Source organism: Scomber japonicus, chromosome 12 (assembly GCF_027409825.1).
Source record: "Scomber japonicus isolate fScoJap1 chromosome 12, fScoJap1.pri, whole genome shotgun sequence".
NCBI lineage: Eukaryota > Metazoa > Chordata > Actinopteri > Scombriformes > Scombridae > Scomber > Scomber japonicus.
This window is the reverse complement of record NC_070589.1, coordinates 13,853,853-13,921,748: the sequence shown is the minus strand read 5'-3', so window position 1 is coordinate 13,921,748 and position 67,896 is coordinate 13,853,853. Positions and strand designations below refer to the sequence as shown.

The following is a 67,896-nucleotide window of genomic DNA, read 5'->3' as shown; positions in this document are numbered from 1 at the left end:
AGCATTGTTATCATAAGGGAGAAAAGGGCTTTGAGGACTATTGAGAGACAGACAGAGCGAGAAGGAGAAAGAGCGCTAGGACTGTGTTTTTCTCAAATAATAATTTTCAATGGTAAGTATTTTAACTGTACACTGTTTATATGTGCAATGTTAACTTCCATCTTGAACTTTGACATTGTTTCCAACATCTAATTAAAGACATGCCAAGTTACCAATTTGAAAAAAAGAAAGACTATAGAAAGTAAAGAGGGGGTACACAGTGCAGTACAGTCTGTCCTCAGGCCTTTTGATTGGTTTATTACATCCTCAGTGTATTGGCTGTTGTAACACTTATAGCAGTAAAGTTATTGCAATCAAATGTAATCTTGTTGATATATCATATTGTCTATTTCATATTTATTATATATGATCTATGATATATAAAATATAATAAACATAACTGACTATGAATATATACTTTAAAAATAAAACCTTGCCTTTCCATATACACATTAATGCACACTGATTTAGATTTACATTATGTTTTTGCAGTTTTCTAGCATTAATGTTATCTGTGTATCCTTTTCCTGTGTTCCTGCCTTCTCCACTGCTGCTGTAGTGCAACATTTCTATCAAGGGGATGAATAAACTTTTAAACATCAATCTGTGTCAGGCTTAGTGATAAGACTGTATATATGTTGCTTTTATTCCCCTGACTCTTCTGCAGTTAGTGTTATGTCATCATATGTGTCAATTGTCTTTTGTTTGTTTTCCTCGCCTGCAGGTTTTTTGCCCCACCCATGGGCAGATGTTTGGGGGTGAAGAATAGATTGCAAATGACTGCTCCCCCCTCCCCAAAGCTGGAGTCATTTTACACCAAGCAGAGCAGACAGCCGACACAGGTTAGTATGAAAAGGTCTCATGTATTGACATGTACTCAGTTTATATGGCAGCATACCGTTTTTTTATGAGCACACCGATGAATGTTTGAGAGTTATATATAATAAACTTTCAAGCATTTATTTCCTCCTACGAGTTGTTCTGTGTGAAAAGCACAGATGAACATGAGTGTTGTGATGGTAACGCAGCCTGGGGGAAAACACCTCACAACATGTACACATGATATCATGTGTCTAGCAAGCTCCTCATCTGGATCGTGTCATCCCATAATTCTCTCTTTAAACTTTTGTATAAACTAGAAGCAATTGCAGAAAATGTTTCGTGTTTGCTTTCTCTTCATAAAAATACAAAAAAACTACCAAATATTTACTCATCACATGACCCAATTTAATTAATCTCAGCAGGGATGTTTGTTTAAAAAATGATGAACATGTACTTGATTCATTGCTAGATTTTATTTTACAATTTTAATAAAAGACACACAAGCTCTGTCATGTCTTTTAGTCCTGATATAAAAGAGAAAAGTCAGAATAACACAATAAGGCCCAGAGGCGTGTTTCCATTGTGGTCCCTTAGGGGATGGTGGGTGTGCAGGGGAGGGGTCAGGATGGTGGATATAACAAGGCAAGCATGATACAGCACAGTAATCAAAACAATAATACAATATAATCAGAATATAATTCACTGTATTAACAACAGTAATCACTATCTCTGCTGTTGGACCATGCCAGGCCCTACTCACCTCAGGTAATAAAACTAATTGAAAACTCTGTAAATATGAGATAAAAACATCAGTTAGGATCTGTCCATAATAATTAAAATAAATAAGTTACATTAAAAAACAAATCCATAAAATTTAGAAAGACACCTAATATCCCACCTTGAATAACCTCGGAGCAAATTCTTGTGTGGGTTTCAAGTCCCAGCTTGAAATCTCCTCAGCTGGTTATGATTTTAAGATTTCCTGGCAGTCTATTCCACAGATTTAATGCCATGTTCAAAAAAAAGTTTCCATCCTCAGGTTACTCTCAAACCAGAGAGGGACAAAGTCATTTTGTGAAGTTACGAAGGCCTGTGTAATAAAATAAACGTGTTTGTCTGTTTGTCCCTTCTGTCCCTTCTGTCACTTCCCCATTTACACCTGCTGTTGTTCTTGCTAACATTTGACTCACATCCCTTCTCTCTCATACATCTCCCGTGCTGTGATTTCAGAGTGAAATTGTTGCTCTGATGTCGCTGTGTGGAAAAACACAGAGGCAGATTGAGACCTGGTTCCGCCTTCGCAGGAACCAGGACAGGCCCTGTCAAACCAAGAAGTTTGGTGAAGCTGCGTAAGTCCGTTCCTTCACCACACCATCACAAAATTCAGAGGCAGCTTTTTTAAAAGAGCTGGATCAATTTTGTCACATTCACCACTGCAAGAGTCATTCAAGCTTTGGCGATGAATATGGTGCCCTTTGTTTTAATCTTATGCTTTGTGTTTTTTTGCAGGTGGAGGTTTTTTTTCTATATCACAGCCTTCATGGCTGGACTGGCATGTTTGATTGATGTAAGTGTCAAAACCGTTCCATAGCAACACCACAATAGCAAACACTATTGTTGCTAAAAAAAACTATTTTTTGACATCTTTGCTTTTCTTTTGTACATTTTTACTGTTTTTTTTTTTTTCCCTCTACAGAAGCCGTGGTTCTGGGACCGCAGGGAATGTTGGAGGCAATACCCAGTACAGGTGAAAATGACTTTAAGTACAACATGTTGTATTTTTATGCCCCTGGCTCGGTTCTTCTACATTAAAACTGCCTCAACAATGATGTTTATGAGAAATGTGATCAGTGTTTAAATGTGGTCTGACTAAAATCTGAGTTTTGAGGAAACAGATTAAATGTTTTCAAGAGGAAATATAAACCATAATGGTAAAGTAACATAATTGTAAAGTGATCTATTTCTTCATTCATACTTAGAGAACAATGACTGCTCTGTTTCAAACTCAGTCTATTTCTGCTCTCACAATACATTTGTAAAACTAAATCATCATTCTTTAGCTGCAAGTGATTATTGTGATCAGGAAATGCTGATTCAGTGTCTCAAATACAAATGGATTATATTTGAGCCGCAGTCCCTAATATTAGACATTAAGTGACATTGTGAAAATATTGATATAGCAGAGGATGGTTTCGATCCATCGACCTCTGGGTTATGGGCCCAGCACGCTTCCGCTGCGCCACTCTGCTACTCACCCCAGATGGGACTCGAACCCACAATCCCTGGCTTAGGAGGCCAGTGCCTTATCCATTAGGCCACTGGGGCTGCTGCAGCAGATGTGGGCCCACCATGAATGAGTCAGTGTTAAGTGCATTTACACTGTAATCCTTTTAAGTCATTTCTCTATGGACAGGAATAACAACCTTTATGTGAAGTAAAGTCAGGGAATCATGAATGCCTCCAGTGCCTGATGATGTTATTCATTGCGACCAACACTGCAGACTAATTATTTGGCTTTTGAAACAAGTTCATCAGTCTACAAATGTCTCATTTTGTCTGAACAACAGTCCAAAACCTAAGGATGTTCAGTTTACTAACAGAAAAGACAATGAAAAACTAGAAAAATCATATCTGATAAACCAACAAATAAATGATCATGTAGATAAATCACCTAATTGTTTCAACTTTCACTTACTGTGCTTTATAAACAAAGTTTGATAATACAAAGTAATTTCGATTCTGTATTTTGAGCTTTATTCTGAATCTATTTTTGACTTTTTAATCACATTTACTCTACAGCCCATGGAGAGAGCTCATTACTGGTACTACATGCTGGAGCTGGGTTTTTATGGCTCTCTGCTGCTCCGCATCTCTGTGGACATCAAAAGAAAGGTGAGAACCTCAACGTTTGATTCACAGCTGATTCCCTCCTTCAACACATTTGCTCTTGACAGAAATAAGTGAAGGTGTATACAGTAAGTTAACAGTGAGTTAAGTTAATATGTTCTGTTCAGATATGAAGGTAATTATATTCTGAGTTGCAACTCTACATATGCTCTTTTGGACAGGATTTTAGGGAACAGGTGATCCACCATCTGGCCACCATCTTCCTGCTCAGTTTCTCCTACTGTGCCAACTACATTCGCATCGGCACCTTGGTCATGCTGCTTCATGACTCCTCTGACATCCTGCTAGAGGTAATGTGAAGTCTCATAATGTTGTGCTGTGCAAAAAAAAAAAAAAAGGAGAACTCTTGCTGCTTTAATGTAACACTGGTGGGACTCAAAAGTATCACGTGTACTATTAAAGTGCACATTGGACCTTATAAATAAAATATAGTCTCTTTGGAGATTGTCACCATAAATTTACCTCGTGGTTGGCCAGTTTCTGCCTCTACCTAGGTAAGAAAAGCTGACTGTCTGAATTTTGCAGACTGCAGTCAGACGTTCACTCTGCACTTCAGGCTGTTCTTAGAAACTTAGTATCTCCCCTCAGATCTCTGTAGTGGCCTGCAGTATGCTTTTTTCCAGCAAGGAAATCCTGTGACTGGGTCCTGATAGCTAAGAGGACTTCAGCGACCAGAGGTCACTTTTGTTTACCTTCACCAAACAAAAGGATGTGCATAACGAGGTTCAGACATTTTTCTTTTTTTTAAAACCCACTGTTCTGCAGGGTTGCACTTAGTAAAATGTGAAAGGAAACTACACACAGCAAACACCACAATAAAGACATACTAACACTGAAAACAGTTTCAGTGCACCTACAGACCCAAACACTGGACTTTGATGTCTCCTCTTGTCTTACTGTTACTTGATTTAAGTGCTGCCTTTGACAGACCTTATTGGTCTCAAGGGGCTGGCATTTTCTTGCTTCATATACAATAATATTATGTCCTCTAAGGTCAAATGAGGTGTCCAACTGGGATCAGTACTCTGTCCATTTCTGTTCTTGTTAGGGAATTTTCTATATTTGGGGTCAAGCATGGACCTTGACGTCACAGTAAAGGCCACACTATCATCTTGGCAGAAAGACATACTGTCTCTCTCCTTGAGATGGTGAAGGCAGCTGTCTGTGGTGTTTAGGGGAATGCAGGAGTCACTTTGATAACAGTGGCGCAGCATTGCTGTGGCACCCAAGGTCAGAGGATATAACTGTCTGACTCCCTAAACCCACAGGTTGGTAACTATTTCCTTGTTTGTGGAATAACAAACTAATAGGCTAACTCCATTCTTTTTTCTGTTTTTATTGACCTGTAAAGTGCACAGAGGCTCTCGCGGTAATCTCCACTTTGAATAAACATTGACGTTATTAAAGCCTGTTCATATTACAGACTCATTGTCATAGTGAACTGCAGCAGACATTAAGCACACATTCCCCACTTGTGTTTATTTATTACAAGATATTAATTATCCTACATATTGTCTTTGATCAGTTCAATCATACCTATTTTTTGCAGTCTGCCAAGATGTTTAACTACGGCACTGGCTGGAGGAAAACATGTGACATGCTCTTTGTTGTGTTTGCTGTGGTGTTCCTTGTGACAAGACTGGTGATTTTCCCCAGCAAGTAAGATGTTTTTTCCATTTTATAACATGTATTACAACTACTTCTTATATCATGACTGACATGTAACTGACAAAAAACCCCAAAACAACCTTTTTCGAACTAACACTTACAAACAATTCTTTGGTGGTGTACAGAATCATCCACACCACCCTTGTGCTGTCCATGGAGGTCTTTGAACCCTTTGTCGGCTACTACTTTTTCAACGTCCTGCTAATGGTGCTGCAAGCTCTTCACATCTTTTGGGCTGGACTGATTTTGCGCATGGTCTACAAGTTCCTGAAAGGAAAGGTGAGACTCAGGCTCAGCAGTACAGCTAATATTAACTATAGGGTGATCCTCTGCAATCCTCACATAGTAGCTTTCATGTGGAAATACAGTTGTGTTGAGGTCTGTTTCATCAGTGTGTTTCCCTTTACCTTTACCTGAACCCAATCTCATCCCTAATCCCTACTAGTTATCTCTATGATGTATTACCATAACCTGAAATAAGCCATAACCTCAACTATGAAGGTCAGCCTTATAGGAGACGCTGTTTAAAGACGAAATAGAAGTTGACAAAGTAATGTATGGAGTCTATTCTTAATTTAGATGTAAAATCTAACAGTAATTTGTAATCTTTGACATGCAACCTTTTCAGATATACATTTCAAATCTTGTATCTTCTTCTGCCCTTAGCTGGAAAAAGATGAACGCAGTGATGAAGAGAGTGAGGTTGAGGAAGAAGAGGAGGATAAAGGAGGGGAAGAAAGTGCTGATCAAGAAGGAGATTACAGTTGGGAGAGAAGTAAAGACACCCTGAACTCTAAACTGTCCATGTTGACCAACAGTTGTGTCCTTAATAACTTGACCAACCACAGGGCTTCTGTAGCTGACAGAATGCGTAAAGCTCAATAAAGACTTCATGTTTTTTCCCACATTTAGCTTAGGTTTTGCTATTTAAAAAAGGTCAAAACAGCCATTTTTAACACTGAGTGATACAGAATGGATGTGATTTCCCTGTGGGCTACAGGTCATGAGCACTGGTGTCTTTGTGCTTCTCTTTTAATTGAGAATGAAATTAGACAACTAAAGGGTGAAAATGTGATAATGAAAAAAATGCTGATGTAGCAGAGGATGGTTTTGATCTATAGACCTCTGGGTTATGGGCTGAGTACACTTCCGCTGCACCACTCTGCTACTCACCTCAGATGGGATTTGAACCCACAATTCCTGGCTTAGGAGGCCTGTGCCTTATCCATTAGGTCACTGGGGCTGCTGCAGCATGGGCCACTGTGCATGAATCAGTGTTAAGTGCATTTACACTATAATCCTTTAAGTCATTTTTCTATGAATAGGAATAACAGCCTTTGTATGAGGTAAAATCAGGGAATCATAAAATGATTAGTGCCTACCCAACAAGACTGCAGACTGTTTTTACACTATTTGTCATTCAAGTTATGAAAGCACATGATAGAAAACACAATGATTGTAAATACAAAATAGCACATTAGCAAAAGCTGTAAACTGGGTAGTTACTGGACACCTCTGTATAGACAGAAGTAGATGTTTAAATATTATAAAATACAGTTTTAACAGTCACGTTCATGCAGTGGACAATTAAAAGCTGGAAATAAAGTCATAATTTTACTCTATGCCCATCTTTTGTGACGTTTGAAGACATTCATATTTAATATGCGATTCTGTTTCATCATGCATTGTGAGCCTCTTTCTAACAGACATGTCTGCCAGTGTCAGTTTACTACTAGTAAATAAACCATTAAAATATTATCCTTTTGCATTTTGTACAATTGTCGTCTTTTACATTGTATTTCTTTTTCCATTTTATATTCTTTCCATTCAAATGTAATGATCACAGGCTGAAGGTGATGCTGTGTATAGCTTCTTCTGTACCACAGCTCCATCTGGTGGCGACCAGAAGCACAATGACAGTCTGAGTGTGTGTCTGCCTGTAATAGATGTATATAACAATATTACATTATCCTGTATGTAATAATAGTTTCATTTATTGTGTAGCCTAGTAGAGGTGACATTAGGAGGTAAGGTATAGACAGCTGCTACTTATTTGACAAATGTAGTTGAATAGCCTGGTGAGGGAGGGAGCCTTCTCTATCCCAATCAAATGTGATTATTGGTCATTTTAAGACTAAATGTCTCCAAATTGGTGTATAGACTCACTTACTCACTTTACTGCATGACAGACACTTTGTTAGGTTTAGGCATGAGCAGTGAGATTAGATGTAAGGGTCAGGGGGTGTGAATTATGTAAAAAAAAAAGTGGGTGTGTAGTTCTATAAGATTACTACATTAAGGTAAATGCCATTTAGACTATAAAATGTAGGGCTAAATCAGCGCAAAATACAATGTGAGAGTTTCGTGAATCGCAAACTACCACCAACCCTGAGATGGAAATGTTTAAGTGATTCAATTTGCTGGCTTCTTTAATTATATGAATTTTGAAACAAATTAAATTGTACACTGTCCACGTTAATAGTTAACCTAACGCTGGCTGTCAACATTAAATTGAATTTGTTTGAAGAACCTCGAACTCAGCATATTTTAGGAATCAATATTTACGTGAGACTATTTAGCGCGTTGTAGCTGCCACAAGACCGGTCCTGTTATACACTATTTTACTAGGGTATGTTTTAATTGCTACAGTATTTTACTATGTTTTAATTGTTACACTATTGTATTATTTGCTTCAGTGTTGCTCTTTGTTTTGATTGTTCACGTACTATAGTGTTATATAATGTGTTGGCCTATGTACAGATGTCTCTGTGGCGCCATTTCTTAACTTAACACTTATGTAGCTGTGTAGAAATATCAATATTTAAAAACGTTGGTGATGGAGGGTTAGATCATAAAAATCCCTGCTCTATTTTTCTGCGTTGTTCAACTTTTCCCTCACCATTGTTTTACTTTATATTCCCTTCTAACACATTTCTATTCACTGGTTTGTGGCTTGCTGGTAATGCTGTCGGTTGTGATGCTTGACGTTGTTGGTTCGAAACTGTTTGGACTCCATATGAACTTCTGTTATTTCTTACTGTAGTCATATTTTTTTAATTTAATATTTAGTATTTAATCATTCTGCTCGACTATTCCTGCTTTAGTTCGTCTCCGCCATTACATCTTATCATGTCAGCACCAGCCAGCGACACACCAGCCCTCCTCCACCGGTGCAGATGTGTCAGCCAGCAGATACATAAAGTAACAGGATGAGCTTGTTTCCCTGCTGAAGCACAGAGCTGTGACTATTAAGTTCCTGTTTCATTTCACTGCTGGTGAATGGTCTCGGTGTAAGTACAATTTTATTTCTTCTAAAACAATTATTTTTGTTACATTTAGGGACATTTACAAAACGTGAAATATTTCCTGTTTAATAATGTGTTGTAATTTTGTCCGAGTACCATCAGTGTATCACTTTACATGTGCATAAATATAATTTTTAAGAGAGTTTATGCATGTAAAAAGAAATATAATACTGTGAATGTAAGCTGTCAGTCAGCAATAGTTGTTTAAACAACCTTCTGGTAAAAGTGGAGTATTATTACAAACACAGTCACCTGAATATTTGTTCTAATTATGAAGAGGCCATGTGTTATTAAAAGTACAGCAACGCTCCTAGCAACATGCTTTTGTCTCAGCTGGCTTTTTTTAGTCATAATATTTCTTATCTTCTTCATAGTAATCGAAGATGAATATTTTTGTGAGAACACTGATGGGTAAAACCATAACTCTCGAAGTGGAGCCCAGAGACACTATCGAGAATGTAAAAGCCAAAATCCTCCTCTTTGAACATGAGAAGACATAAGAGGAAACAAACCTCTATGATATCCCCTGTAGATTAATTAACATGGTGGTGGTGGTGTGTGTTGTTCATTATTGGATGTGTTACACATTCAGCAAGTGTGGCACATTTTATTTTTTCCTTTTACCTCAAACTGATGCTTATCTCCTAGTTAAATACATGTTGGGAACAGTTTAGCATCCTATGATCAGACAAGATCTAATCTCTTCAAATCTGTTATAATATATGGGTATAATTGACCAAATCAAAATCAGTCGTGATTTGATCTGGTTTTTAATTTTTTTTTTATTGTTTATTTTGTTTATTTGTTTGTTTTATCCATTGTAAAGGTTTGTGAAAGGTGCTATATAAATCACACCTATTATTATTATTATTATTGTTATTATTATCAAATGTCAAGTGTCACTCTTTCAGATTTAATTTTAGAGGGTGAAAAGGAAATCCTCTAAATGGGAAGGCAACTCACCCACAGTATCACTAATCTAACCAGGCAGATTTGTTGTGTGACAGAGTTCTTTCAGAGCAATTGAGCAGTGTGTTGCTGCTGTATGAAGTGCAACAACTCAAATCACTGACATGACACAACAACCTCTTTTCCCTGACAGGTGTAAGCTACATGTGCCTTTTACAATTTGTTTTTATTATACACATAAATAAACATACTCTTCACTCAAATACGAACTTTTTAATCTCATTGCTCCCAAATACAGTGTAATAAGGTTCTGTGACAATTCTGTCCGTTATCACCATTGTTACAAGACGCTATTACTATATTTGTTTAATTTCAGAGAAATTGTATAAGTGTACTTGTAGTGTAATTGTGCATGAATCAAAGGTCAAGTACTATCAGCAGGATTTAATGATGTCAGGAAAACTATTATATACATGAGTATGGGTTACATTCCCCAGTGTGCAGGGATGTTATTTGTGTTGCAGTTGTAACCATTTAGTGACTCAATAACTGACATGCATTCACATTTTTCTGATTTTCCCCCAAAGGTATCCCCCCTGATCAGCAGCATCTCATCTTTCAGCTGGAAGATTGATGCACCTTGTTAGACTATAACATCCAGAAGGGTATAGGTAAAACTTCCACAACACTGATTGAAGGTAGGAGATTCATGATTGTTTGCAGTGTTTTTCATCAGTGTTGCATCATGATTATTTGCTCTTTCCCCAGAATCCACCTTTCACCTCGTCCTGCGTCTCAAAGGGGGCATAATTAAGCCTTCTCTCAAAAGTACAACTGTGAGAAGATGGTCTGCTGCAAGTATGTATACAAATCCAGCACATTGTAATAGTATGACTGAACTCATTCACGCAGAGCGAGTAGATGCAAATACTGTACATCCTTGCTGCTAGCATGTGAGATCCCAAACATAAAAAATACAAAAAAAAGGTTAACTTGAAGGTACTTGGAGGAACAACTTCACTAGTGCCTTCACAATGGAAGACATATACTTCATTTATTTATAGCATTGCGATCTGCACTAATACAGGTAACTTGGTTAAAAGGTTATTTTGTTAATGTCAACAGGCAATATCTGCTCATATGAGGTCTGCAGTAAGTCGAGGAAAGACCAGACTGCCCTTAGTTTAAAGTTTCATACCTCTTTTAAGTCCCAGAAAAAGGGCGTCATCATGCCCTGAATGGCCAAGCGGGGAATGCACCCATCATCTGGGAAATGATAGCAAGTCCCAAGAACGGGTGACTGCTACAATGTGGCTGGCAGTATGTGACTGTAACAACAAACTAACAAAACTTAGCTTGATTCATAGCAAGTGGGACATATCATCTAAAAGTTGGAAGTAAATGTATATCATGGAACACTAACCTAATGCTACATGCTGGTTGAATTAACATGGGTGACTTGACTGAGCGTTGTTGTGCCGAAGCAAACATCATTCCTTAACTCCGGGGGTGTACTGACATCTACCAGGTTCAAATCCTGAGCGTCTAGCTTTACAACACAGTAATGGCCAGTGGTGTTTTTTGTGTGCTGTAAGAGTAACCACTTAGTTACTATATTAAACTAGTCAGTATTTTGGTTTGTTTGTTTCTTCCCTTAACAGGTGCTACGCATGCTAGTTGTCAGTTAATTTGTTGTCTAGTATAAATATTTTCTATTTCCTTTCACATCATAATACTGAACATTGGGTTTAGAAAGGTAACAGATGTTAAAGGCTTCACTAAATAAAACAGCAATTCTAATACATTTAACTACTAATTTTGATTCAATTTGATTTTGAAATGTAATCGGTCTCCAATATATCAGCCTGTGACTACACTGTTCAGCTTCCTACTGTGAAAGTGGAAGTAATGGTAGCAATGAAACACTTATTTATTATTTTTCCCTGCCAGGATTTATTCTGGTGATCCAGGGATTGAACTGGTGACCTTTGATCAAAAGCCTGTTTCTCTAATCTTATAGTGCAAACGTCATTCACCATGACAGTACCTGTGAAACATGACCAAATAATAACAAACAAAAAAAAACAAGAACTGGACTTACATAATACCACATTACAACCTTTTACATGAACATGAAGCATTTATAGTGGTTCATAACACTGAAATCTTACTGCTCAGTGTCCCTTGAAGGTAAAAGTCAATACAAATCAGTTTCATTGACTTCCTTAAATACATAAACATACATTGAAGATCAACTACATAAAAAAGTACATACAATGAGAGACTGTATTCTTCGTGTTTATTTCCAAACTGCCATGACAACAGCTCAACATGTTTAAGAAATAGAGCCGGCATGACTGTCCACAACCAATAATTAAAATAGAACAGTAAGGCTTGAAAAAATAATACAAACAGCACATAGACTATGTTAAATTCAGTATGTGTGATAAAAAGACTGTTTTTTTAAATAAATACATTACTCATACAGTATACTCACACTCTGAAGGCCTATGGCATACTGTCCACAGCAAAGGTAACGTGCAGAAACAATGGCAGAAGGCATAAAATATTTTAAATTTCCTTGGTGCGCATCACATCAATCAGAGCAATATGTTTATTAAGATGTGGAGCTACTGTAAGTTATTATGTCAGTGGTTTGTTAAGAATTGATGCACACGACAGTTACTCAGACTGAGCCAGTTGGAATATCAATTTAACTTATCTGTAAGACTAAGTGATAACTTTAACCTCATACAGTTACATAATAACCATAGTATTATTGAGTTATATCATTTGGAAAACACTTATTTATTCTAAATGTAATTATTTAATATGTGTCTGTTAACATGTACTTATTATTTAAGTTATCATGACTTATCTTGGCACTAAAGACTCCTTATGTGATTAAATAAGGATGTAATATTAGACAAGCTGTTGAAAGACCTTATCAATTACTCTCATTTGACATTTGATCTTTGGTGTCAATAATCAGATCTGCGGTTATAAGTTAAAGTTGTGTGTCCATGCCTTTTAAAATATCAAACACTAAGAGCAGATTATTTTACTGACCTTGCATAAAGTTATTTATTCCTGTGGAAAAGCGCCAATCATGTCCACTCTATCTTTCACTTTGTACTCAACTTATTATATTAAATATTTTTGTTTATTATAGCTGCTACATTATACATGAGCAGCTACAAAAGAGTAATAGCTTATTGTGTTGTATGCAGGCTGTTTAATAGGCAAATATTGTAAGTAATTTTGTCCCTTTTTAATTTGCATTCACTTTTCACTTAGTGTGTGGTTCCTATCCCTATTTGTATGGATTCATTTTGTTGTAAATATCAACCATCAGTTGAAAAAAGGCCTCTTATCATTCATATTGACACTGCATTTCTACTGTTTTTTAAATACAAAAGTCATACTTATGAAAAACTACAAGCACCAGGTCTCAATATTTAACATCTAGCACTGTTAAGACTTACCTTAAAGTTGGTTTATTGCATTGAATGTTAACTCTTGAAAGCAACATGAAGCGTTACATTAGATTGGACAAGCAATAGCCGCTGCTTAGGCCAACACCTACAGTATATAGTTGAGTACAGTGCAGCCACTGCTGCAGCACAGATACAGATTAACCTTCCTGCAGCTGAGATGGTTCTTGTGCTTTTAGAGGACAGGGACCAGCTCCATCTTTGTTGTGTTTACTCCCTGCTGCATCCACCACGGCAACTTCAACCCTGTCAGTCTGTTCCATTTCTCCATTTTTCCTTTTTACTTGTCGATGAGTTTAACCAGGCTCTGGCGGAGGTCGTTAAGGTCAAAGATCTTGATGTCTAGGATTTCAATGGCTCTTTGGATCTCACTGTCTGTGCGATCTCTGTCCTCCAGAGAGTTATTTAAGTTTTGCTCTGTGTTCTGGATGCGCCGCTCTAAATCTGAGTTACGCATCTCCATCTCCTGCAGTGAAGAGGATGGGTTAGGGTTAGGGTTAGGGACAGGCAAAAAAAAGAAAAAAAGTCACTACTGTAAATGGATTTGTTTTCACTTTTACTAAGCCAATATTAACAAAATGTATGAGAGCATGTCTGGTTTACGTAGTACTAACACTCCTACCTGCAGTCTGTGTATGGCCTCATCCCTATCATGTTCCATCTCATGGTACTCTAATTTTTTGCTTTGCAAAATGTGAATTTCCTGGAAGGATTGAAAGGTTTCTATCAGTTATGCTGATGGATGACAATCTCCTATTTGAATCATTCATTAGCACTTGTGATGTTTGTTTGCAGCATCTTACCATTTCTGACTTCAGCTGATGATAAAATGAAATATTAAAGTACCAACCTCATCTTTGGCCTTCAGCAGGGCCTCCAGCTCCTCCAGAGACTGGGTCAGCTCATCTTTCAGCAGGTCACTGGGGCCATGGCCTCCATGGGCCTCCAAGTCTGCCACCTTACCACACACACACACACACACACACACACACACACACACACACACACACACACAGAGAGAGAGAGAGAGAGAGGGAGGGAGGGAGGGGGGAGGGGGGGAGAGAGGGAGAGAGAGAGAGAGATTTAATGTGACACAGCTTCATAAATAAAGTGGACATTTGGTAACTCTCACTTCCCTTTTAAACTTATTTTATGCAGACCAATGTGAGCTTCAATGCCAATGGTATAAGCTTCTTTCAACATCACAGTGCTGTCAGAGTGGGACCTCGGAAATCACCCCGCTGATGCCAGAATAGAGTAAAACTTCTGTTGAAAAATTAAGGCCTAAAGACAAACATAACAAACAAATAAGCTAATAGGTCTATCAATTTGATCAATATCAATGAACTTGCTAGCATACTAGTCCGTTTCAGTGTGAAAATCTATGCAAAGTTTATATGTCTCACTCCGTTTCATCTGGTTGATGAAATATTTGCAACATATGGATTACCATGAATTAACGTATTGGTAATTAAGAAAGAGTTCACAGCCATGCTACTGTAGCTGCTTTTGTGAGTACTGTACAATACAGTATATACCAATGTCTATAATGTTCACTTTCTTAGTTCAGTGTGATAGTATGCAAACATTTGCTAATTAGCTTTGGTATTTGGTCATAAATAAATAAATAAATAATTATTGGATAAATTAAAATGTCCTGATGATAGCACTAGATGAAATATTGCTGTCTCAACCAAATTTAATGTCTATCTGTTCAATAGTTGTCGAGACATTTGTGTCAAAACCACAAAAACTAACCTCACGGTGGCTCTAAAGGAAAAGTCAGGGCATCAGCAGGTGGCTCAGTCAGTAAGCTTTTTGTCCTCACCTCCTTTTCAATCCTCATTATTTTTCTCTACTCTACTAACGAGTTGAAACATGCAAAAACTTCATTAAAGATTTGGCAGATTAGATGCTATTAATGTGTAAACAGGAATAAAATTCTCCCTGCAGTATCATCTGGGTCTCATGAATCAGAAAAAACACAAGGACACCTCTAATAATGCCCCCGCGTCTGAAAGACAGGCTGGATTATTTTAAACCATGTATGGTTGAGACAAGGAGGCGCAGTAGAAAGAAGAAAAAAAAAGAGAGAGAGAAATGAGTGGATGCCAGCTCCCTCTGGTGATTTTTCATTTTTTCCTAACTGGGGCATTGAAAGTAGGATATTGCTGTCCTACAAACCCCTCTCCCTCTCACACCACCCCAGAGACGTGAACCATTTTCAACCACCTGGTCCCCACCCTGAGACACAGAGAATGAGCTTGGTCCAAAGGAGATAGACTTCTCACTTGTATAAATTTATTTATTGATGGGAACCAAAACGGTGAAAACTGTTGAAATACCAGACAAGAGAAAATTAAAACGTAGTGATCAATACTGTGAAGCTGGGCTATAATAGAAAGGGATCAAGCTATTAAAACATTGGATCAGAGAGGTTGGTAATTGTCAGCCTCAGGCAAGGTTGTTCCCAAAGGAATCAGTTACCAGCAAACTTGAAAATACCTTTTATTGATGTGTGGGAATAGGGAGGGCAGGGACATCTGCATCCACTGGAACCTGAGAGGTAATTCAAGTGTAAAACGCTCTTGAGGCTCAGTGTATTTAGACTGAAATCCCTTGTGGTGAAATATGACATTGCCATATGAATATACCAAACACTATGGCGAGTGTGAACCAGTTCAACCAGCACACAGAACACCTTGATTAAATCTTTGGAAGGAAAACGCCTGCAGCACAAGCCCTGTCAAAGAATGATGAAGTGTGCTACCAGCCTGACTAACTGGCACTTTTTTTCTTTTTATGAACAAACATTTTCAAACGAAGGAAATTAATTGTCTGAGAATGATGACCCAATCAAACTCAGCATGACCGCTCTCGTACAACTAAGTCGCTACTAAAAGCAACAGGGTGACAGACTGCATCACATGATCAGCCTTGCTTTGTTCTTGTTTGAGCAAGGCTTTACTTCTGCAATAACCTGAATGTCTGCTCCTGTTACAGATCTTCACAGCACCAGCACTGATAATTAGGTGTGACCTTAACCATCAGCTTTTGTCCGAAGGTTGCTACAGAATGAGCGAGGACTGAGCGACACATGAGGCCAAAGGAGTTTAGAAAGCTACATGAGAAAACAACTACTTTTCTGTGTTTGACTCAATAATGCATGAAGCTTTTTGGCCCAATTTAACGGCCATGATCTGCTTCCACAGTCACCTCTCATGCTAACAAATGTGTCTCTATATTACATGTTATGTCATGTACAGTATTGAGGCCAACTTTCCTAAAATGCTTTTCATGTTACAGCTAATCCATCCATCTATCCATCCATCCATTCTCTAAACCGCTTATCCTGATCAGGGTTGTAGGGGGCTTCAGCATGTCCCAGCATGCATTGGATGAAAGAAACAGGTCACCAGTTTATCACAAACCTGGCACACACCTATGGGCATGTTAGAGTTTGTATTTGGAGGAAACAAGACAACCCAGAGGTCTTCTAATGCATCTATTATTAAGTAAAAGAGTTCAATATCAATCAAAGCTGCTGATGCAGTAGTGTTTTGGTTACAGTACACAGTTACCTAGGCAATCATAACTGTGTGTACAGGACAGGTTCTATAGTATTATGGTATTAATATATATAAATACCCCAATAAATCCCAAATCTGAAGTTAATCTCTGTTTCCTTTTTTGCGAGAAATGAAAATTCTGGATTTTGGATTCACATATATGCTTACTACCAAGTATTGTTGTTCATTGTTTAGGTATAAAGCATGCACAAAAATAACTTAAAATATAATTAACATAGCTGATTTAAAAAAACATTCCTCATTATTCTGTATTCTGTTTCTGTTTCCGCAAAATTAAGCATTGAATCATGTGATTTATAAAAGGGAGGATACTCTGGCTTAAGTCTCCATTTAGTTATATCAAAGTGAAGATTTAAAAGTAGGTTTATGTGGATGATATGAAGGCAGCAAAACCCTTAAACATGACATGTTAATTATTGTACTTGTGACCGTAGTAATGAAGCAGTTTGGCATCAGAATAATGAAATATGGTGTTCATAGTAACTTTATAGTATTGTTCGGTAGTTTTGGAGATGGCTGACATGAAGCTGTTCCAATAGCTCAATGTGTGTGATACAGACACACAACCTTCACTGGTGTGTAACCAACTGACACTTACATGACAGAAAGTGAATAAGTACATCATTGTCACACAGGAGTTATATTTGCCTTTGATTGTGCTTTTCTGTACTTGAGTGTAAGACTGAATAAAGCGGAGTGTCACCTGTTCTCTGAGCCTGTCTGTCTCCTCCTGATATGCTGCCAGCTGTTTTTTCCACTGCTCCACATTAGCATTGGCCTCATGCAAAGCTGCCACCAACTTGGAGTTGCTGTCCTGCAGAGTGAAGAGCTCAGCTTCCAGGTTCATCTCACAAATAGACCTGAAAAACACATACAGAAATATGGAAAGCAATGATACACATTACAGTATTGTACAGTATTTACCTAGTTACATACCAACAACCTTAAGTGTATCTTAACTAACATAGTTTATTCAGAATAAAGCAGACAGGAAGTATGAGTCAGAGAGGAGAATGACATGATCCTGATCCCTAGAGTTTGGAACATGATAAAAACACATTGTGGTTAACACAAGCACCAAATCACTAATGCAGACTACATTGGCACACCTACTGCCTGGAGTGAAGGTCATTTCATTGGTCTTACAACAAAGCAAAGATACACTCATTAAAATGCCCAGAGAGCAAACAACTTGCCAAAATGTTCCCACAGTCATCCTCTAATCTCAGAGGGCTGACTGTTTGAAAGCCATCTTTGTCAAAAGGCTGATTGGGGCATTCAAAGGCCACTTTTATAATACTGACAAGGCATTTTAACTGTGGTTAGATCATTCAACTCAAGATATGTGTAAGCATTAGGTGACATAGTTGCTGTAATGCATAAATAAGGTCAGTACATGTGGCATCATAGACTCTCTTGTCTTCTCTACTGGCCTTGGTTCTACATAAAAATACTGTGAGCATTACATTTTATTATCTATGTAGCTTCAATTTTACATTGGACTGAATATATAGTACAACACATTTAGTCCAAATAAAGGATATATAATATTCACAATTAAAACAGACCTTTTCCCAGGCTATGGATGCACTTATATACCACTTCTACAAAATACACAAGATAAATTATATATGAGATTATTAAATGATATTAAAGTTGATTCATTTTGTTATAAGAGGCAGAAAGGATCAATGAAATTCTCTCTTCATCTCTGATCCTTTGGCCTTGTTTCTTCCACCCCTCTACATCTTGAAAGCTTGAGGTTGTCCCATGGCAAAGGTTTACCATGGTAACCATTCAGAAGCAGCTTCTGGTGTAATAACTGGACTGTAGGATATAAAAGCATTGTGGGTGGCTCAAAGGATTGAATGAGGGGATGTTTACAAGCTTTATTTGATGCAATGAGTCAACACCTCAATAATGGCCTCTTCATATCCTAGAAAGCTTAACAAATTCAATGACGTCAAACTGTAATTAACTCAAGAAATGACAACTGTAAAAATACTCAAGTATAATCTGGTAGATTGACTTGAAATTTGTACCAACCTCATGAAGTTTAGCAGGATCACTATGTTCAAAATAGCATACTTTCCAAACTGCAATTTTAATACTGGCACCATCATGAGGATGATTGGTATAAAAATGCATAGGCTGATTACTGAGCATAATGCACATTTCCTTTTATGATGTATTGTATGTATGCTGTTTCAACAAATGCAATTTCCAGTTTTCTAAACAGAAGGGATGAAATGCTGTAATACATCTTGCCTAAGCTTTGTCCTTGACCCTAGATGAGAAGAATAACAGTCTTAGATGGAGCCAGGAGCTGTCAGCTTAGCTTAGCAAGCTGACACCTGACTGGAAACACAGGGAAACAGCTAGCAGGGTGCTGTCCACAAAGTTAATGCTCACATTTTCCAAAATTTGAACTATTCCATTGATAATTTAAACTTCAAAAAGAATTCTGTACATTTGCCATTGCATATATTGTTTGCTTTTGGCCACATCACATGGCCTCCATCAGTAGATGGAGTTTGGTCAGTTGTAGTGGAGTTGGTTATCGCCTGTCATGAGACTGAATTTCCATACTCAAGTAACATAATAATAAGTAAACTATCTCTATGATGCCGATGAAGGCAATTTAAGGCCAGTAACTAGACCTTATGCTAAGATTTTTTTACTTATCAAACTTCTATTTCCAAGGTCAGTAATGAACCTTGCATGTTTGTGAGTAAATAAAAAGAGGAGAAAATAACTTCAGAGGTTTTCTTCTTGTTTCTATTCAGTCAGTTTTCTCTGCAGTAAAAACTGAAACCAGATTCTTTACTCCTACACAAAACAAGCACTTCACAAAGGGATTCCTATCACTGTATTTAACTGTTTGAACAGAAAGTGAGATTGGACTCAGAGAAGAAAGTGTGTGTTTGAGAGAACCAATTTCAGCTGAAAACCAGTGTTTTGAGGACAGTTTTGTGTTGTGAGGACATTTTGGCCAGTCCTCACAAGGATATAAAGACAGACGTGGGTGTGTGTGTATATGTGTGTATATGTGTTTGTGTGTAACTCAGTTACCCTTCAGAGAGCATCTTTTTAATGCGCTCCTTCTCAGAAGACAGGGTGATGTCTGCGCTTTGGCTGCGAAACAGCTTGTCCTCTGGTCCGTTCACACACATCACCGGTGGAGACTGGAGTTCATCCGAGAGGTCCTGACAGACACATCAGTAAATGGACTCTCCTAATACTGCACACACTATTAATAATAACAGAGTTTTCAGAGAGCAGAGAGGCTGCTCTTTAATAAAAACTACTTTTTACAACTCAATAACAAATTCACAGAAAAGTCCAATAAATACTGCTCCATGTTTACATTAAAAACACACACTATAAAGTAAAGCTTTTGAGCTGAACTACTATAAACAATAATATTTGCTTTGTCTTTGGTGTCTCAAGTCTTGATGGACTTATAGCGATGTGAGCTGTACATATTGAAATAGTTATGATGTCTGTATTGGTCTGATAAAATAAGGCTGAAATGTTACATTCAAAATTCAGGGAGAGACAGGAGGACAAAAAAATAAAGATATTTTTATGCAGAATAACACTCAGCGTTTCAGCGGCAGAGGGAAAAACAACAATGAAAGACTCACCTGTGAGAACTAATGAAGATATCCATCAGGTGAAAAAAACAGACAGAGAAAAAATGTCATCACATCATCCATAATGACCTTTTCCAAAATATCACAACCACACACATAGTTAGCTGTGTGATCAGTTGTGCAATGCAGCGCTACCTAGTGAGAGCTGAATACTATTAAATGATGACAGTTGCCAATGAGTGAGAGACAACACTTGGAATCTATTCAGCTGTAGAATTCAAGGGAAATGGACATGTTCCTCATGATCAAGCAGATGTAACTGATTGGTAATTATTCTCTATTGATCAGAAAAGCCCTGAGCTGATTACATTTTCATCATTACAGCATTTGAGTCAGAGGCTTCTTGCTAGTAGTGGGTAGAAAATGCAGATGGGGTGCGCTGCTGGGCGGCATGAGGGATAATTTTACCATCGTCCTAGTTTTCCTCACTCTTGCTTCCCTCCGAGAGAAGTGACCCAGCTCATCTTTCTCGCCTTTCCTTCGTCGCCTCCTCTGATTCAATCGCATCATCAGCTCTGTCTAATGGCTGAACTGATGCAAAGTAACACAGGTGCATTTGTGTAACCTTGGCCTGTGCTCACTGTGTCCTCCTGGATCCTAAAATGCCAGTGGAGTGGATCATGGCAAGGTTTTAGCTCACCTGAGGAGCAGCGATGGTTAGGGCTGTGTTGGCCAGTTCTTTATCCTGCGACTTTTCTCGTGCCAGACGAGCTGCATCTTTCACCTCCTTAAACTTCTCTGCAAACTTAAAAAGAGGACAAAGAAAATGTTTCAGGTTACAAAACATGGAAAATACAGCACTAATAAAACTTTGGACATGTGCAATGAGGACATGTACAATTACTGAGGTATAATTTACTTGACTTCAGATGATTTTACCTGGTGCAGCTGCTGTTCTGTAGCAAAGCCCAGACCGTACACAGTGTTGGCCCTGCTGTCAGCCCACTGACCAAACTTCTGGGACGTCTTGGTAAATGTCATGCTGGGTGTGACGGTGCAGTTGATAATCGCCTGCAGACACAGAGAAAACAAAGGTGATTGTCCCTTCAGGTTTTCATCATGTGAATAAAACTGAAGGTTGCAGGTGTGTGTCTGCACAAATAAAACAGATTTTTCTTTAAACCCCTTGTTTTAATTGACATTTCACTTCATTTCAGATCCTAAAGTCCTATAATAACATCTGTACATGCTGTCATTTTAGTGCTATGTCATTTTATAGATAATAAGATAATAAAATAATGCAAAGTGCAAATAAGTGCAGTAGATAAATTACAATGAGTAAAATATTAATTGCGAAAATGTTTAGAGTTTGCTTTACCGATTTTTTACCTTTTCTTCATTTTAGTTACAATGGATTTGTGAGATCACAACATCACATGAGAATCCATCTTGTCAGGCTTCAAGTTAGGTGCTTTTCTCTAAAGCACCACTGGTTTGGACTAAAAATTGGTGTGAATCCAGCTGCCTTGCAAGGTAAGCTAGTGCTAGACAGATGTGTCATCCAATTACAGTGTTTTTTTGAAAGTGTCTGCCCTTTTCCAAACAGTTTCCAATGACGACTTCTCAGATGTTTCAGTGTAACAAACCATCTGGCACGTCAGGTTACCATTTTAACATATATAAGTATATTAGAGATGCAATATTTGCGTTAAAGCCTTGAATGGCCTTGCCCCACCTTACCTCTCTGAGCTGCTGCACCCCTACACACCAGCTGCTCCTGACAGTGCCTAAAGCTAGGCTTAAGCTCAGAGGGGATCGAGTGTTTGCTGTTGCAGTTCCAAAACTTTGAATCAATCAATCAATCAATCTTTATTTGTATAGCGCCAAAACACAACAAAGTTATCTCAAGGCACTTTAGACATAGAGCAGGTTCTAAACTTTAGAATGAATTGCTGCTGCACATTAGACAGGCCTCTCTGTCTCATTTTAAACCTCTTCTTAAAACCCACATCTTTTCTTTGGCTTTTTGACACCATGTAGAGTGTTGATGTTATGTGTATACATGCATATTTTTATCTTGTGCGGGCAGTGCACAAGATATTTATTTTATTTTATTGCTTTTATCTTTCTATTTTCTACTTCATCTTTTTATTGTGCTTCTATTGTGTTATCTATTTATTGTGTTTTATCTTGTTGTGCATCACTTTGGAAACCTTGTGTTTGTTAAAATCGTGCTATATAAATAAAGTGGATTGGATTAACTTTCATTAGTCATCCATGGACTTTCCTATTTGCCTGGTGTGCATTAAACATATTCTTCCATTTGAACATATGAAAGTTTTTATACTCAGACCAAACAACACCACTGTTTTGTAGATGCAGCTTTTAAACTGATAGTAAGAACATCAATATTTTCAAATGGTGGATTTCTCCTTTTAAAAGTACACAGCAATCAATGACGGAAAGTACATAATAAATCATTTTTCTTTGAATAATTCTGTATGATCATTTGAAAACTGCACTGTACTTCAATGTCCATTGAAAAATGACACAGGAAAACATCTGTGAAGCATTCGTTTACCTCTGGGATTTGTGGCAACTTTGATCAAGCAGCCTCTCCACTGAGACATGTTTGTTCTCTTTTTAGTTGAACATGATCAAAAACCACCGCTCTGCCACTTCACTTATTGTTCATAGTGAATTCAGAGCAGAGGCACATTTAAATGATATCCTAGCATAGAGAATGGGCACATGGCACATCCACCAGGTTCATCACCTCAGTCTCAGGAAAGTGGCTGAAGCCAACCCCCCCTCCCTCTCCCCCCTCCAGACCTATTTGTAAACCTTTTTACGTCATCTCCAGCATTACAATAATGGAGCCGATTTAAAATCCCGGAATTGCAGGGCAATGGCGGCTTAGGACAAATGATTACATGAACCCTGAAGTCTGCATTTGTGCTGTGACATTTTCGACATAACATGTTGGATGGTGGCGGCAGCAATGAAGATTATGCTGGAGCCAGACACCAGTCCTGGCAGAATTGGGCTGCTGAGCGAACAACTGTCACCCCGCACTGCCTTCTGGGAGGCAGAAATGTGGGTCAGACCAGAGGTGCTAAGAAGAGATCAGATAGACCCCCCTCCTACGCAGTGCTTGTTGTGGCCTCTTCTTCATAATCTAAATCCACAGGCCAGCGAGGATAGTGGACTGGGCTGCTGGTGTGTTGAAACCCACTATGGCTTTGTTAAGTGCATATTTCTTAACTCAACAGATTTTGTGGTAGGATGATGGTTGTTTTAGAGGGAAATCAATATGATGTTGATGTAAGTCTGTTTTCTTTGGTCTGTGGCTTTGCTGCAAATACTCCAATAACACAGCACAAAAGGTTTCATTATCAAAACTTTGAACACTGTCATCATTATCATCATCATCATCATCATTTTTTATTTTTTTTAATCATCGTCTTCCCCTTACCTTGGTCCCACCCACACTGATGATGCGGTAGACGTTGCGGTTAGCATCGTAAAAGAAGGACACGGAGACGGCATGCTTGCTGGCGGGGATCCAGTTCCTCTTAGTGGTGGGGTCAATCTGGAACACATGGGCCCGGGCGCTGAAGATCGGCTGCTCCCTGGAGGAGGAAACACAGGGATGACGGTGAGATGCAGAACTTTTGTGTAAAGCACCTGAAAATTGGTGTCAAATCTTACATATCTTATATATATATATCTTATATTATATATAACCTAATATTAAATATCTAAGACTGACAGAAAAAAAAATTCTTATGTGTTATTTATTAAGACTTTAACTCTAAGTTGGATCAGATTTGATTGACAGCAGCATGGTTACAAGAACAAACAACATGAACCCCCAACTGTCAGATTTTGATTGAAGTATTGGTAATTGGTTTGACATAAATAATTATATATCATCATTTTCCAATTGAGTTTTAAAACAAACTAAACACAGACATATCTCATGTTAAATAACCCAAACTATTGTGTGTTCATGTATAACCCTATAATTAGAAATATTTGATCATTTTAAGACGTCTGTATGCATACCCTTCCACACAGGCCTGCTGACAATGGCCTATAAAAACTAAATTCTGTGTATTCAACCTGCTTATTTCATTTCATGTCCATCTTTGTCTGAATTTAGCTCAACTTTTTCCATCATAATACAATCCTGCCTAAACTGTGTCCATCTTTTGCTTAAAAGGAAATCCTTCATTAGTTTCGTAATGGGGTATTGGTCTCTCTCTCTCTCTCTCTCTCTCTCTCTCTCTCTCTCTCTCTCTCTCTCTCTCTCTCTCTCTCTCTCTCTCTCTCTCTCTCTCTCTCTCTCTCTCTCTCTCTCTCTCTCTCTCTCTTACTCTCTCTCTGCCATTCAGGGACAGATGTTGGAACCATCCTTTGGCATGCTTTCCACATTTTTTCCTGCATCATTCACCAGCCGCACAGACTTGACTTAGCTGGCATATGATGTTGACTAAAAAGCTCTGACCCTTCTCCCGACTCTCTCACCCTCCGCTCTGCTCCTGCCAGTATTTGCAGAGATGTATCCAGGATACGAGGTAAATAAATCAAAGCAACAAAGTCACTAGTGTTGGAAAACGGTTTAACCACTGTCACGTGGTAGGAATAGCAAAGCTGCTGAAAGTATTTCTCTCTTTTCTTTAACTCCCTTCTTTCTCTTCAGCTGATGTCAGAGTTAGTTCATTAACAGTACCGTGTATCCCCACAGTTGGATATGAAATAAAGCACAGTACAGATGACAAAATATAAAACTAGAGGTCGATTTCACTCTGAAAGTTACTCAAGTTAAAGGTCAGGCTATCAAACTGTTACTGCCTGTTTTCTCCTTGGTACAAATTTTTGTGCAAACAATGAAGAGACAAAAAGACTACAGTGCTCTCTGAAGATAACACTCTACTATATCATTATAACACTGATACAATTTATTTGAAATGATAAATGAGTTTTCTTATAACAGTGTCATTACTGAGACAAAGCAGACCAAAGTAAAGCAGACCAACCACAGCACTTTCAGAACAGGTATTTCATTTTAGGATAGGATTCAAAATCAAAACTACTATTGAATCCACCATCTGGACATGAACTGTCAAGGAACTGATCTATTTAAGCAGTGTCTATAAAATACGTTGCTGTGGTAACAGGCATGCGCATCAGCAAGTAAGATATTCCCCAAACAATCAGAAAAATGAAAAGCGGTTAAAACAGCACAGTCTGTGTATTTCAGCGGATCTTCATCAACACAGTAATTATCTCCACTGTAATACTATGATCCTGTTTAGACCGATGTCATTATTCATAACATGGTTCAGATCCACGGCAGTAAGTTGGCTGACATATTAACATTCAGGGACCACTGAAGTTATTACAGTTGGTCCCGAGGGGGATATGATTGTCTGTACTAAATTTTCGAGGCTGTTTACTAGCTGTCAAGACATTTCATTCAAAATCACAATTGTGAAGTGAGACGAGGCCCTTAGTGACAGTAGAGGAAAAGTCAAGGGATTACCACAGCTGAACCATGAATGTCTGTACTATTTTTCATGACAATCCATCAAATATTAATTGAGTATATATTGTCATTATTAGGAATCAGCACACAAAATCACTGTGATTAGACTCAAGAATAGAAATGTTATGACAAGATGCTGCTGTTCTTCACCTTTGTGTTAGCTGCTCGTTTCATAAAATGTTGCCTGAAAGAGGAGCCGAGTTAAACTGTGAAAATAGTAAAAAACCAGGACACTTCAACTATGCAGCATTGTAAATTGCTGTCGCTGTTCCCAATAGAACTGTATTATTTTGGCCAGTCATTGTACATTTATATCTGACCCCATTAGTGACACAAAAATCCAATAATGGTCTCTCTCTGTGTTTCTCACTCTAAGAGATCATGATGTAAAGAAGAAACAACATGATATGAACTTCATATACACTCACTCTCCATCACACACGTACTCACACACCACACACGCACAATGTTTCAAGGACTGGCTACAAAGATGTCGATGTGAACAGAGGGCATTTCAACAGCCCACTCACTCCAGTCTGATAATAACTTGTGCCATAATTCTCCCTCTCATCTCACAGTAATCCTCCCTGTTGTCAGATGACCTGCTGCTTAGCTTCCACAACCGCTGCTACTGATCTGATCTGAGGTCTGACCGGGACATGACACAGCGATGAGGGCAGTCTGTTTGAAGCTTGGAGTGAGATTTGTGTTCTGGCTTTCTAGTGATATAATTCAACCACCATATTAGGATTACTTTTCATTTTAAGTTTATATATAAAGTATGCAAACAAGTGATTAAAGATAGAAATATTATAATATACTTCTGACACTAGTAAAGCTAGTAGAGCTGATATGTGCTGACTTTTACTCCCTGGGATCCTACAATTGCCATGAAATAACTGTCTGTTAAATGCCCTTATCTTTCAAACTCCACACTGTCAAATATTTGAAGTCTTAAACTTGACATGAAATTAAAAATGTTTTGCAACTGTTAAACGTTTAAATCAAACCCCTCCCAACATTATGTCCCGCCTGTCTATGCTGTTTCATTGAGATATACGTCATGACACGGATGGTGGATGCTCTCCAAATGCTGTTTCATCTGGACTCTACGCTTGGCTGGAAAAACCGTGATGACATCATCAGAGTCAGACTTTATAAAACTCCTCTCAGAGCCACAGAGGACGTTAGACAACTGTTAACAGGTTAAGTAACACTGCTCATCACAAGTCAAATGAATTTGATGTGTAAAACAGGTGGCGTGTCCTCTTAACCCCAGAAGAAATTCAACTGTTGAATTCAAACTATGACATCACCATACGTACTGTAAAGACTACATACTGTAAAGACTGTATTTTACTGGAAAAAGCATTTAGATTTCCCAGAAAATATAACACATATTTTGACTACAATTAGATCTATATTCAGATATAATTATACCTTGTTGTCATCATCATAATCATAATAACATTTCAGAAAATAGTAAAACAAAAAATTAAAAAATTAAAAAGCTGATTACAATTTCCAAAAACCCAAGGTAATAACTTTTAATTACTTACCCAACTCAAGCCAAAAACATTAATTTAATGATCATAAAACACAAAGAAATGACACAACTGGGAAGCTTGAAATCTTTGCTTGAAAATGACTTAAATGGTCAATCACTAGTTACCAATGAATAATTGCTTCAGGTCTATTTACAATGATGGTTATTTGGCTTGTGGGTCATAGTTTTGTATGTATTTCTATATGAGCTGTGGTGTATATGAAGCCTATATTACACAGAATGAGGTCAGTGATGGAGACATTAAACAACACACAAGATGCACAGCAAAATGTCACTAGGTTCATTGTGCTGTCCAGAAGAGCAGCGAGCAATTATAAAGTCAGTCTTTGACCTTGACTGAGGTTTAGTGTCTGTGCTCTGCTACTGAATATCAGGCCTCCACTGGGATCCAACGGAGCTATGATCCGGACCAACCAGAAATCAGACCTGTAACCTCCTGTAGTGGAGTGCTTGCAGTTCAAAATCAAGACTACATGTTTGAACAAAAGGAGGATTGGCTGCCAGCTTATGTATGTGTATGTGTATGTGTGTATCTGTCAGTGCTCGCTCTTTCCAAAGTCTAAAAATTATTATTCTGTTAACTGGTCAGCATCTTCAGTCTCTTGACCTTCATCCTCAGCAGATGGATGTGGCCTGCAGGGCTTAATGGGGGTCTGTAAGCATAAACAAAGCCTGATAGTGATTGAATGGAGGTCTGGACTGCACCTCAGGATGAATAACCCAGTAATTCCCACCACAATTTACAGTATCCACAATCTGCTTTACTGGGTTTCTCCGCACGCCCTCTCAGCTGATCTTTCTAAATCTTTTATACACAGCTGTTAAACATCAGAATGACAGATTTATAAACCGATGCAAAGACTTTTCCAATCCCCTTTACTTGCTGATGCTAAAAAGAAATCAAGTGGCTGCTTGAAACAATACTGTCTTGGAAATAATCCACCTAAAAGACAGCAGGGCAACAGGATCTGATTTCAGTTTGTGTCTGTAGCAGATTAACACTCCAAACTGTAAATCCATGGTAACCAAATAATAAAAAAGATAATTATATCATACAATTGGAGTCTGGACTCATACTTAACAAATCAGACAGTGTATTTTCTGCAATAACTGGAAAGAAATTACACTAATAATGTCTGCCATGCTCCACTGTACGAGCGCTCCTTCCTACTTTCTTAGCCATTAGTAAGAATTATGGATCAAATAATGTGACGACCAAAGGGAGAACAAACATTACATAAGTTTATTGCCTTAGATTCATCAAGTCTGAAATGAATCTGTATTAGTGTAGAGGCAGTGAAGGAAAGTAGAACATTGCTCCAGATGTGGCGCAGAGCAAAAATCAACATGAGGAGTGATGCTTAATTGTTTATTGTCATAATTTAACTTTCTGACTATCCTTGATTCTACAGTCAAGTTTTTTCCCCCCAAGTGTTTGGCTTCCCAAGGTCACAAACACTACAAATAATATATATATTTTTTAAAAATCATAATGAGACCAAGCTCAGGTTCAAAATGTGCTTACCTTTCTCTGTGGTGCGGATACATCTTACAAGGAGACTGAAGCTTCTTTTCTACAAAAACAAAGAAAGAGTTGAAGCAGTGCATCCATTAACCCAACAAGTATTTGCACTGGGGCTAAATTCAGACAAAAAAAATGATTTTGAAGAGTTTGTTCCGCTCATTTAACAGCAAACTCGTTGCTCTCAGTTTCCACTTGGAGCCTAATGAATTGTGCTCCATAGGCTCCTGAAGCAGGCTCACTCACCCCATCTCGGTATGAAACCTTCTTGTGTTGTTTCTAGGATGAAAGTGCCTCTGTCTCCTCTTTCTCTAGGCTGCCAGATGCTTTATTCTCCAGAGGGGGGGTGTTCACTGCAGGGCGCCACACCACAGCCTGCTGCAGCACCGAGCTGCCCGGCTCACCGGAGTCCGCCGGACACCTCTGCGGAGCTCGGAGAGTCAAAGCCCGGCGGAGGTAGAGCTGCTGACCTCGATGACTGAAGTGACCGCAGTCCCGTCTCTGTGCATTTTGCGGCAGTGGGGAAAAAAAAACAGCTGCTACTTCTTTCTACTCTTTCTTTCTTTATTCTCTCTCTCTCTAACCCTGTCCTGGTGGTCGGAGCTCAGCTTTCCTCTTCAGTTTTCAGCTCTTCATCCAGCCGGCGGTTCGCATTCAACAGTCTGACACAGCCGGCAGCAGAGTACCACCTGCTGGCTCTACAGGCTCCGAGCACCGGCTGCAGCTGTATTCAGGGAAACTGTGTCAACCTGCCTGCAGCCAATGAGCCTGCAGGAGTACATACTGCCAACTGGATCTTATAGGTCTGCTTGTAGCTGCCAGTATAAAGGCTTAATGACATATCGTCCCGAAGGACAAGTCATGACCTAAAAAAACCGCCATAAATTAGTTATCTTGCAGCCTTTTCAGGGATTATAGCTGCAATCAAACAAGTTATGAATGATGACACAACCGTTATAAAGTGAGTTGCTCTGGCATGCCCTCCCATGGATTGAAATAAAGCTTCACATACAAATAAATAGGCAGTCTGTCATTATATCTGCATGAGTAAAGAAGTGTTTTCACCCACAAAATAAATAAAACAGTGAAGTCACTTCGGGGAGCAAAACGAAGCAAACTTTAATTTTCCAAGATTATTAACAGGAGAATATTTGTGAGCATAATTTTTTGTTTAAATAACTGTCAACATCAATGAGTGGTCTGGAAATCAAAATGGAGCAGCCATGTGGCCAACACAAAACTTCTTCATCTTTATTTTCAGAATTTTCAGTTCTAAACTGCAATACGCCAAATAAAGATGATCACAGCAACACATATAGAGAAAAACATCCAACTCAAAAAGTTACTCTCTAGTCATAAGACATGCAAAAACTATGTGTGAGGGTAAAAGTTTAATTTAAAAACATTTTTAATAAATAGACTTGAAATATGTCAATGATCAGGTGCATATAGCATTAAAACGGTGTCCTCATCCACGCAGGATGTTACATAAAATGACACAAATAAGCAGGTGTTGAAGTTCAGCAACCCTGGTTAATATCTACAGATACTATAATTCACACACAAAGGAAATATAAATATCAATGTGACGTCCTGGTAAAGATGCTAGATGATAAATAACTACTGCACAGTTATTACAGTTAAAGTTGGCTGTAAAATGATAGGTATTGTCTAGTAATTCATTACTCTGGGAATATGAACATGGAAATCATTTATAAATGACATGTTTACATCAACTTTGTGGCTTCTTTCTGACTTTGGTAGTCTGACCACTGTTAGCAGGGCTGCTCTTTGAAACTGATGGATAAAATAACCATTTTAGGGTCAGAGTGAAGGTGGCTACATTCCCAAAAACTACTGTTTAGATGATGTCTACATATTTCAGAGTTATGCATTTTAATGACATAAAAACAAACGTTAGGATCACAGGAAATGGGAATTTGGGTTACTGATCTGAAACTGATGAAAACAAGCAGCATGGAAACTTCACGTGTTCTTCCAAAGCATGTTAAATGAGAACTTACCACACATGCACACAGTACATAAACACAACGTTTACCAAAGTTATTAAACTAACTAACCGTTCAGTCTTTGACATGACACACTACTACTCGACAGTTTTACTCTTTTCTAAAATTCAAGAGTGTATGACAACAAAGAACTAAAACTAAAGGAAGAAAAGGGCATCTTCTGGACTCAAGTCTGCAGTCCATCATCGTGTCTAAATATAATTTGATATCTTTGTGCCAAATATAGGACACATACATCACATAACCTCTGAACTGGTATTCAGTGGACGTTCCAAAATGCATCTTTCACCAAAGTCCAACACAGTGAAATCTACAACGAAGTTTGATTCTAAGATGGGGGGAAAACTGTGCTAAAGCACTTCAGTCTTTAAAGTTTTCATTATCCTCTGTAGTGGGTGCTTTTATCAGGTGCTTCAAATCATCATATAGAAATCACGTCACTTTTTGCATGCTTATTGACTTGGGACTTTTTGGGGAGTACTGCCCTCTTGATTTGGCTTATTTGATGCATTGAGCTCTTTATGCTCATGATGATCCGTCTCTGCTAGGTCTACAGGCTTCAGGGTCAGCAGTGAATCAGGTATGAGAAAAGACAGCTTCATTCTGTTATAAGTGGGTTATGATGCTTATCATTCACTCTTTTGTACTACTACAAAGATACATTTAGAAGAGCAAAAACAAAATTGTCTCACTAGCTGCAGATCTTTGGAGCACAGCCTCCTCAGGTCTGGAGACAAAACTGTTTTTTTGCTTATTTTTTTAACGTATATATTTTCAAGAACTAATTCCACCACTTGTTCTTTGCAGACCACCTTGAGAAAGACAGCCCACTACACTAGCTTACATCACTGAAAACCTCAATGAAAACAGCCTTTAAAAAAAAAGAAAAAAGAAAGAAAACTTTCCAACTCAAAGCTGAGAAAAAAGTGAATGATCTGTGGCTATGTGATCCTCAAATTTCATTTGATCTCTTTGAGGCACAACACCACAGCACTTTTGAGTTCACTCGAATAGCCAGTGTGTTCACACTCTCCTCTCCCAGATGCTTAGATGTGACCAAATGCAGAGCCTCAATTCAAGCTTTGAGTTTTAAAAAGTTGCCATATCAACTGCTTCAAGAGTTGTGTCCCCTGTTTATTTTCTCTCTCTCGCTCTCCAAGTCACAGAAGACATCCTGTTGAGTTAGCTTGGAGGACATTTGTGTGAGACACCTTTTCTCCATCTTTCTCAGCTTTTGGAGCAAGATTTCCAACCATACTGCCTGGAGATCCCCGAGGGTTCAGGGGCAAACGAGGGACCAGATGACACAGTCGCTCCCCCTTCCCCTCTTCAGAATCGTTTGAACTTTCCACCCTCCTTGACCTGTCGAAGGTCTCGCCTCTCCAACTGCGCTTCTCCGTCGACGACAGTTTTCTCCTTCGCCATGTCTTCGCGTGTGAGCAGCAGTGCCTTCGCTCCTCCACCAGCCTCCCACTCTTTCTCTCTTGCTCTCTTCCTGTCCAGCTCTACTCCCATTTTTGCTCTCACTCTTGTGATAGGTTGGTTTCTCACGGTCTCTCTCCTGTTACTTTCACACAGTGGTGCTTCGGTTGTAGCAGTGGAAAACGGGTATCCATGTTTGTTCTTTTTTGTTATTACCCAGATTAAAATACCAATGAACTAAGCTTAACACAGGCCTAGCTCCTTTCCAGCAACCTGGAAGACAAAGAAACAAATATATGCTGTTGTTTGAGGAAATATTGATGAGTCATTTCAAAACATTAGAGACACTTTTCATCAGTTGTTAGATTTGCTTTTGTCCACTGGGGAAATGCTTACAGTCTAGTACTGGGACAGTCCAGTCACACCACCGTGTTGGTAGGCCCGCTCCCCCTGGTAGGTGGAGTCCTGGGACAAAGCCACATCAATCTGGGACTTAAACTCGTCTCCTAGGTAACTGTCCTATAATGGGATAAACAAAAATTGGTAGAAAATTAGTGAGCGGTTTGAGACAAAATGAAGTTTTTACTTGAAAAGGAAAACTGGATAAGCAATTGGAATACATGTGCAAGCAACTCTAGTGTTGGGTAGTAACGGCTATAAATAAACAGACCACAAACTGCTTGCACAATGAGACAGCACGATGAACAAACCTGTGAGAGTTCAGGCTGGGAGAGCCCGGGCTGGCTCATCTGTGACGGCTGGCTCATGTTGATGTAGCCCTGCGTCAGAGGCCCCTGGGAGAAAGGCTGGGAGCCCAGGTCCTGGCTGGCCTGACTGCCGCTCATATGGCCTCCATGCTGCCCTCCGTTCCCTCCGCTGTGGTTCCCCATGTTGCCGCGGTTTCTTTGACGGCCACCTCTGTTGCCGCCACCTCCTCCACTGCCTGCCTTGCCTTTCATACCACCACCACGACCTGGAGAAAAATCAAGTCAGATAACACAATTTAGAAAAGTGAAAACTGAAAAGTGAAAACTGAAGATCATGTAGACCTTTAAGAAATGTGCACTTAGTCAGGCTCTTACAGCTTCCTGTCTCACCTGTTGTGGGTCCGTTGACTTGTCCCATGTAGCCAGGTGGAGGTATGGGGGGCATCACTAGGTTGAAGGGGATAGGGAGGTTCATGGAAGTCATGGGATTAGGGCCTGTGCCAATCATACCAATCTGGTCATGAGTCTGGAAATACATGTTGGACGTGCGCCCTGCAGAGGAAATAAGGACCTGTTAATTTTAGTCTCTGTGAGGAAGTACAGTAGTATTGTCACAGGTGAACGTAGAAGGCACATCAAACCTGTCTGCAATAAACTTGCAAAGCCAGTGTATTCAATATCTTCACAGAGTTTATAAGTAAAAAATTGTGAAGCCTTAAGTGAGGTTTGTGTGTTGTATAAAGAATTCCTCACCGTTGCTGCTGCGATCATAAACAGATCCAGGAATGAGGGCCTCCCTGGCATCATACATGGCTGTGCTCATAAATCGACCCCCCTGTAAAACCACAAAACAGGCAACACTATTTTCAAAAGGCATGGCTCATTATTCTTCCTGTTTCTACTCCTCATCATCATAGGTGCGTGAATACATTTGGAATTGCATCCCAAATCTATCACATGTCCCATTGGCAAAAAATATTCACGACACAGTTAAGAAATGCTGATTTCAGCAATCTGAATGCTGTGTGTAAAATACAAACTGTCACACACACACTAAACTCACAGGGTTTATGGTGTTGACCAGCTTGCGAGGCTTGCTGAACTGCATGAGGCTCTCTCTCAGGTTGTTAAGGGGGCCCTCGACCAAGACCTTCTGCTCCTTGTAGTAGTTCAACAGGTGGTTCCACAGGGGCTGCTTAGACAGAGCTTTGGGGTTTCCCACAATGATCACACCATACCTACATGACAGAAGATAATCATTTATCATAAGTCGTCATAGTGATGTTACCAAGCAAATGTTAAAGGCAAAAATCCCTAAGAGGAATATGCCAGCTGTTGTTTTACTTCATGTAGTTGTACCTGGCCCTGGTGAGCGCTACGTTGAGGCGACGTGGATCATTGAGGAAGCCGATGCCCTGGTGCTCATTGGCCCTCACACAGGACAGGATGATGAAGTCTTTCTCTCTGCCTTGGAAAGCATCCACACTGGCGATCTCCACCTCCTGCACAAACAGTCAAGAATAATTTGTGGAAAAGATGACTTAGAGCACTTAGCATAATATATTTATTGATTGTGAGAAATATTTTGGTTGTACTTTCATCATAAATTAAAAAAAGAAAGAGAAAAATGACCACACAGACGACAAAGTTTTGGGGCAATTTAACTTTTTAATCTGTACTGAAAATCCCAATGGATTTCAGGTAATAAACTGATGACATGATTAAAAAAAATGAATTTAAGTGCCCAATTTACACAACATTTAAAATGAAAATAATATTCGTCACTATACCTGGTACAGTTTGGTATGGAGGGAGCCGCTGAACTGCATGTACTGGACCAGGTAAGACCTCTGTCCCTCATAAGGGGTGATGATGCCGATCTGATCAGGTTTTGCTCCAGCCTTCAGCAACCTGGTGGTTATTTTCTCCACATTGGCTGCCTCAGTTCTGCATAAATAAGAAGGATGACATGAAACAAAAAACAATTATATCAAAATGTTTCAGAACCTAATTATGCTTGGCTGACAGTACACACATTGGTTAGATATTACTGCAAAGTGCCACATTCAGTCATATTGCCTCATATGAAATTAAAGAACATAAATATTATGTCAATATAATTATAAAACAAGCTGAAACCTGTTGAGATATGATGTTCCAGAGCTGGCAATTTCCTCTTGGCCTTGGGTGACATAGAAGAACATCGGCTTGTCAGGCTGCGGCCACTGGAAGTCAAAGCCTTTCTTCACACGGTCTCCTGTAAAGGGAGTAATCAAACATATGACTCAGGACTGTTGATCAACAGCAAAGTAACCAAATAAAGCATAATAAGCCTGGATCAACTACAGGCTTTATGTGCATTTATCCATGTATTTATGTGAAGCAATGTGCAATTGTTACAGATACATTTTTAAAAAGAGGTTGAAAGACAGATAAAACAAACCTACAACAACCAACATTGCTTTTAATACCACTAAAGTGATAAGCCTAACCCAAAAAGAGACATGAAACTGTAAAGTGTAAACTGAAAGAGATCTGCGCTCAGGACATATGAGGGGAACTTTGTCCCGTGTGTTCTTCCCAACTTCAGTGTCCAGCGGACAGGACCACTGGACACTGAACGCCTTTTTAAAATGCCAACTGAATGGGGAAAGTAGTCAAAGAAAAGTAAGGGAGCAGCGTCACGTTTCTAAGCTGCACCCTGAAGGAATTTAGGGGGCAGTTTCAAAAGCTTTCACTCAGCCTGAGAGGGGAAAGCCATAATTGAACATCACAAAATTAGATTTCAAACTAAGTTTCTTTTAGTCTCACCGGCAGTGACTCCGTTCTGCAGGGAGCCCTCATAGAAGATGTTGGAGGGGAAGGCGCTGAGTGCCGGGTGCATACGGTACTGGACCTGCAGACGAATTGGCCGTATCCCTAAGACTACCAGGCGCTCAAACAGAGACTGGGAGAGACCTGCTTTAGCTGCCTTCTTACACATCACAACAGGGCCCAGCTGGCAGTGATCACCCACCAGGATCAGCTACAAAAAAAAGTATGACAGCATTTTTCATCATCATATCATAATCTCCATAATACACTGAAAATAACCAGTAGAAGTAATAAGGTTGTTAATGTTACTGTACTCATTTGTTAATATTTCTACAGTATATCAATTTACTTGAAAAGCCCCTGCACCCTTACCTGCTTGGCACCCAGGACGACAGGCACCATGCACTCAGGTTCGGTGGCCTGGGTGCTCTCATCAATCAGGATTGATCTAAACTGCATCTTAGCCAGACGAGGATCCCCCGCCCCAACACAAGTGCAGCAGATCACATCAGCATTCTGGGAAAAAAGAGGCAAAAATAAAACAGATTAAAACCATTTTCATGTGACATACTACATACATAATAAATCATTAGACGTTTAATGTCCTTTAATTCTTAGCTGATGTGCTACTTTGTTACTAGAATGGTCAGAAACAGAAAAAAAAAAACATTTGGCAGCATTTAAGTTGAGTGAGACCAGTCGTCGTACCATAAGCAGCTCCCTCTCAGCAGTGCGTCTCAGAGCCCTGTAGCGTTTCTCGTCTGAGGAGGACAACTCTCCTGTCTCATCCTTCAGTTGTTGAAGCTTCTGAAGTTCTGGCATACTGTGGGCAGGAATAATTTCAATACAGTCAGAGATCAGTGTTGAGCAAAGATTGATCAGTAACAGATTATTGTATTACTAAAGCTCTGGATTAATTTTAGGCCACCAAAGACTATCTGTACTTCTTGGATTTCCTTTTGTTGCTACACAATATTAACTCCAGCTAATGCTACTCGGTAACATCTCGAGTTATAAATGAGTACTGGGACAAGAAAAGCACCTTGTAGTTATTTAAAAAGAGAAACACATCTGATTTAAGAAGTTGACATAATTTCACCACACACCTGCAAAAGTAAGTCGTCTTTCTAAAATAAATACTATTGGATATGTGTTACCTGTCCATGTTACGGGTCTGGTTGTGCAGAGCCAAGAAGGACACAGGTGAGTCGATGGCCTCCCTGCTCTTGGCACACAACCTCACTACTTTAAGTCCAGTCTGGTGGATCTTCTCTGTCAACTGGTCAACGGCAATGTTACTGGGAGCACACACAAGCACCGGCCTGGAAGGGACACAATTTACAGCACTGTGTTAATGAAAATAACATGTAGCCAAGAAACAACAGCATCAGTTGATCAAGACACTTTTAAATATATTAGTTGTAATAAATACCTTTCAATGGAAAACTTCTGAATACATACTCACATTCAAAGCAAATATCAATAATTATATATCATAACTTAGCTGTACAAATAATGCACCAGTCCATACACACAAATTGATAAAAAGTAAAAGATATTTGATGTGTCTTACCCGTTGCCCTGTCTAGCCAGGTGGTACACGATGGTGGCAGAAGTTACAGTCTTCCCTGTGCCAGGAGGACCCTGGATCAGGCTGAGGGGACGCTGCAGCACCGTCTTTACAGCATACACCTGCATTTACAATTACAAACTAGTGTTGACAAGATACCAAAATTAATACCCACGATACTATACCAGCCAAAGTATCACGGTTCCGGGTAGTATCATGATACCACAGCCTTTTTTATTATTATTATTATTATTTTTATGAACGTGCAATATATTTACACAAGTTAGAATTACTTAATATTGGTTGGTGCATGATAAACATACATTTAATGCATTACATTGAAACTCTACTGGTTAAGTAAAAAATAATTGCAGTGTACATAAAAAAAATACTTGTGGACCAGAATAATCGGCACAGTCCAACTATAGACAACATAAACTTGAATTAATTACTTATCGCTTTAAATGTGACAAAGTCAGCTAAAATCATGTTTAAACAGACGTTTACAGTATTAGCGTCTCTACATCTCTCCTCTGCCATCCAGTGTGACTTGTCAACTCATAGCCTGTGAGCAGGAGAGACGCTCTGTGCTGCGAAGCACTTCTGCTGCTGCACAGAGTGCTGATCGCTTATTTATCAAAGTTTATGAATATTGAACATGTCGCGAGTCCAAATTTCCCCTCTCCCCAGCCATTGCTCTCTGTTGCTGGCAAGCTGCATGCATTAACACGTTCACTTTGACAAAAGTGCTTTCGAGTTTGGCCGTGGGAGTATTTGTTTTTATTCGAATAACTAGTTCCGTTACTGAAGCTCTGCTATCATGATGCTCAGGTCTGCTGCTTCTGCCATGACTGTCTGTGTGTTGTGAGTGACTGCAGCTGCAGAGATGAGATGTGGCGCAAGCACCACTGTGCAGGAGTGCTGGACAATGCAGCTGTGCTCACAAGCTAGATTTGTTTTTACAGAAACTATGGGTCCAACTGGCACCGTGTTCAACGTTTGTACCGTTGTGTAGAAATTATGGTATAGTAGGCATTGTGACGTTTTGGCACCATGGTATACCGTGCGGTGCAACACATTACATTATTAAAAACAACTCTCATGTGAATCCTGGCAGGACAACACCAAGAAGTCTAAAAAAAAATGTATTTCACATCTCTTGGACTTATCCCAAGATGTGTGATTATGTGTGATTGAAGTGAACTTAATCTTTCCACTGTGTGTCATCTCTGTCATGTTGTTGTAATGAAGGGTATAACTTCTTTGATAATATTATAAACAGCATTTGAGTAGTCTTTTCTCTAACTTACCTGGGAGTGGTTGAGGTCAGGTAGTCCTTGGGCAGTGAAGCGTTTAGGCAGCTGGCACTTGATGACCACATCCTCCACCTCATGTCCCAGCAGTTTATGGTAGATGTAACCAGACACTGACGTCTCATCCACAGCAAATGTCTTTAGGGCGCTTTGCATCCTGGATGAAGAAGACAGGAATATTGAGATAAGGTTTTACATTGAATCTGATCAAACTCCATCTGTCAGTGGGATAAAGTAACACACTGCAGAATGAAAAGCTTCAAATACCAGACTTAATCAATGCAATTTAGTCAAACACCAAAACTTCAAAGTTTGCTGAACTTGTGTAGACTGTTACATAAGCAACATATTGTTCACCTTTTAGTTTAAGTGTTATATATTTTGATATGCAAGTATACTTTAGATCCTGCATTAACTAAATGACTAACTGCCCCTACAATATTACATTTATATTCAGTACAAAGCCAAAGATTAATTAATTCATGAACAGATATCAAAGCAATAGACAAGAGTGTGTGGCTGTTTTGAATACCTGTCAAAGGAAGTGGACTTCCACACAAAGTCGACCTGAAAGTTGTGTGGGATCTCCACTGGAGCCCCAGCACTGCTCCTCAGCTCTATGGCAATCTCATCACCATAGTCTGGTGCAGTGAGTGAAGGAAAAGGCAACACATCTGACCATATACTGTAGATATCCTAATTCTGCTATGACGATATGTGTAGACACTAGTCTGTTTCATTTAATCATGCCTTTAAGTCAGCCTTTAAAAGGTGCTATCAGGAATATATTAATGCCAGTTACTTGTCTGTTACCTGAATTGCTGCTGACATTTCAAGCTTTAGAAACAGAGAAAGATTCAGCGCTGACATTATATTTATTGGACAACTTATGTAGCACCTATGTAGCTAACATTAGCTGCATAATATAATGTACTAGCAATCTGTCTGTTTATACAGGAATGACGTACACAGATTAATGTTTGAATATAAGTCATGCAAGTGCATATTTTTAGTGCTAGCTCAGTGTAGTATCACTACATCTCAGCCACTTTGTACTTGATGGTGGAGTTATTGATGCTTTTCAGGGTAACATTTATAACTGAGGGTAGACACACTAAAAATAGTTCTGATACAGTACTTAGCCACAGGTCTTATTACTGGAGTACTGTTACCAGTTAACTAAAAGGTGGTAAGCTGTAGAAGCCAAATCTAAATATAGAATTTGCTTTCAAACACAACCAGGGACTGTGGAGGAAGGCACATCTTTGATGTTATTATATGTACATGTTATTGTAGTTTCCCTTGGCTGCCACTAGATGTTATTAAAGATCAATATTTTACTGACAGCACATGAGCGGAGCATCAGATTTAGAGGAAAACATGCAAGTGACAAACTTTTTTTATACCCACATACATTATGGGTATTATTTGATTTCATGTTAAATGATATCTGCATTTTAACTGTTATAAGGATACTATCAGGAACTTTGATGACATGTCCAATGCCTTTCCATGGAGGAGCCAGGTCTCCTTTGTACCTCAGGCAAATTTCATCTCCCTGCATTAGTCGCATATCTGTAGGACAGCAGATAAGAAAAAACAAAAGAAGATAACATTGTGTAAATATGCAACAGGTGTGCATGGTGTAAAAACACCAAAGGCACAATTTCAGAATAATTAATATAAAAAAAAAAAAGTGAAGAATATGAAACTGGAATATTTGTTATTGACATTAAAACAAATATGGGATGAGAATAACATGAAAAATACAATCCTTAGACATTATGAAGACGCTAAGCTTGTAGCAGAACTCCAAATACATACCTGAATCTGTTTTGGGCAGGGTGAAATAAGCAATCCTCTTTTTGTTCAGACCCAAGTCCCATCTGACTGTAATGTTGTCTTGAGTCTGTTAAAAAGAAACAATAAAAATATGTTTAACACTAAAAAGGTCAGCAGAAATTTCCTGTTGTCAAAATTACTATGGACAAAAAAAAAAAACAACTTTAATTTTGACAACAAATACAACATGCATGACGATAACAGTTTTCCTTTACATGCAGTGTGATAAAATTCGAATGGAGTTCAAACGATTTATTGATTAATCCACATGAAAAAAAAGATCACTAATTATATAATTAATAATCATTTAACTTATTCGTCAAGTAAAAATAATAGACATGAGATATTTTTAAATGACCGACCTGGGATTCTTTGAGTTTCTTGTCATAGTCAGCCTCCAGCTTCACAAGAGGACCAAATATGTTCTGGTATTGGTAGGCATCCTCATAACGTAGCAGGACATGTTGGGGCTCCTCATCCACACCAGGCTTCTCTAAATCCTCCAAGGTAGCGGTGGGATTTTCCTGCCGAGCAAAAAAACCCCCCACACAGACACACAGTGAGTGACAGATTAAGATATAGATATAAAAGCAAAATAAAGTCTTATTAGAGTTTAGTGTTTTCTGTCAAAATGCTCCAATCTCACAAATTTATAGAGATTAAGACAGTGAGAATCCAAAAAACAAAGTAAAACAACTGCAGGCCTACATGACTTAGTATACAACAGGAAACTATTAAAAATAGAAAAACTCTGGTAGTGAAACTGATACCTAACATAAAGTCATAGCCCTGAAAACTCCAGCAGTAAAGTTATTTGCGTCACATCCAACTGTAAGAATATGTCAGGTTAGATAAGCCTTCTCTGAAATTCAAGATATGTGGATCAAAATATTTGCATACAGTCACAGGTGTGTGCTACGACAAAGTTGATGAAAGTACCTTCCAGAGTTCCTCTAGCTTGTTGATCTGCTGGGCGGTGATCTGGCGGGCCCTGAGCTGCTCCTGCTCTGACGGGATTTTGACCAGCCAGGACAGGAAGCAGCGGTCCTGAATGAGAGGCTGCCACTGCGAGCTGTCCCAGTTGATGTCTTTCAGGCTGCTCTGGCTGGCACATGGCTGCCTGTGTTACAACCAAAGCAAAAATGTCAAATGGTGCTTCCAAAAAATTCTGTATTCATTTTGATTACCCTCATCAACACAGAGGTCAGTAACATGAAAGCACCCTCACCTGCACAGTAACACCACTACTGAGTCAGCCTTTGCGGGGATGAAGCCCAGCAGGAAGACATTGCGGCAGCCGCAGTTGTAGCACTCCAGCACAGTTTCCCCCAGAGGGCCGTCTTTATGCAGGGTCACCTCCTTGGACTTTGCTCTCACCAGATGGTTCACAATGTGGCTAAAAGTTAAGAGAAAGACAATTAATGCAAGTGAATGAAAAAGACCACAGACCTGTGTTCAGTGAGGGTCTACCAAGCTATTGATTCCTCCTTTTATTTACTATCACTGACTCAATTAAAACCTTAATGCAAGAAGATTTCAGGAAAAAAATCTTTATAAGATGCACTTATAAGTTATAATGAAGACTGATGATCCCAGAAACTATAAGATGTAGTCATCAGCTACACTGATATAGTGTAATGCATTATTTATAGCTTTGGGTAGTTTATGAAACATGTGTTTAGTAGAACAGGTTTACCAAGATACGTTCAGCAAAAGTTAAAGTGGTGTTAATGGGTTCACATCATTGTCAACTATGTTACTGTCTGTTTATTGCCTTAAGCTATCCTGCTGCAGTCACGCATAACTAAAGATTGATTCCTGCCAACTGTGACTAAAAGTTCAGTTACTGTATTGATTTCATCATACAAAACAGAAAACCTTATGAATATAGATGACATTTATGATTTGGGAAAAGAATATCTCGGTAATGTTTTACCTATGAAAGAAACACATGTCTACTTTAAACTATGATTTTAAAGACTTAGCTTTGGACTTGATTTTATGTTAGTCTATGAGGCTTTTGAAAGTCAGTAAACATAAATATATATTAAATTGTATTTTAACTACATATCCAAACAATAACTACACATTTATAACCAAGGCTTCCAAACACAACAGAAATGCGTTATTACTGTCACTGTTCCTCCTGCTAAAATGATTGGTATCTGTAAAACATTTCTCCCCCTGTTAATTTAGCTAAGTGCACCACCAGGTAGGGTGGATAAAAAACTGATAATTAACTGCATCTTACCTGCCGGATGTGTTTCCACGGCCGTTGCAAAACCACTTCTTGCTAGTGTTGCAGTACACCACACAGGCTGGGTCATGAATCCCACAGTAACTAAAATAAAGAGGAGTCAAAATTGAACCATTTGAAAATGTCTTACTTCAGAGAACAGAGCAAGAAAAATAAGTCAATAACATTGTCATGAGCTTGATTCAAAATGAACTTATTTCAGATTATGCTGCACTATCTTTGGTGGCACAAACCTGTGCAACAATTAAATGTATAGTTTCTTCATAGCTGTCTACAGCTGCAGCTCATGCACACAACAGTGAATTTTAAATTTGAGAGATAGAATACGCATATTAATGTAAACAACTCAAAAAACTGTCAGTGTTTTCTCAAGAATTTTACATTTTTTGAGAAACTCTTCCTTTTGTTCCCAGAGGAAAATTGTACCCAGATTGTGTTTATATTTGTCATAGCCTGTCACACAGTAGTGAACTTGCTGCATGCCTAAAATGCTTGAATTCCAATGTCTGGATTGTAAATTGCTGATATGTATCACAAAGTTTCTCACTGATTATTTGTTCTACAAATATGAAAACAGTGGGAGGAAGAGGGTGGAACATTCTAAATAAAATTCAGGCTCTCCTTCTGTGTCCAACAAACTTTGTTTTCACAGCCAATTATCTCAAACTGAGTACTTCTCTATCTTACAAACAGAACAGTTGACATGCCAGACATCCTCAACTGGATTTTTTAATGGATGCTGCCAATCTAAATAGGCAGTACACAGCACTGTTTGGCATGACACAACAAGGATACTAATTACTAGTGTTAACATCACAAGTAATACAAGGTGTTGGTAGTTTGGATTATGTGCCATCTGCAAAATAGGGAGGTGTGTGTGTATTACACATCAATGACAACATTTGAGAATATGTCAAAAGTGGAACAACCCTTGATACTGGTTTGAACATGAAATTGTATCCCACTGAAGTGAAGTAAGATGACCCAAAAATAAAATACAGTCTGTGTGCAGATATGTGGGATGGTATCTGAAGCATAAATATTTCTTGAATTAAAATAAATCTAAATAAGTGATTGTTTTCCACTCTGTTGACAGCCATAGTTCCAGTCACATCAGTCTTATCCTTTACCTGCAGGCATGCACAGGAAGATCCTTGGTATAGTAGGTGTCTTCCTCATCCTCCTCAAAGTTCAACTCCGCCAACAACTGACTGGCTTTAATTACAGGGTCGTCTCCATTCTGCAGCACCCCGTCAGGACCATTAACCTGAGGAGACAGATGTGCACAATCATGAATATAAAGCTGAAAGTTAATGTCAACCCCATAAAAACTAAACGAGCAGTGTCTAAGGATTATAAATAACGCCTTACACAGTCATATTTTCACTTGCAGTCTGAAAGTCTGGCTGTCATATCAGTAAAAGGTCTGCTGACAGCACCATCAAAGCTTGTGTACATGTAAGTAATGGCTAGCTTGATTGTAATTACTGACCTTTGTGATTGTTGCTGTCAGTAATACATACTCTACATATTTAGTATATTTCAGTCCTAGTACGTATAAATATGGGCATTACCGACTGCTCCAGCACACTGACAAATTCGCGATACCCTTTTTTACATGGCATCAAGGTCTTAAATCTTGACATGGAAGCTATTCTCGGCATGCTAACTCAGCTAGCTCGCTAACTAGCATGCTCGCCAATTAGCGGGATAAAAGCATGGTAACGGATGGAAGGCGTCATCATGCTAACCAGCTACCGTCGGCTAATTTACATTTTGTCAACACAGTGACATTAGAAAGATATTTTGACACAGGAACCTGGCTGTCCAGCTGACTCTGGGTTTGGCCCTGGGTCTGAGTCTGGCTCGGCAGGGTGAAGTCGGTGAAGTCGTACTCGGAGCCCTGGGTGTCCGCTCCCAGCAGCTCGGCTTCCTCGGTGTCCAGGAACGTTAGAGTCTGGGAGCTCGGCCCGTACGCCTCGACACTCATCGTTTTCTGCCTTTTCGTTAACGGTGTTTTAAGAAATATCCCGGGAAATGTTTATATTCAAGAAAAGCACGAATAACGGGGGTAGGGTATAAATGAGAAAACGAGAAACACAGGAGGTGAGGGAGAGCTACAGGGAGCCTCGACTGCGGCCGCGTCCCGTTTGTCTTTTCCACCCGCTGGTGCCCTCTCCTTGCTCACTTCCACTTGTCTCCTTCAGGAGGTGATCTGAGGAGGCGAGGTGAGGGAAGGAGACAAGGAGGCACCACTGAACAGAAACGGTACAGGTAATTGTTTATTTAAAAAAAGAGAAAATAATCTTGTTAATAATAAATAAATAATATAATATAAAATGAATTCATTCATTGTATGATGTAAAACATTCAACGACATGAGGAACATATAATTTAACAGGTTCAGCTCTGTAATTTCATATGTCAAAGCACTTAATGACCTCTAAACATTCAAAATATTCCTATAGGAGAAAGAGACCAGTATGCACAACCTTAGCTGCAGCTCATTCAGAACGCTGCAGCTCGAGTTTTAACCAGAACAAAGAGATCAGAGCACATTACTCCAGTTCTTAAGTCTTTACACTGGCTCCCAGTCAGCTATAGAATAGACTTTAAAGTTCTGCTACTGGTCTACAAATCACTGAATGGTTTAGGTCCAGAATACATGAATGACATGTTAGTAGAATATAAACCCAGTAGAGCTCAGGTCAGATAATTGAGCACAGAGTTCAAACTAAACACGGTGAAGCAGCTTTTACACAACTGGAACAAACTACCAGCAGAACTGAAATCAGCCCCAACTGTGAACATTTTTAAATCCAGGTTAAAAACACTTCTATTCTCCTCTGCTTATGATTGAGCTCTTTTAAAGCACTTTACATTTTAATCTTTCATTTGCACTCTGTCCTTTTAATGATTTTAAAGCAAATCATTATTTTATGCTGCAATCTTATATTTAATGCTCTATTCTATCATTTTATTTCTCTCTTTCTATTGTTCTGTACTTTGTTTTTATTATTAGTGTGGGGGGTAGGGGGATGGGGGGTTAATTGTATGTTTTAATGTTTCTCAAATTACATGTTTTTCTGTTTTATGTAAAGCACATTGAGTTGCCATTGTGTATGAAATGCGCTATATAAATAAAACTGCCTTGCCTTGCCTTGCCTAGTACACACACACACACACACACACACACACACACACACACACACACACACAATATACTGTATATGTATATAATTAGTATAAATCTTACTATAGTTAATATATATCAGTCTTAATGTTGTGTTAATGTTCATATTATTGTTATTTTGTACTTTCCAAATATTTTTGACAGATTGTATTGTGATGCTTTGGAAACATTGTTCTCGAGACTTTCATGGCAAAAAACGTATTGAATTGAATTGAAGTACTTTTCACGCATAGTGAAACTCAAAGTGGTATAGTATTAATAACATAGATCACACAACATAAATAAAACAATAGTAATAAGAGTTAATATAAAAATCCTTCCCGAAGAGAACGTTTTTTAGGCCTTTATTTAAAGAGTGTGGGGTGTGTCCTGCTCTCAGACTGTAGGAAAGCTGTTCCACTAGTGTGGGGCTAAAGAGCAGGTCAATTCACAAATATCACATGAGTAAGGTAATAATAATAATGAAATAATAGAGTAAACAAAGTAGTACTACAATTAAATTAGTGGAATAATATATGGTATTATGATAAAATAGTAATAGGATATAAAGCTTGAAATGGAATATGTACTGCACTACAGACCAATAAGTTGTGATAAGTGCAAAAAATTTAATGTGATGTGCAATAAATAAATAAATAATGCAACAGTGGAAGCTGAATGCAGTGTACAGTGAAAAGTCAAGTTTGATGATATATGTGAACGTGGCCATTGTAGCAACTAAAATAGGGATATGAAATGTAAACTCCAATTTCCTTCATTAAAATCTCAGAGAAGTTATTTATGCAATGTCAAATCTTAAAAATAGTACTCAGTAGTCACACTGCAACATCATGATGCTTTCACTCTGACATATGCTAATCTGCCAGGTCAGAACAAGTTCAACAGGACTGTCAAACAATGAAACACTGCACCTACTGTTGCCATAAATCAACCTGTGCCAAAGTAATCAGACAGCATTTCTCCGTAAATGAGAAATTCATGTGAACATTACACATGACAAAGCAGCAGAGCAGTTGACATTTCATATTTGACTGTGAAATTGTAAGAAAACATATCAATGGACAGTTTGAAACCTACCTGTCTTTCTCATTTCAAAAGTCAATAAAAAAACTGGTACACAGGTACAGGTACAAATCATAAATCAGCCTTGTCTTCTCATCTTTGCTATCACTGCTTGTGTTACACGTTAGTTTGCTTGACTTAGATTATAGATTGCAGTTATATTTTTTCTGATATGTAGCTTTAATGTCAGATAACTTTGAAAGTCAACTTGACTGCTCTCCTTTGTTTGTCACATATTTTATGGCCACACATCAGGATACAAGCACACAGCCAGGGTGTCTCTAGCAGTTGACATTGCATGGGTGTGGTTCAAGGTAAATAATGTGTGCACATATGACAGACTTTATCACTTCTGAGGTGAAAGAATTACTGATATTGTTACTAATGATAAAATCATATTGATGTGATCTATTTTTTATTTGTGCTCTCTCTGAAAGATTTTGACACTGTCTCTACATCTGTCTTACTTTTACACACATTTTTGCTGTTGTATAAACTTAGTTTGTTTTCACCAATTATACCAGACCAAATGAGAACAATGATTAAACAGAATCACACATTGTTACCCAACTGCTCTCCTTTGTTTACCTGAAGATAAATAAAAAACTCAATAAAACTAAAATGTTCAATTATTTTGGGGTTTTTAAGAATGATACCAACATTATCTGAACAACATTATTAACTCTTAAGTCTTCTCTAAGATATGTATTTATATCATATGTAGTAATGCTACAACATGTTTCCATTGCAAATGAACCCCCTGGCTATTTTTTATGCATTCTCTTTATAAGAGGAGTGTTACTGATGTTACACACAACATTTAACCATGCTGCCACTATGGATCAAAACCTTTTGGAAACTTAACATTGATGTGAGTCACTATAAACCACAGACAAATAGACATATTGGATTATTAGCTTCTAAGATTTTAACATTGAAATATCAGCTTGTCTCGTGATTGTGAACAACAAAAAAGTGCATAAATGCTTCTGCAATGTGCAAATGGAAAGCAGATTTCAGACTGAAAAGGACAAAGAACAAAGCAGTGTGAAATGTTTTAATTTAACACAGCTTTGAGCTGGCTTTGCCTTGCAAAGCTGCACTACATGCATAGAACAAACACATCTAATTAGTAAAATAACAAACACTGATTGCATGTGCAATATTTTCCCTGAGATAAGCAAATCATCATAAGTGTGTATTCTTCAGTTATACTTCAGGTTGCGGTCATTAAAATCATCACATTTCTCTGGTGCAAAACAGGCAAAACAAGGGAAATGACGGCATGTTTCCAAGACAACAGCCAAACAGGACTCCAGTAAACAGAAATACTTGAAAGAGGACAGACTCACAGGTGGTTAAACAGGTAGCTTGAACGGTTTGTGTTACTATAAAGAACTTCCACAGTGTGTCACCATGTATAACTTGTAGTTACAGTATAACTACTATCTATTTAATACTACTAATTACATGTTGATATGGCCAAACACTGCCCTTTTTACATGATGCAACATTAATATGTCCATAAACATTGTTGTGTTGACATCAATTTTCACAGTTATATGGAAGATGAGAGGCCGGGATTACAAACACTCACTGATGCAAACTACTCCAGCACATTATACACACATTCAAACACACACTTACACACAATGACTTGAATAAACAGACGCTGTAGTCAAAGTGTTGTGCCCAGAGCAGACTTGAACAATGTTAAAATTTAAGATATACTAAATTATTTCAACTTGGCACTGATATAACGGTTAAAAGCACCAAATTCAGACACACTGATTTTCCGTTCTTAACAATAAATGTGAAATTCATTCCATTAATTTCCGGTGTTAATAGTCTACTATCTTAAGTCATCACTACTTGCACTATAAGCCCCACAGCTAAATCAAAGAATACTTTCTTGCCTCGAGAATCAGACTGATTAAACCATTACTATGAGCCAGTGGTCCATTTTGCTCATTGATGAGTCTACTGAGGTTGTGAGTCAGTCATGAGTGGGCATGCTGCTGTTGATGCTTGTGATTGCAGTGCTCGTTGTGGGTGTGCTCCTCTTCAGTATTATTCAGCTCCAGTAGTTTCAGCATCTCCTGCACAACAGCCTGAAGGGCTCTGCCGAGGTCCTGGCTGCTGTAGGGTTTTCCTAGTGGAGGCACATGGACAAAGGCAGCGTGGCCATGTCCCAGGTACAGAGAATTGTAGTAGGTGTAGTCACACAAATACCTGGTAGGCAAAATGATGGACGTTAGGTTATGTAAAGTTTGTGTTATCACATTTTACCATTTACAAACAGATAGTTAGTGAGAGCCAGAGAGAAATCCATGTGACAAAGGCTGGGAGCCGATACAGTAAGTGCCTGAGGCTGAGAAAACATAGCATGTCATTAAACAACCGAAAATGAACTGAGAGGTATGTGGGCCCAGACTGTGAGAGGAAGTTACCAGAAATGTAAGTTGAAGTTAATTATAATGAAACTTAATTCCACAGACAAACATGAATAAACCTGTATATCACCAGTATATTTTGTCCATGTCAGACCACACTGCTGTTGATTGTAGGGAATCATTATATTACTTATAGCATTCTAATTATATATTTCAATTTCAATGTTCATGTAGTAGAGGTCTAAAAACAAATAAAGATACAGTGATAAGGTTGAGAGCAGTCACCCTTTTCTATGAGAAACATTGTGACGTGTCATAGTTAGAAAAGCACATGTGTAAATAATAAAATTAATGATAGCTTACAGATGGCTTACAGGGATATTTAAATAGAGTGGCGCCATTGTTAACGTTCTAATTTTATTTAAAGGCACCTTTCAAAGCACTCAAGGACAGCTTACAAGGCATAACACAACAATAGTACATCAAACAATATAAATCAGGTGACATTTAGTGCAAAGATAAAGAATAAATATGAATGTGACTATAAAGTGCATTAGTACAATAAATAAATAAGAATGTGATTGCATAGTTAGTGTGAGACAGAGTATACCACTCTGAGTAGGTGCGTTTTCAGGCGGGATTTAAAGGTGGAGTCAGAAGTGCGAATGTTTGGTGGGAGAGAGTTCCAAAGGCGGGGGGCAGATCAGCTGAAGGCTCTTGACCCCATGGTAGTTAAGTTGGCAGATGGGGCAGAGAGCTGGTTGGCAGAGGAGGATCTGAGAGTTCGGGTAGGTGTATGGATGTGAATAAGTTCAGAGAGATATGATGGTGCCAGGTTGTGAAGGATCTTAAAAGTGAGGAGTAGAATCTTAAAGTCAATGCGAGATTTGAAGTTGCTGCAGGGCAGGAGTGATGTGTTCAATAGAGGGAGTTCTGGTTATAATACGAGCAGCTGCATTCTGTACCAGTTGGAGTTCATGAAGAGATTTTCACAGAAGACCAAAGAGGAGAGAGTTACAGTAGTCCAGACGGGATGTGATCAGGGTGTTTACCAGGATAGCGGTGCAGGTTGGTGAAAGTGAGGGACGGAGAAGATTGATGTTATGTAGATGGAAGTATGCAGACTGAGTAACGTTATTGATGTGGGCTTTTAAAGATAGTGTGCTGTCCAGGATGACACCCAGGCTCTTTACCTGAGGGGGTGGAGGAACAGTGGAATTGTTGATGTACATGGAAAAAGTGTTGAGTGTTGCTAAGGTTGATCTGGTACAGGCGAGGAGGACCTCAGTTTTTTTGCCGTTGAGTTTAAGAAAGTTGAGAGCCATGATTTAATTTCCAGTAAGCAATCAGATAGAGCTGTGGGTGGCAGAGTGGAAGTAGGCTTAGTGGAAAGATAGAGTCGGGTATCATCAGCGTAACAGTGGAATTGTATATCAAATTTCCTGAGAATGTGACCAAGAGGCAGAAGATAAATGAACAGGAGGGGGCCAAGGACAGAGCCCTGGGGAACACCACTAGAGACTGGAGAGGAGCCAGATCTCAGGTTCTTGAGTTGAACAAACTGTGTGCGGCCAGAGAGATATGATCTGAACCAAGCCAGAGGGATATCAGTGATTCCAATGTAGACTAACATGTCCAGGAAGATGAGAAACAGTGTTGAAAGCTGCGCTCAGGTTGAGTAACACCTGTGCCTTTCCTGCTGTGATGAGTCAAAACGACTACTTTAAAAAAGGCCTTTGAGTGGGTTGAGACCAATATGCAGATTGAGTTTAATAAGTGTTGTGTGTGTGTGAACTCTTTAAAACATATGTGAAAAACATCACTAACCTTCCAGCATCCTTAGACACCGATACAGCTACCCCAAGGTCAGAGTCGTTGACCTTTTTACAGATTTCATCCATGTCCAGGACTGAGTTTATGCAGTCTGGGCCAGTCTCCGTGCAGCATTGGGAAGCTGGGCAGAAGCTGCAGTTGTCCAGACGTTTGTAGCCCTTGTTGTGGCCACATTGCTCCAGAGTGACTGTGGTAGCTAACCCAGAAACACCAACATGGACCACTAACTGCCCAAATGACAAAAGACGCAGATGTGAGTGGAGGTGGGAGAGGTTAGTAAGGCATATTTTTACTTGATCAATTGAGTTTAGTAACATTTCACATGTATGTATTGTATAGTTCCTGTATTACCTGAGGTTGGTGCTGTTTCCACAGAGATGGAATTAGACTCTCAACAGCCTGGTATTCAACAGGCACCTCACACACATAAAGGTCTACTGCCTCACCCAGACCTAATCGCTCCAGTTCCTATGAACACAATAAACAGTATACTGAATATAGTCCTTGATTACAGTTACAGTCTCAAAGAGATTTGCAGATCAATAATAACAAAATGAAACAATAACTCTCTTAAACAAGGGGAAAATGTAATACTTAGTGTAACTTCTAATGACAGCAATGTTAAAGATGATCACTTACACTGTATTGTACTGTATTAGATAACATACAGGAATCTACTTTAAATGCAAATGTGGAATTTTGTACCTTATTAAATATTTATTTGTTAGTGGTGTGTTTGTGGAGGCTTCTGCTCTCTTTAAGTGATGTGTTTTCATTTTTATTTTTAATCCTGTTTTAAGAGTAGCAGGTCTTTACTGAATGATGTAAGTGTTCATTCAATCGGTGAGTGTGTGAATGCCTTAATTCAAAGGTTTAATAAATTGTCCAATCAATCAAATCAATATATTTAGATAAAGCCTGTGAAACACAAGTCCTTCACTAGCACCTTTGTTTAAACATGGACAAGCTCATTACTGATTACCTGCACCGCCACCCAGCTGGCGTTCACTTTGTGCTCTCCAAAGGGCTCAAACCCTGCAGAAAAGCAAAGATAGTCAGAAATGACACTGCAGGGATGATACACAGTGCAGCAAGGTAAATAAAAAGTCAGCGAGGATGCTTATCTGTTATGGAGAAAAGTGATAAGGGTGACTGTAAAATACATTCTTTAACTCAAAGTCTAAAGGTTGGAGTTAAAGTTAAACATTAATTATAGTCGCCAACAAGCACAGAGTAGATACACAGAATGAATTCTCTCACTCTCAGTTAGCCAGCAGAGCTTCTTCCTTGACAGTAGCATTATTCTCTGTACAATGTTACTGTTTTAAAAGAGGGTAATAATGCAATTAAAATATCATTAACAGTTAAATCACATTACACATATCATCTGTGTGGCTCAGACTTAAGTAGAACACTTGAGTTGTGACAGCACTCTGTGGTTACAATAAAGACATCATTTAACACAAATCTGTCTCTCTCAGGTCTTTTATCCATATAAAATCTCTCACCTGTTACTATGACTTTCTTCTTGTTTGCCATTATCCTTGGTTGCAATGACAGGATTTATCATATATTTATAATGAGGGGATCAAATTTCACCAAAAAAGGATCTCAGGATTGTCTAACGCTTGCTGTTGTCTTCTTCTGCCACAGAGCTGAGAGGAAATGACACACTAAAGCTAAATGGATTATACTGCCATCTGCTGCACTGGCATACATGAATCCACAGCAGTTCATCCAGCAAACAATGCATTTGAATCAACACGAAGAAAAAGGAATGATCAACAAGAGAGGCCTCGTGAATTGGTATTTCCTCACATTTATACCACAAGGTCTCTGAAATGGGGAGGAGGTCATGAAAACAGATCCTTTTAATCCAAGAGTTGCAATGCAATAGGATGTAATTCAAGCCACATGTGCACTGAAAATGAAAACCAAGCATCTGCACTGCACTCACATATTAAAGGTTAGGAAAGCAGGTTTATGACTGGGCAGCTAAAGAGATTTTTTTTTAAAGGGGAGTGTTGAGAAGTCCTCATGAGTGAACATTTAACCCCCAACCAGCTGTTCCAGTGCAGCCACTCGGTGGTTTTACTGGGCAGCAGCTCCCAGGTGTGAATGTATGCACTGTAATGGCGTTAGTGTGACACAGCCAGGGCGTTGCTGAAAATTGAACATACATGCCCAGTTAGTTACTCCCAAGAGTATTAAAGTCAAAGGACACTTCTTTGTCTGAGGGGAGGAGAAATTGTATCTTACACAACATCTCTGAAATACTCCCTACAGTTTACAGCACAAACCTTCTTCTCAGTTTGTTGTCATGAAAGCAGAGCTAATCTAATATCGGCTCACAGGGAACAGCTCTTTTTTTCACTCTCAGTGCACGCCGTGGCCCACACCCCTGGGTTGTGAAATGACTCACACATTCTGGACACTGCTCCCTATGTGGCTCTGAACTGGCATAGTGGAGAAAATATGTTCTCCATAGGGTGGAGGATTTCTTTTTTTCTCTCTCTTCTTGGAAGAATATGAAACAGATTTAAGTTACAGAATCAACACTGTTTCATCTCTCTGAGCCACATCTTTCTCTTTCTCTCTTTCACACAATGAATAACACCTCCACTGACCACCTACGCAACCTGCACTGCAGTTGCTAACAGCCCTCCCTTCTCTCTCAACCCATTCACCTTTCCCTCTCTATCTTGCCTGCGTCACTGACTATGTCAGTGTTGCCATGGAAACTAAAGATGCCCTCTCTGCTCTGTGGTGCTGATGCAGACAGTCTGCTGACGTTCTCACTGGTATGGGCTGAATAACAATATTCAACTGTAGTCTCCACCTCACAGCCTCCATGCTAGTCCAAACTTAGTACTTTATATACTGTACTCTGGATGTCATGTTTTATTGTGTACACCGTGTTTCATTATATTGTGTTGCGTCATCACCACCCTACATCATATCCTAAAAAAGTAGGTGTAGGTGTAAATAATGTCACAATTATTTTTATTATATATTTTTACTATTATTGTTCTCATTGTTTTTGTACTTATTATTATTATTCTTTATTCTTTTTCTTAGAAGTGCTCTTATATTCTATTTTACTGTCCACTTGCTGCTATAATAATGCCAATTTCCCCATTGTGGGACTAATAAATGAATATCTGATCTTAGCATAGTAGGTATTTACTTTTATGTGGACGTTGCAGTGAAGTACATCATTTGAGTACATTTTTTGAAAATAAGGGGTTATGGGCAGCTCAACATGAAACCCATTGTGCTTGTATGTCATCAGGCACTGAAGGGCATTTAAGCCTTGTGTGCGTTTTACCTTCAATAACAGAGAACACATGGTTTCCTCATTCTACTGTCACTGTTTCCTTCCCTTTTCCATTTCACAAACATTTCCCTAGAAACACTTTCAGGCATTGTGACATCTCATTTCAAGTCACATCATGAGAGTAAACATTCAGAGGTGTTAACATGGTTTGTGTTTAAGGCTTGGTCTGATTAATAGCAGTGGGAATGGTGGAGATAACTTCAGCCCTGAACTTCAAATGGTTCAATTCTATTGTATTCTATTCAGATATGAGAATAATCTAATCTAATGGAACAGTTAAGATTACACAGTTTTGTTTGTGAATCTACTTGTAGAATCTAATCTAACATTCTTTGAAGCTGTCTATTTTATTCTGTTTTCAAAATGGTTTGCCTGAGTTGAGGGAAGATTTCGGTAAGGCCTGTTCCTCAGTTCTTCCTTTCCTTGGCCTTCGCCTCTTACACCTTCCCCGCCCAGTCTCTGCTCTCTTTTGGCGACCCTGAGCTTTTTTATGCTATGACATCAAACCACAATGCATTGCACTGTTTGTAGTTTACCTAAAGTCTCCATGGCAATAAAGACCGGTTCGGCCCCTTATTCAAATTAAACCGGAAACCAACGTCATTTTGGGCCAATCTCCGCGCTCTGGAGTGACATAATGGAATTTTTAGGGCTAGAAAGCGAGCGAGGTCTGGCGCTGCGCATAGCAGTCGTGCCATCGGGAAAAGACAATATCAGCCGCGCGCAGGAGAGACACATCAGAGCCCCTCCGGCACAACACGACTCAAAGTGGTCGACGGATACAGTCCGATACACAACAAGGAGATAAGGAAATAGGATCACAGAAAGGAAGGGGGTCATCTGATTTCCTGATGTTTGGATGTGACTGTTGAAACAATCGTTAATGCGTAACGCTCCACACTCCCTCATGTGAGGGTGTAGAATGGAAACAACCCTCTACCCAGGAACCGTGGTGAATACTCCGAGGCTCTCCGGCATCTATTCCCAGAACACAATGATGAAGAAGGAAATTAACCTAAACCTGGACGATCAGAACACCGAGCTCAAATCAAACCCTCTCCGGGACACAGACGGACTGCTGAACTCCCCGGACTTGGGACTCTTGAAACTAACCTCTCCGGATCTGGAGCGCCTTATCATCCAGTCCAACGGTCTGGTCGGCACCACAACCCCCACCTCCCAGTTCCTCTACCCGAAATCGGCCAGTGACGAGCAGGAGTTCGCGGAGGGTTTCGTCAAGGCGCTGGAGGATCTTCACAAGCAGAACCAGCTGAGCGAGGCGGGGTGCGTCTCGGTGGATAGACTGGAGCTCCTCGGATCGTCTAACGCCGTCGGATCCGTCGCCGGACTTCAGACGACAGATCTTCCTGTATACACAACCTTGAATGGCTATGCGGCCAGTCCGCTCGGAGCCACGACAATCAACTACTCCACGGACACCATCCCATTCCCGCCACCTCCAGCTCATCTCAGCCCGCAGCAACAGGCGGCTGCTGCGGCTGCGGCTCTGTCACGACTCCAGTCCGCCGGTGTGGTGAAGGACGAGCCTCAGACGGTACCAGACATGCAGAGCTTCGGGGACAGTCCTCCTCTGTCTCCAATTGACATGGACAACCAGGAGCGCATCAAGGCAGAGAGGAAAAAGCTGCGCAACAGGATAGCCGCCTCCAAATGCCGCAAAAGAAAACTGGAGAGGATCTCTCGGCTGGAGGACAAGGTCAAGACCCTGAAAACGCAGAATACAGAACTGGCCTCCACAGCAAGCGTCCTCAGGGAGCAAGTGGCCCAGCTGAAGCAGAAGGTGATGAACCATGTCAGCAGCGGTTGCCAGCTCTTACCAAACCAGGTCCAGGCTTACTAAATTCCAACCATGGTGCTCTTTATGGATGTCTTTTGCAGCTCTAAATGCGCTGAGGATACAGGCCTGTATTATGAGGCGGATTTGTCTTTTGTAACCTAAGAAGCCCTTTGTCCTTAAGTGTATTAGAGACTTAATGTAAATGGACCTTCAACATAAAAGCTGTATACCTGAGAAACATAACAGACATTTGCACTGCTCTGTGTAGAAATGACCAGACAATGATGACTGGGAAATTACAGGTTATAGCAGCAGGTATGAGCTGCAGCCTCCTCTGATTCATGATGGCAGTGTTATGCAGCTAACAGACTCCTTTGTTGCCCTCAATTTTGGGAAGCCATGTAGCAAAGTGCTATCCAGGACTGATGTAGGATAGCATTTATCTGTGTGTAAGCTGGACAGTCTCAACTAAGTGCAACCAAACACCAGGGTGTCACCAAGTGCTGTCATCCACTGTGTAATATAATGCCTTACTTGTTTACAAGCACTTAGCAATGACAAATATATATATTTTTTATTTACTGAAACATTTCTTATTTTACATATGGTCTTATTTCTTTGTTGTTCCTTTAATTTGTTTGCAAAAAAATGAACACTGCATGTCTTGTAGCTTTCGTGTACAGTAACCATTGTATTTTTCATGATGGTGGCTGCTGTGTAGTTCTTCAGGCGCCAAACTTCCATGAATGTATGTGTACGTGCTGAGAAGCCTCATGTATCCATGTGTGATGGACTTTCAAGCCTCTACCTGACATTTATTAAATTCACTACATTACTACAGCTGATGTGTTTTGTATCATACTGAAGCACAGTTTGAGGGAACATTTGAGAGCATAAATGCACTACATACCATTTATCTTCTCTCTCACAGTTGACACTGTGGGTGTATTAAGTGCCATAGAGAAGCTGAACCAAACCATAGATGGTCAAACAACTGTGGATAAAAAACAAGACATTATTGCAGTATTCTGCCCTCTGGTGGGCAAAACAAAACAAAACAATACTCACATGCACACTTCTTGTAAATCAGTAAGTTTTGGGAATAACTGTGGCACTTTAACAACACTCCAGCTTTTATGAATTTATTTATTGATTCCTCGTTTTAGCAAATCTGGCATTACAGAATTACAGCACAATTCACACAACTAATACCCGACAGGGCAGAAAATTCCTATTTACAAGATTTATGATGGGGAGGGAGGAAGAGGAGGGGAGCTGAACAGGACTGGTGCTTGTTACTTAATCATCTGCAGGTTTACAGCTGTAGCAAAACACAATAAATAAAGTAACAAAAATAACCAAAAAAAGTGAAAATGCAGTAAGAATAAACTTTTTTTATTTTAAATGAAGTGTTCAGAGTATTCAGTTTACTTCTTTAAACATTCTCCCCTTTCTGAAGCTACTGCAGAGTAGGAAAAACACTACCAGACAGGTTTGTCTAACAAATGTCTAACAAGCGCTTTTGGCTCTTTATTTTATGTCGAGACCTCTTTGGAAAGAACAATTATTAAGAGACTGCATTAGAACTTAGTACAAAATGTACACTCGCACACCCGCACACAGTTATGCATGTTTCAAACCTTCAGCAGGGTTGTGTTGCAGATATTTGGGTGTGGAGGAAAAATAACTGCTATTGCTCTGTGAGAACAGACTGCTGTTAAACTACCAAGTCTTAAAAGTTACATAACTGATATCAAAAGACAAACAAAACTTCCCACCAAAGCCATGTGGACGTGATAAGAAGTTCACTGGAATGTTTAACTTTCCTCTTCAGGAGGCATCTTAAGCTTTATATTCACTGTAAACACAAGTTCATGTCAGTTAAAAGCTGGGATAGTTTAAGCAATTGAATACTAATGAACATCTCTTTAAAAAGTAGAGAGCAATGCATAATCTAGAAGAACACCATCTGAAAAATAAGTTACGTTATAAATAATATAAAATAAATAAATAAGTTACATATTAAAATAATGTGTTTTTGCATGCCTCAGCAAATTAGTGAGTGCATGACTAACAGGTTTGTACTGTATACATGAGCAGACAAATCCTTCACTTTAGAGAAATAACACATTTAACATGCTTAAAACATTATGTTTCCCCAAACATAAAGATGACAATATCATCCGCCATGACAACAGAGAGTTTTTTGGAAGTTGATTGAGGTGGCAGGTCTTTGGTGCACAAAGTGCTCACACTGGATCACATGCCTTTCTAGTGAGCGCATGTTGTACATTGTATGCAGTGAATGAAAGTTAATACAATGAGAAAGTGCCATGAGCTTAATAAGTGAAACCTTTAGCCCCACTTTTTACCTCAAAGTATTCAAACAAACACATCAGACTAGGAATAGGCCGTCAACAGCTCATACAAATAACCATCCAGTCAACCAGAAACAACATGCACCTCTCATTAAAGCACAGGTAGGAATCCAACATCCCAATTGTATATTTTAATTATGTATTATATATGCATTTAAAATGCTTATCTATTGACTTTCAAACATTTATACACTCTCCTCATTCCTTATCCTTTTATTTAGATTTACGTCTTAAAAAACATTAACAAAAAGTTAAAAAAAAAAAAAAAAAAAAAACTAAAATAGGCTGGAATGACTTGAACAACCAAGTGACTGACACCGGCATCCATAGAGTGCTCTCAAATATAGACGTTAAAAAAAAACACACAACTTAAAATCTGGAAATGGGCCCGACATGAATCCTACAACAATGTAATTCAACTAGCAGACTGATATGAATGACTCGTGTTCATTTTAACTTATAAAGAAAGACTCACTTTCAAGTGACCCCGTTTGGACGTCAAAATTTGACCTTACTATTTGTAGAAACTCAGTCACAACACTGGGACGGACTGGTCATTTCATATGCTCAAAACCACACCCAACCAATTAAAAAACGTTAAAAAAACAAAACAGCAACTCTATCCACAGCAACAAACTCAGACTTTCAATGGGACTATAAGTACATGATATGATTTGTGTCCATTTAGGTTTGAGGCGTTAGTGCTAACTTGGCGAGGGCAGTGAAATGCCCCTCCCTCACAGCCTTTAAGAGTTAAATCCAATTACAGTCACCTCAATGAGGAATGATAGGCTTGACTGGCTAATTTTAAAATTTTAAGATACAGTATAGTGTGAGTGTAAAAGAAAGACGACTGGGATTGTTTCTCTGTTAAACATTCTTCACCCCTCTGAATAAGTAAGCACTATTATGTATTGTCTGCATTACTTTTTAAAAAAAGAAAAAAAGATTTCTTGGTGATATTAATTTGAGAACACCAAAGCTTTGGGATAAGCCAGCTCGTGAGGATGGTGCAATTGTGAGGGGTGCAGAATTTCAGCAGCCAGCTTGTGTGCCTCTGTATGTTTGTGTGTATGTGTGTATGAGAGCGAGAGACAAACTGTAAAATAACTTAGAAGTTGTATTGATTTCATGACAGCAGACAAAGAGTATGAGTGCGTGTATGCGTTTGTGCAGTTGTGTTTAGCAAGCACAATCCTTATGAGACCTCTGTGGCTGCTCGGTGAGCTGTGGCCCTTGTTTATTCCCGGTTACGGTCGGGTCGTTGTTGTCCAGACTCTCCGTCATTCTCTCGCAGATGATGTCCACCAGCCGCTCGAAGGTCTGCTTCACGTTAATGTTGTCTTTAGCACTCGTTTCAAAGTGCTCGAAACCTGCCGAGAAGGTAGACGGAGAAGGGCTGTGATTAGACCAACCACTTCAATGTGATGCTTATCCAGATAATCCACTTATTTCATCATATATCATATCTTTATAACATTTATTCAAGTCTAAAGAAAGAGCAAATGCCAAAAGATTTGCTGAGGAGTGCTTCACGAATGCAGGTCTCAAAAAAACAGGTGCTCTTTGGATCCACGGACATATCCGATTTTTTGTGATCAAAAAGTCACAACCAAAAAATACTGAAACACTGCTTTGCAAAAATTAAAACGCCAGTCATTAAAAAGGTACCTTCACGTTTCATCTCACAGCCTCCTTCTGGACATGTAAAACCTATCTGTGAGATGTCACTTGTTTTTACATGCCCCAAAATGTTCGCAGTAGCATGTTGACTGAATGGATCAAAAAGTTAAATTTAGGTTCAGAAACTCACCCTAAAAGCAGAAGGAGTACAGCGGAAACAGGTCAAATCTGTGAAGGCTAAGTTATTGTTATATGTTCCTGTCTTGAAAAAGGCCCATTTGTAACTCTGAAACTCACTTATAAGTACTCATTATATGTTAAAACTGACACATGGCGCTAGTTAAGACTCATGTTAATATGACTCATAAGCACAGATGCAAGTACTGTAACTGTTATTTACGCTAATTGCAACATGAATTGTTGTAGCATCAGTTTCAAATATGGTGAAATTGTGTCTAACCATGATGACACACAGCACAGTATGCTAAACATAGAACGTTGCATTATAAAGTGATACTAAACTGGCGGCAACAACCTCTGAAATGATCCCTCAGTTTCAAACTTCACTCATTTTTATCTACATTAAGTCATTAAGTCTCTTTGAAGGACAACTTTATGGGTCATGATGATATGCAATTTTCACTTATGAGAGGAGAGTGAACCCGCAACAGAGACACGGGATCTAGTTTTTACTCTGCCGTCTAAATACTCAGTGACAACTCAACTTACCCAGCTGCTCTGACAGCTGCTGGCCCCTGTCTGTAGTCACCACTCGTTCATCATCCATATCACACTTGTTTCCCACCAAGAGGACCTGGGCATTGTCCCATGAGTATGTCTTGATCTGCGTTGACCTGTTGGAAAACACATGGCGGTCAAATTAGCATTTACAAAACAGCTGTTTCCACTGACTGAATTTTACAAGCATGTTTAATACATTTCTTGGATGCTAAAGCACTTTATTTTATGTTAGGCTGATCCCAGCAATGGAAGATGGCACACACATGCTTCATCTGAACTTTCGTTATATAAAAATAAGAAAGTTTCCATAAACATCATTGCTAGTGGTTATAATGACTCTTTAATCAATGGTTTCATTTTGAGGTTTGGAAAAATGTTGGAGCCACTAAATATAGCTTCACAAGAGTAAACAAGCCAACATAATACAAGTGATCAGACAGGTTCCACACAAGACAAGTTTCACACAATCATCTAACCCACTTATTTGAATAATAAAACAATAGGTGAATCCTGCTGTCACACAGTATTTGTTGTACAAGCATGCAGTATGATAAAAAAAACAAAACAGGTGATCATAACATACAACATGAATGCTTTCATCTGTCTTTTCACCATAAGGAATAAACAGAAGACTTGTCTGAAACCCGTCTGATTGTCTGACTGCTTAAAGGAAAGCTGAACTAAATGAAAGAATATCAGACGCAGATTAAGTTTCCACCTTCACAAAGACATATAGTATATTCAGGTGTCCCTCACCAGTCCTGAACAGCGTTGAAGGAGTCCTCATTGGTGATGTCATACATGAGGATGAAGCCCATGGCTCCCCTGTAGTAGGCTGTGGTGATCGTCCTGTAGCGCTCCTGGCCAGCGGTGTCCTACACAAACACGAATAAAGTTATTTTTTAGTATTTATTATTGTTAGAAGATGATAGGTTCAGCATTCAGACAGGAAAAACAACCCTGTACATTTGAGGAAGACCGTTTCTAGTTGTCACATCCAATCGTACTAAAAGCAGAATAGGGAATGAAATTATTGTCTGGGTGTTTTTTTCCCCCCATCTGCAGCACCTGCAAAGAATTTATAGCTGTGCATGTGCTTTCTGATGATTGCCTTGATTTAACATCCAGCCAAACTCCCAGCAGCATTAGGTATTCCTTTGGTGTCACATGTAATAAGCAGTTGGTAAAGGTTCAGGCTTTATGGCTCATGTTAAGTACACTTCAAGGGTATTGCCATTACAGAGCAGATGGAGCGATTCTGAGGACGGGATGGGCCATTTTAAAAGCTGGTAATCGATACAGATGCATGATAACAGATGTGATGGAATACAGAGGAAATGCCCCTTAATTCTGATTCAGGATTGTTGATAGATCATGGATATCCGTGTTGTTAGTCAAAAGTTGTTACACTAAATTTGAATTTCAGTATGTTGCTCATGGAAATAATGAAGACACTGCTCGATTTCTGTGTGTACCTTCCTGCGACAGCAGTTCTACACCAACACATCATCTCTCATAATTATGGAATATGAAATAAATAGGTGTGTAACTGTAAATGAGGGCTAGGACAAAGGACTGTATGAAACTTATTCTGTAGGGCTGGTCCTGATACTCAAACTTTGCTCCAGGTGTGTCTGTTAAAACACATGCAAAAGACTTATCTCCCTTTAAGACTTTAATGAACTTGAGCAACAATACAAAACATGGGCGTGGTTATCACACACACACACACACACACACACACACTTGTGACTAATATAGTCTCTGGGCAGCGGATATGAACCTCTCCCCTCTCTACTCTTGCATGCCTGCTTTAGGTATCCAGCGGGTGACCCTCAGTAAACATCACTTTTGTATAGCAGCTGTAGACTTCTCCTGCTGCCACACACTTAAACTCTAATTCAGAACACTAACAAAAAGCAGCAGCAACAAGCAAGGTGTCAGCTATAGAAGAGAAATCCTGGATGTGATCGTGGCCGTCACCTCTCGAGCTACTCTGGGAAATGCTACACAATCTGCACCTGGTGACCTCAGCACATCTGCATGCCTCAAATGTGTTCTACCTCCTTACCCAGATCTGCAGCTTTATCCTCTTATCGTTCCTGTAGATGGTCTTGACCTTAAAGTCGATGCCCACTGTGCTGACGAAGGCCGGCGTGAATGAGTCGTCTGCATAGCGAAAGAGGAAGGAGGTCTTTCCTACGCTGCTGTTGCCGATGATGAGGATTTTAAACATGTAATCAAAGTTCTGGTCTGAGGATTCTTTCTGTCCGTATGTGGCATTTGCAGACGCCATCTATGCAGGGATAGAGATCACATATCAATTAGACATGAGAAGTTACAGCGTGTTCTTATTTAGGGTGGGGGGGGGGGGGGACAAAAAACAGAAACACCTTACAAAATAAATGTGGTATAAACTACAGTAACAGTGTCAACAAAAACTTGTTTACTTCACCAAAGTGGTATTATAGCTGAGTACTTGTATTTGTGTTTAAAATTGTGCACATGTTCATGAGCGTCATACACACAGATACATTTCCTCTGCAACTAACACCAAACATTTCCTGTTGGTACAGATTGGTAAAAAAAAGAATAGAGAAAAAACCTCTTTAGCATTCTACCAACACAACTAGTCTCATTTATGACGCATTTCACACTTAACACTTACCTTAACAATTAGCTAGTATAACTTTGTGTTCATACAGAGTATATTTCAATTAGGTTGTGGATGATAAGTGTTTTTACATAAACTACACTGTAAGTCTTTGAGAAGGAAATGTGTGACTTCCATATTAGTGAGATGTGACCTCTGATACCACTCATAGATATCCTCTGAGGCCACTGTTTCAATTTCCTGAGCTAATGTCATCACCTCTGATTCACAGAGATCTTAAACAATGTGAAGACAGAACGAGAAATAATAGTTAAAAACATTATGCTCAGGGGTTTAAGATGCAAACCAGTTAATTGCTGTGCCTTCTGTTGGCCCCCTCCCCACTGACTTTTGCTGTATGTCATTATCCATCTCATACCTATCCCTCTCTCTCTCTCTCTCCCCTCATTTTCTACTGTCATATTTTGGTTGGTTTGCTGACTTCCAAACTCACATGTGGCATTTCTGAAACACACCATGACAGGCAGACATCCTATGTTGGTAGTCACTTATTACTATTGTGAAGAAGATCTGCAAAGGATACCAGGATACTTATGCACTCATCATCACTATTTTTTCAGACAGTGAAGCAGAAACTCATCTGAATTCATATGCCAGTGTTACAATTAGAGCCTTAGATATGCGGCAGAATTATAAGGCAATAGTCTGCTGCATGACTGCTCCATATGGTTCCCAGGGAAGTGGCCACATTGACATAACTTAATCAGGGAATCAAATTATGCAACTGTTTCGCCCAGAGCCTGTGTCAACACAAGCAGCCAATAATCACACAAAGCCTCGAGTGTTTGCACTTCATGTCAATAATACTGGTCAGACAAGGAATGGCCCACAGAAGATAAGAGGACGGAAGTACAGGGGCTTAGCGGGCTAAGCATCAGCTAAACTGACTATCTTTTCCCATCCAGGGGAGGCAAGGGAGGCTCGGCTAGCCAGCCAAGTATGAATGACCATATGGCTGGCCAGAATTTACCCTGTAGGCCACAGCAAACAACGAGACAGAGAAATACTGTCAGCGACTATTCATGAATACAACATGCTCGCAGTTTAAAGAGCTTAAACGACAGCACACATCATCAGAGGAGCTTATCCAGCGTCAGCTCTCTACTGACGGTGTAATTAGCAGCCTGACACTGACAGGCTGGCATCATGTTAGCTGCAAAAGGAGGAATAAGCAACACAATACGTGCTGTTGTAGATTACACCATGCATAATCAAAGATCGAGGGGGGTTTTAAGAGGTGAACGTAAAACATTTAGCAGTAGTCACCCTTTTAAAATGCAAATCAGGCATAGCTATCGTTTCCTTTAATGCTAACACACCGCATCGTTACCAGTATTAATAAGCAGGAGCTAGCTAAGCATCCCAGCTATGTCAAATGAAGGTTACTCTTTCTTATTTACCACTAAAATTTCAGTCTCTTCAGATCTCACAAGCGACAAATAACACACCTGCCACCTGTCGCTAGTGTACAGAGCACCTCAGTGATAAATGAGAGCAGGTCTTACCGTGAAATGTGTGTTTTGTCTTCGGCTCCGCTGCAGTTAGCCCAGACCCCAGCTTTGCACCTGCAGTAGCCCGTGATTGACAGCCCCGGCATAAGAATGATTGGCAGAAGAATCGACCAATCATAGAAGAGCAGCCATTCAGCCGCACAGAGCCCCGCCCCCGTCCCTTACTATAAATGATTGAGAAGCTTAATTCATTGTTATTGATAAGATGATAACATTTTTTCCATCAAATATTCTACTTGCCTTAATAAAACTCATTATGTAGAAAAGATATCCCTTACTTCTGCCACAAATAAAAATTGAGCATTTGATGAAGGCGGCAAAATAATTGCCATGTTAAATGGGTCTAGGCATGAATTATGAACTTTGTGTTGTGATTAACTCTCACTTCATGTTTCTTTAACCTTAACAAATTGAATATTTTAACCCAAAGCATGTTGTTCTGGTTAAGCTTCCCAAATTAAACCTATTACCTATTTCATCACTTTAAAAAAAGAGTTGTGGCTTAGCAATATTCCCTTTAAAATTGTCTGACATGATCACATCTGTACTGTCCTGCTCTTCAGCAAAGCTTCTCTATAATGTTGACACTGTAAAATATTCAGACTGCTAAACTCCATGTTTTTTTGTATTGGTGCTTCTTTTTAATGTGTTTTTAAACTTCTGTAACTCTGTCCTTGAGTGCACCTTTAAATAAAAAGTATTATTATTTATGGCTGCACCTTTTGCATATATTTAAACACATTTCCCCTAAATGCAGTCTAATATAGTCTGTATCTTTGGAAACTAGAATTTAAAATAAAGTTATGTGGTTTCAAACGTTTATCCTCACAGTGTTAGTTTGAATGAGTGAAGAGATTTGCATGTAGTAATATTACTACTTTAGTTTTATGATTTAACATCTTCATAAAAGCAGAGAACAAGACATCAAAGAGTGAAGAGTTTTTCCTTTATTGGCAAGGCATACAGTTCTAGTTGGAGAGGGCAAACACACCCGCAGTTAAACAGCAGAGTTTGGATTGTCAAAGCTGCAGAGTCTTAGTTCATGACCCCTGTTCATAAAATCTCAAAGAAAAGAAATACTGATCTAGAATGAGTGTTGAGGATGTATGACTATATTATCTTCACTATGAATTAAAGAAGTCTCAGATCCGCACACTGTAAGATCCTTCATGATTACGTGATCTGACGAAATCACCGAAAAACAGAAGAAATAGAGAAAGGAGAAATGTTTCAGGAAACCCAAGATGGAAATCTGTCACTCAACTATTTTCATACCAAGAAAAAAAAACATGAAAGTGAGTATTTTTGCTTATACGTGTTATTTGCAGACACAAAGAAATGAAGTGAGAAGGAGAAAAAAAAAGCTGAGTAATAGTTGAAATCTGTCCCGTTTGACATTCGCACAAATCAAACTACACATATGTACTAAACCTCAGACTAAAAAAAGTCTACTGTTCCATTGTCTCTGACAGATAATATAGAAATAATAAATAAACTGTACATGAAGCACTGTGAGGAAAATGTACAAAATCAAACAATTAGTGACACGCAGAGAGACAGGCTGAATCTTTGCATGTTGTGCTGGTTAAGCTGTTGTTAAATAGTCCTTAGAGTTGAAGGCATCCTTGAGTGTTGGTCTGTTTGATGCTGTTTATGGCTACAGAAAAAGGATTGCACATGTTTTACTCCAGCATGTCAGTGAACACTTCTATGACCAAAGAGAAATCCCGCATTTGAAAATAAGGCGTCCAAAATGAAAAGAAAAAAACCTTTCCCACATCTTTCACACATAAAAACATGATTTACTACTGTTTCATAGTAATAAAATAAAACAATTTCTCCACAGGCTAAGTTTTGTAAGTATTCCATGTACTCTTCATATTGTTTAAAATCTGGCAGTCAATGTCATGCATTTCAACAAAACATTTTTTTTGTACAGTCAATTATAAAAAGAACAACAACAACAACAAAAAAAAACAACTTCAGTTCCTCCGACAGCCAACCTTTAAGAGCTGTAGTGGTCCAGCCTGTGCAATTCAACTCACCCACCAGGCCATTTGCCAACAGAAAAACAGTGAAACAATCACGTTATACATGTTCAACTGTACTGGAAGTGCAGAACTGTAAAAGTACCTCACAAAGTGCTTTGGTTTTTTTCTTAGCAAATACATTAAAAAAAAAAAGTCAAACCAGTCATTCACTCACACACAAAAACACACCACTGTTTTAAGACAATATCAGTTTCAATTACTGTTTGAACAGGAGTTAGAAAAAAAGAAAAAAAAAAGGAACAGAGACACTAGGGTCAGATTGGCACACGGGGTGCTACAATCAACCAACTTTATCTGTCACTGATGGAAAGTAGCCAGTGGCAAAATGGAAATTACAGTACGGGTTGTGTCATGCTTGCTTGGCACTTGTTTTGTCA

General features: G+C 39.1%; 6 protein-coding genes and 1 non-coding gene across 7 annotated transcripts in view; 2 read left to right on the top strand and 5 right to left on the bottom strand.

Moving 5' to 3' along the window:
* LOC128368953 (ceramide synthase 2-like) overlaps positions 1 to 6,321 on the top strand; it is a 6,617-nt gene extending 296 nt beyond the window's left edge. Inside the window, exons 2-10 of the mRNA XM_053329883.1 lie at positions 764 to 881; positions 2,092 to 2,210; positions 2,371 to 2,428; positions 2,558 to 2,608; positions 3,661 to 3,753; positions 3,930 to 4,058; positions 5,318 to 5,427; positions 5,562 to 5,715; positions 6,103 to 6,321. Of these exons, the coding sequence (XP_053185858.1) occupies positions 764 to 881; positions 2,092 to 2,210; positions 2,371 to 2,428; positions 2,558 to 2,608; positions 3,661 to 3,753; positions 3,930 to 4,058; positions 5,318 to 5,427; positions 5,562 to 5,715; positions 6,103 to 6,321 (1,051 nt within the window). The remainder of the gene's footprint in view (positions 1 to 763; positions 882 to 2,091; positions 2,211 to 2,370; positions 2,429 to 2,557; positions 2,609 to 3,660; positions 3,754 to 3,929; positions 4,059 to 5,317; positions 5,428 to 5,561; positions 5,716 to 6,102) is intronic.
* trnar-ccu (transfer RNA arginine (anticodon CCU)) lies at positions 3,114 to 3,186 on the bottom strand. The gene has a single exon. It is a non-coding gene; the product is annotated as a tRNA-Arg (tRNA).
* A 6,870-nt stretch (positions 6,322 to 13,191) lies between the features above and the next one.
* Positions 13,192 to 28,996, bottom strand: LOC128368956 (homer protein homolog 3-like). Its single transcript, XM_053329887.1, has 10 exons — positions 28,974 to 28,996; positions 23,806 to 23,962; positions 21,270 to 21,401; positions 21,031 to 21,135; positions 20,382 to 20,390; positions 19,807 to 19,940; positions 17,438 to 17,594; positions 13,995 to 14,102; positions 13,767 to 13,847; positions 13,192 to 13,610 (listed from the first exon to the last, which is right to left on the bottom strand). Exons 1-10 carry the CDS (start codon positions 28,994 to 28,996, stop codon positions 13,425 to 13,427), a joined length of 1,092 nt encoding a protein of 363 aa, XP_053185862.1. The 3' UTR covers positions 13,192 to 13,424.
* Positions 28,997 to 30,071: 1,075 nt separating this feature from the next.
* Positions 30,072 to 45,076, bottom strand: LOC128368952 (regulator of nonsense transcripts 1). The gene is made up of 24 exons (XM_053329882.1): positions 44,745 to 45,076; positions 44,056 to 44,192; positions 42,920 to 43,009; positions 41,897 to 42,064; positions 41,608 to 41,788; positions 41,031 to 41,192; positions 40,651 to 40,735; positions 40,303 to 40,401; positions 39,359 to 39,467; positions 38,824 to 38,983; positions 37,517 to 37,635; positions 37,101 to 37,265; positions 36,652 to 36,766; positions 36,316 to 36,459; positions 35,941 to 36,154; positions 35,269 to 35,386; positions 34,920 to 35,076; positions 34,489 to 34,631; positions 34,193 to 34,367; positions 33,883 to 33,964; positions 33,520 to 33,681; positions 33,133 to 33,395; positions 32,819 to 32,941; positions 30,072 to 32,695 (listed from the first exon to the last, which is right to left on the bottom strand). Exons 1-23 carry the CDS (start codon positions 44,913 to 44,915, stop codon positions 32,822 to 32,824), a joined length of 3,339 nt encoding a protein of 1,112 aa, XP_053185857.1. The 5' UTR covers positions 44,916 to 45,076; the 3' UTR covers positions 30,072 to 32,695; positions 32,819 to 32,821.
* A 3,145-nt stretch (positions 45,077 to 48,221) lies between these two features.
* LOC128368959 (pyroglutamyl-peptidase 1-like) lies at positions 48,222 to 53,049 on the bottom strand. The gene is made up of 5 exons (XM_053329891.1): positions 52,915 to 53,049; positions 52,389 to 52,441; positions 51,758 to 51,874; positions 51,401 to 51,633; positions 48,222 to 49,412 (listed from the first exon to the last, which is right to left on the bottom strand). Exons 1-5 carry the CDS (start codon positions 52,943 to 52,945, stop codon positions 49,181 to 49,183), a joined length of 666 nt encoding a protein of 221 aa, XP_053185866.1. The 5' UTR covers positions 52,946 to 53,049; the 3' UTR covers positions 48,222 to 49,180.
* A 2,365-nt stretch (positions 53,050 to 55,414) lies between these two features.
* On the top strand, positions 55,415 to 57,375 carry LOC128368954 (transcription factor JunD-like). Its single transcript, XM_053329884.1, has one exon. The coding sequence runs from the start codon at positions 55,666 to 55,668 to the stop codon at positions 56,602 to 56,604; it is 939 nt and encodes a 312-aa protein (XP_053185859.1). The 5' UTR covers positions 55,415 to 55,665; the 3' UTR covers positions 56,605 to 57,375.
* A 2,404-nt stretch (positions 57,376 to 59,779) lies between these two features.
* LOC128368960 (ras-related protein Rab-3A-like) lies at positions 59,780 to 65,528 on the bottom strand. Its single transcript, XM_053329892.1, has 5 exons — positions 65,463 to 65,528; positions 63,355 to 63,579; positions 62,040 to 62,158; positions 61,272 to 61,396; positions 59,780 to 60,292 (listed from the first exon to the last, which is right to left on the bottom strand). The coding sequence occupies exons 2-5, from the start codon at positions 63,577 to 63,579 to the stop codon at positions 60,102 to 60,104; spliced, it is 660 nt and encodes a 219-aa protein (XP_053185867.1). The 5' UTR covers positions 65,463 to 65,528; the 3' UTR covers positions 59,780 to 60,101.
* Between the last annotated feature and the right edge of the window lie 2,368 nt (positions 65,529 to 67,896).

Bases quoted from the DNA above. Each gene is read 5' to 3' on its own strand.
- LOC128368952 (XM_053329882.1), bottom strand. From the start codon at position 44,915: ATGAGTGTCGAGGCGTACGGGCCGAGCTCCCAGACTCTAACGTTCCTG. The intron at 39,468-40,302 runs GTATCCTTATAA...TCACTGCACCAG, and splicing joins TGTCATCAAAGTTCCTGATA to ACTATGGTGATGAGATTGCC. The intron at 35,387-35,940 runs GTGAGACTAAAA...CTCCCTTTACAG, and splicing joins GCAGAACGGAGTCACTGCCG to GAGACCGTGTGAAGAAAGGC.
- LOC128368954 (XM_053329884.1), top strand. From the start codon at position 55,666: ATGGAAACAACCCTCTACCCAGGAACCGTGGTGAATACTCCGAGGCTC.
- LOC128368959 (XM_053329891.1), bottom strand. From the start codon at position 52,945: ATGGCAAACAAGAAGAAAGTCATAGTAACAG. The intron at 52,442-52,914 runs GTGAGAGATTTT...GCTTTTCTGCAG, and splicing joins GAAGAAAGTCATAGTAACAG to GGTTTGAGCCCTTTGGAGAG. The intron at 51,875-52,388 runs GTAATCAGTAAT...TTGTGTTCATAG, and splicing joins CCAGCTGGGTGGCGGTGCAG to GAACTGGAGCGATTAGGTCT.
- LOC128368956 (XM_053329887.1), bottom strand. From the start codon at position 28,996: ATGTATCCGCACCACAGAGAAAG. The intron at 17,595-19,806 runs GTAACTGAGTTA...TGTGTTTTTCAG, and splicing joins AAAAAGATGCTCTCTGAAGG to GTCTATTTGTGAGATGAACC. The intron at 14,103-17,437 runs GTGACACTCCGC...GTGTGTGGTAAG, and splicing joins CAGACAGGCTCAGAGAACAG to GTGGCAGACTTGGAGGCCCA.
- LOC128368960 (XM_053329892.1), bottom strand. From the start codon at position 63,579: ATGGCGTCTGCAAATGCCACATACGGACAGAAAGAATCCTCAGACCAG. The intron at 62,159-63,354 runs GTAAGGAGGTAG...GTGTTTGTGTAG, and splicing joins GGATAAAGCTGCAGATCTGG to GACACCGCTGGCCAGGAGCG. The intron at 60,293-61,271 runs GTAAGTTGAGTT...CCTTCTCGGCAG, and splicing joins GCAGCTGTCAGAGCAGCTGG to GTTTCGAGCACTTTGAAACG.